This window comes from Vigna umbellata, chromosome 3, assembly GCF_029865625.1.
Source record: "Vigna umbellata cultivar VRB3 chromosome 3, Vumbellata_1.0, whole genome shotgun sequence".
NCBI lineage: Eukaryota > Viridiplantae > Streptophyta > Magnoliopsida > Fabales > Fabaceae > Vigna > Vigna umbellata.
In genome coordinates, this window is record NC_142167.1 from 31,810,022 (window position 1) to 31,882,110 (window position 72,089).

The 72,089-nt window shown below is 35.2% G+C and overlaps 4 protein-coding genes and 1 pseudogene across 4 annotated transcripts; 3 read left to right on the forward strand and 2 right to left on the reverse strand.

Moving 5' to 3' along the window:
• Positions 1-2,943: 2,943 nt before the first annotated feature.
• On the reverse strand, positions 2,944-3,849 carry LOC124839320 (transmembrane protein, putative (Protein of unknown function, DUF599)). Its single transcript, XM_047315090.2, has 2 exons — positions 3,632-3,849; positions 2,944-3,550 (listed from the first exon to the last, which is right to left on the reverse strand). Exons 1-2 carry the CDS (start codon positions 3,794-3,796, stop codon positions 3,038-3,040), a joined length of 678 nt encoding a protein of 225 aa, XP_047171046.1. The 5' UTR covers positions 3,797-3,849; the 3' UTR covers positions 2,944-3,037.
• Positions 3,850-16,438: 12,589 nt separating this feature from the next.
• On the forward strand, positions 16,439-16,963 carry LOC148202250 (uncharacterized). Its single transcript, XM_088109570.1, has one exon. The coding sequence runs from the start codon at positions 16,439-16,441 to the stop codon at positions 16,961-16,963; it is 525 nt and encodes a 174-aa protein (XP_087965696.1).
• A 9,647-nt stretch (positions 16,964-26,610) lies between these two features.
• On the forward strand, positions 26,611-32,301 carry LOC124839319 (vacuolar-sorting receptor 1-like). Its single transcript, XM_047315088.2, has 12 exons — positions 26,611-27,186; positions 27,875-28,570; positions 29,418-29,506; positions 29,622-29,691; positions 29,777-29,860; positions 30,255-30,331; positions 30,403-30,484; positions 30,769-30,851; positions 30,960-31,026; positions 31,185-31,313; positions 31,729-31,826; positions 31,973-32,301. The coding sequence occupies exons 1-12, from the start codon at positions 26,898-26,900 to the stop codon at positions 32,066-32,068; spliced, it is 1,860 nt and encodes a 619-aa protein (XP_047171044.2). The 5' UTR covers positions 26,611-26,897; the 3' UTR covers positions 32,069-32,301.
• A 1,994-nt stretch (positions 32,302-34,295) lies between these two features.
• On the reverse strand, positions 34,296-38,898 carry LOC124839318 (Transmembrane proteins 14C). The gene is made up of 7 exons (XM_047315087.2): positions 38,444-38,898; positions 37,959-38,346; positions 36,807-36,974; positions 35,426-35,472; positions 35,299-35,327; positions 34,762-34,864; positions 34,296-34,678 (listed from the first exon to the last, which is right to left on the reverse strand). Exons 1-6 carry the CDS (start codon positions 38,663-38,665, stop codon positions 34,774-34,776), a joined length of 945 nt encoding a protein of 314 aa, XP_047171043.1. The 5' UTR covers positions 38,666-38,898; the 3' UTR covers positions 34,296-34,678; positions 34,762-34,773.
• Positions 38,899-64,171: 25,273 nt separating this feature from the next.
• Positions 64,172-67,623, forward strand: LOC124846154 (receptor-like protein kinase FERONIA pseudogene; annotated as a pseudogene).
• Positions 67,624-72,089: the final 4,466 nt, after the last annotated feature.

A 72,089-nucleotide genomic window follows, 5' to 3' on the forward strand; every position in this document is an offset into this window, starting at 1 on the left:
CTTTTACGGAGAAAAGAACTCCATGGTTTTGCTCACTAGTACATTCGAGGGACATGACCTCGGTTACTTATGCTTATAAACACCGGTTCTATAACCAGTGCATATCCACACGAGGTAAAAACTCTATCTTTTTGCCTCGGTTGTCAACCGAGTCAATATCTCATATTCTCCTGCCTCGGTTGGACCTGAACCGAGGCAGTACAGTGAAAGCAGTGTGTTGAAAGCAGAAAACGCAGAAAGCAGAAAACGCAGAAAGCAGAAATTGAAAGCAGAAATTGAAAGCAGAAAGCAGAAAGCAGAAAGCAGAATGCAAGCATTGAACACAAACAAAATCTGATAATGCAATGTTGAAAGTAGAAAGCATTGAACACTGATAATGCACCTTGCAGGCAAATTCATTCAATGTTTGTGGAACTAAGAAAAGATCTTTCTTCTACAAACACGAGATCATATCATATTTATTCAATATTACATAGAAGAAAAACAACAACACTAAAGTTTTGCAAGACCACCCAAAACACAGATGAAGCAAAAATCCCGCCGCGCCCAAAACACAGATCAAGCAAAAATCCCGCCGCAGAGTCGCCGCAAAGCCGTCGCGCCCTCCGCATTTTCCTCTGCCGCTTCTCCTCCTCCGCCGTCATCAAACCCTAACTCGCACCACCACCATCAACATAAGAAAAAGCCCAATCGCAACCTGTTCAACCTCCATGGCCGCCGCGAATCAGCAACCTCAGACGACGCCGCAAATCCACAACCATCAACATCAAACCCTAACGACCACCGCTTGCTCTTCCCTCTAGAGGCGACACACTCAGACGAGGTGGAAGCTGCGCAGCCGTCGCACGACGAGGTGGTGGCTCCCGGTGGTAGGGTTTTCGCGAACAGCCGAAAGGATCTCGTTTTCGGAGGCAGCAATGGCGGAGGGCTCGCCGATCTGGAGCAGCTTGGCGATCTAGAGCGGCGGAGGCAGCAGTGGCGGAGGCGCGGCGGAGGCTACAGTAGAATGGGAGAGAACGGAGGGAAGAGTGGGAGAGCACGACAAAGAAGAAGTGAGAGCACGAAAGATGTTGGGAGAAGTGAGAGCACGAGGGAGGGAAGAAGAAGAGTTGGGCGGTGGAAGTGAAAAATATCATAAGAGAAATGGAGAAGGAGCACATGCCTCGGTTTTCATCAAAACTGAGTTAGTAGTGCTTTTTAGGCATCGGTTGCTGAGCAACCGATTTAATAGCTCTTATCAGTCCCATCAGCTGTACAGCGGAGCAGGTTTGGACACCGGTTTATGTCTCGGTTTTACGTAGAACCGAGTTAGTAGCACGTTTTAGACATCGGTTCTGAGGCAACCGAAGCATATACTTAAGTTATTATTACGAATCTGCCACCGTACTTTTATACGCTTCGGTTTCGCTTAAACCGAGCGTATATTGCGCTTTCTAATCCCTTTTTTTTACTAATGGCTTAATCGAGTTCTCTCCTTGTTCAAAGTTTCTTATTTGTGTAATTTGCAACGAAGATGTGAACTCTCTAGGCAAGTTAGTGTATAATGTGTGCCACTGCTAGAATACTCTATGACAGTCTAGGAAAATCTTAACGAAAAATAATAAAAAAAAGATCCTACTGCCTCGTTAATAATAAAATTTTAAATAATAATAAAATTTTAAATAATAATAAAAAGACCGTAGGCAATTATTGATGAAATGAGACTCTTGATAATTGTAATGATAAAATACTAACCAATATCATCGTTAATAATAAAAATTTTAAATAATAAAAATTGTAATTAATCATCTGACAATATTTGTTTTCATAATTGCAAAATTGCAATGATAAGTTATTAACCAAAAACAATTCATTGGTAACAACAATTGTGATTTATCAACAAATTTTTTTTAAAAAAAATTATTGATGGATTTCGTATGGATGAAAGTTTCTGTCTCCATTAATAAATTTGAGTTTACTGTCGGATATGTTATCATCGACAATATTGTATCAGTAATTAACAAAATTTTCGTAATCATACTTACACAGTGACTTAAAGAAAAACAAAAAACCATAATTTTATTTTGCATATGAACTTGTTACTAAATCAACTACCTTATTTTCTTTTCAACTTTTTAACCATCCACTTAAAATTTAATAACAATTATTCAACTCTAATTTGTATGTTTTTCCTTCTCCTAAATCTAACATAATGTAAAATGTTTCCTTACATTATATCCATTCTTTTAAGATTTGATACAATTTTTTATAATGAAATAGTTTCGATTTTATTCATGAAATTTTTCTTTAATTTCCATCCATCCCAAATTTAAAATCGTTCTTTAATCTCATCATTAATTTGCGTAGACTTAGAAATTGTAGTTTTGATTTCTAAATGTTTACTGATTCCTCCTATCTCTCTAAAATTTAAAACTTTGATTTTTTTTTTATTTGTGTTTTCTTTTACGCAGCAAATTGAGCAAATTTTGTTAATCCGTCTGGCTTTTATAATTTAGTTAAAAAAGGCCTTCATAAAATTCATAAGCATCAAAGACACTTAGTTTGGAAGAATGCGGTTAGTTAATCTATGACATCATTATAGATTAATTGGAAAACATTAAAGCAAGAAAAATACTAAATTAATATATTGTGATCACATTATCTTTTTCTTTTCATAGTAAATGATCAGAAAATTTTAAACATATGACATGAATTTCAATTACACGAATCATTCTTTTAACACGTGAGAATTCATAATATATTTAATCGCGACGTAGACTTATGAAGTTATCTTGTGATTTTTTAATTAACAGAAAAGTAGGAACCACATTGGCTAATAAAAGATGAGTCTGGTCACTGTTTGGATATTTTAATATAAATCTGTTTATGAAAGTGACTTGAAATAATTTTATAAGTTTGGATATTTTAAGTCGACTAAATATAACATAAAAATAAATTATAATATATAAATAAAAAACAAATTTCATATTATGAATTAGTTCGGTAAAGTTGAATTAATCAACATTTTGCAATGATAAAAGAGATTGTTTAAGGAGGGCTATTTTGCAATGATAGATTGGGTATGTTTGTGAGGAAATTTGCAGACAAAGTCCAACTCGTGAAGGACAAAAACCAAGACCAAGGAAGCCATGAGTACTGGAACTGGACCCAGCATCCATAGCATCAAAGGAACAGCAACACAGAGCACCCTACTTCCCACAAGAGCTAAGGTGAACCCTCTTTCTAATATGGTGTGTGTGTATCCTCCTGACAAAAACTCCCCGTACGCATTCATCAGAAAATTCGCATCGATCAGAAACCCTATCGCCATCGAACTGAACAGGAAGCTCATCACCAAACAAATTGATGTTGATCCATACTTCAAAACGAACGTTTTATCTGACTTAGAACCGAAAAATCCACTGCTAAAGAGATGGCTAGCATTGTAGCTGTTGTTGCTCAAAGCTGCCAAACCCAAGTTTATCAGAATGGTTATAGTAGCTGTCAGTATTGTAGACATAAGAGTGTTCCTCAAGCTTTGCACTGTCAACATAGCTTTGCTCGCATCACCCTGCACATATATATGCCAATCAAATCTTATAAACATTGAACTCCAACTATATTATTTATGTAAAGAAATTGTAATACTTACCTGATTTAAGTTAAGGCTCCAAGTTGTTCTTTTGAGCTTGTCGATTCCGTAAGTTGTACGCGAAGGATTGTTCTTGATGGTGTGGCAAAGATAGACATGGTAACTCAGTGTGATGAGGAGACTCAAAGGGATGAAAATGGTGTCCAAACAAATAGCCACTCTCATCTTTTTCCCTGTTTTGATGAAGAAATGAAAAAGTTTGGTAAGAATGAACGAGACATGAGATGCGTGTTTTTATAATGGGGGTGTTGTATTAGAAAGAGAATGTGAATGATGCATGAAATATTGTTTTTAATTGTTGTTAGTGCATGCTACGGCTCCTCTATCAGTGGAAATGATATAATGGACACCAAACTCGATGTGGGATTTGAGTCATACGTAACTCATACATATATGCGTCAATACCTAATTAACATGCCACCACATCATATTCAAACCAACCAATTAATCACTTCATTAAATATTCGTAATATCATTCAAAACAATATTATCAAAAACATTATCTTATAATCTCGATGAACAATTCATAATAACAATTCTTTTCATCTGGCAAAGTAACTCTATTATATAAAAAGGAAATGTTTGAATAGTGTAACAGTGAAAAAAAATAAAGGAAAAGAATTAAAATGGTAAACAAAATTATTTTTAAAAAAAAGGAGAGGAAATTCAACCGTGTAGGATCATCGATTCCTAATGCAATAGATGATTCATAAGTTAAATAAAATTATTATATGGTTTCGTATTTAAATAAGATTGTAAATATATTATTGTTATATCATATAACAAATAATTTTTATTGTATGGTAAGAGTGAGTACAAGTCTAGATCATAGCATTCATTTTTTTATGCTATATTACCTAATATTCAACAATGTATTGATTTCTATATCATTGATGATATATTACAAGAACGATACAGTATATATATATATATATATATATATATATATATATATATATATATATATATATGAATAATAAATTACTGTAACATGTTGGTGCAAGGGAGACTAGATTTAGATTCTTTCTTAAAAGGTTTATGTTTGTGAATGAAAAAGAAAATTATTAAAAAGGTGAGATTCTTAGTAACAATCATATGGAAATTTTAATAACATAATAATTTACATACCAACCTTATTCCGTGAGTAATTCTTTATAAGAAATTGAGTTATTTCTTCAAACAATAATAAATATATAAGAAAATGCGTTATATAAGAGTGAAGAAATTTTTAGTGAAGAGTAATCACGTATAAATTAATTGACTATGCAACTTAAATAATATAAAAAACAATTAAAATCTACTTTTAAAAAGTTAACTTTGTATTCGTTTATTAATATAATCATATATATAAAGTTCACATTTGGTTACCAAAATACCATTATGCCTTTGTTTTTGCCTTTTTCTAGTCCAACAACATTGAAATTGCGACCTAAATGCGTTTCTTTTTTTGCAACTAGTGTATCAACAATATATATGAGATAATAAAGCTAAGTCTAATATTTAAAAATTACTAATTGAGATTAAATTTAACTAAAGTAACCGTCATCATTATAGTTGGGTTATGTAGAATTATTTGCTCATGCAACATGCTCCATTTTCTCCACCACATCTTCACCTTTAAAGTTTATACATATTTGTTGTAACATTCCAAAAATATAGCATAAAATTATATACAGGTGTCATCATTTAACAATATAATAGAATATAATAGAACAGTTGCTGAAATAATAAAGTTAAACTAACAATTAGTACAAAATAATCATAAAATTTAAAACTTTACATAAACTTCCTATACTACTACCAAACTATACTCATATAACCGAACGGTTATATTTACAAAATAAAATAGTGACCGAACGGTTCACCAAAACTATCTATACTAATATGACCGATCGGTCATGACCTAAATAGCAGGAGTCTCGCCGTCTAGCTCCTGTTCTAGAGTGAACTCTTCCCCTTCTGCTCACATCCAAAAAGGATGATCATTGCAAGAGAAAACCGAACGATAATATGGACAAAACAAGAAATAAGGGTAAGCTACTATAATTTAAATTGAGCATTCATACATACAATTCATACAAGTATAACAATACAAAATTGAACACTATAGCATACCAAAACAAATGAAGATACAAACTTAGCCCTATGTTACATGCATAAACCGAACACCTGACTTGACCATTCGGATTGTATGAATACGTAGCTTGAGGCCGTTCATGCACTCGGGTGGTGTAGTAACTGAAAAACCATCAGCTGCCACCCGAGGTTAGTCCGTTATAACTCACCCAAGAACCTATGCGCTAGGATCTCCTGCCATTCTCACACAATGCATTAACCATCTCTACTTGAAAATTAGTAATCATCAGAATATTAGGATGAACTCCGTGAATTTCACTATCCATATTCATACTTTACCACATCAATACACATTTCACTTAGACATTCCTCCTTGGAATTCTCTTTCACATTACATGAAACTTATACCTTATTTGAATAACAATAAAATTTCCCATACACCTTAGATCCATACAATTATCTCAAATAATCAGAGTCATACTTTGAAAATATTATTTAAATATAAAATATTCATTCATAGAAGAAAACCGAACAGTAACAACACAACCCTTGGATACGACTGAACGAAAACTCACTAACTTACAAAACTGAACACTAGAGCTTAAACCGAACACTTATAATTTAACTGAACCCTTGGTATAAGACCGAACGATATTTTACTATTCATAAATCAGGACCGAACGGTATTTTACTATCCACAAAACAAGACCGAATGACATTTCATACTAAGTAAGGATGAAAAATGGTTAAATACTAGAACTAAATAAAATACTACCACGAAATCGAACGCTATAACCTAAGACGAACACTTACAGTTTAGTCCGAACACTTAGGATAAATCCTACATACTATTCATCAAACTTAACACTTTTAATGAAACCAAACATTAAAATAGTATGACCATATTATGTACCGAAACTACTATTCCGATTATAACCAAACGTATTTTAAGCCTAGTATAAACACAAAGTCTAACTCTAGTATAAGAATGATCTTTAACAAAATATTACACAACCTGATAAGACCCACCATTAATACAGAACCATTTACCACTAGGGGGCCGACCACTCAACTAAGATCGAGCCGTCATACTCAAATAAAACCAAAGAAAATATAACTCCATTAAAATTCTAGTGTCTGACCATGATCGAGCGGTCAAGATCGAACACTCAGCTCTTCTGCATAATTTCTTCAAAACTCCTACAGACTTATACAGGATTCCCCAAAACCCAAAAACATACATTTCATACAATCATCAAATCAATTCATTCCATACAAATTCATATCACACACAATTAAATTAAATAGCTTCCCTTACCTCTTAACAGACCGAACCGCTCACAGTACAAAATCTGCCCACCACCAAACACGTAAAGCCAATATTTACTGTTTGAGGAAACAGACCACCCAAAGGACTAGAAATGTGATCAGATTTGAAGAAGAATACAAAGATAAACACATGCAAACAGAAACTTAGTTTGCATGTGCCCAAAACTAAACTTTCTTTAAAAGTAAAAAGACCTACCAGCTCAAACCACCACTTGACCGATTGAAAAGAGAACCTTTGCCCCAGCCAACTTCAAACACAATCTGATGAATGATCGGATCAAGGAAAACGTGAGAATCAATGGAGGAAAGGTTGATAGTTTAGAGAGAAGTTAGAGAGAAGGAGGAGAAATGAGTTTTTAGAAAGAAAGTTAGGGAAGATAGTGTATGCAGAAAGTGGCACCAGATTCAAAAATTTTTACTTAAGTACTACCGTCAAAACCGATCGGTCCACTCTGCTTCTCACATCTGTCTTTCACTTTCTGAATTTCTCAATTCTCATCCTTCCACCTAGCTTCCACTTCATCTTCATAATTTAAGGGTCCTAACATTTGCCGTCTTTTATTGGACTTTTCTATTGCTTTGTGTGGTGACATCATTTCAAGTATGGAACTTTTCTTCATTTTTTACTATATTGTAATTAAACTTCTTCATGTTGCCTTTATTTAGGTTATACTGTTTATGAGAGTCTATTAATGCTCTAAAACATCTTATGGATAATTAAGTGGGTGTAGCATTAATTAACACTTATTCATTATAAATCATTATCATAACATTGTTTTAGTTGTTTAAATTTATGCTTTGGAAATGCAATCACTATATTAAATACTTTTATAAAAAGTTTTACTGCTCATACAGATCCCATAGAATTCAACTGAAGATGTTTGTGATATATACCAAAACAATCACCACTTATTCATGGATTTTATCATATATATTTTTATCCAGTGTTTCTGTTATTGTTTCATCACTTTATCGGTGGATGTAGTTTTTAATTTACATGCACATAAACAATTCGAATTGAACTAGTGAATACAATTTTATATTGTGCTGAATGAACCAAACAGTTCTAAAAAGATTAACAAGATATAATTCATAAACTAAATTTGTTTAAATAAAAAATTAGAAAATTTAAATAAAGAACTTAATTTTTTTTTTAAAGTTTTATTTCTTTTTTCTTGTAAAAGTATTTACATATATAGAAACATAGCTTTGTACTAATAGAAAGACTTTAAATGAACCATTGAAAAGTCCACCTTAATGGTTTGAGATGTGACAAATTGCTTCGTATAGTTTACGTGGAATGCATATTATTTATTATATTATGGTTTGTATAGTGCATGTTCGGAAAACTAACAATTTTTTGTTTTTTTTTTAATATGTGTTCTTAAAAGATACATATGGCTTTAACGAGATTGGGAAACAGCAACGCAACAACTCAAAGTACCAAATATATATATATATATATATATCATTCTTTTAACTTACAAGAATTAATAATGAGTATCAATAATAAAAATTGGTACTAGCGATAAAAAAAAAGAAATAAATATTTTTTATACGGAAAAGTTTTTTGAATGTGAGAAGTAAAAATTTGTATGTATAAGTTAGTCAATCAGTTTTTATTAAGATTAAAATAAAGATATAACAGAATAAAATAAAATACATAAACAAATATTTACAATCACATGATACATTAAAGTAATAAGTTTTCAAATTTAAAAGACAAGAAGATAAAACAAAAAATAAAGCAATCGGGCAAAATTAATTTATCTAATCACACGATTCAATCCATGATCTCAATGGTAAAAAATAAAGATACTTAAACTTGCTTTCCAATTTTCAATTTGTTCTAACAGTGAACAATGTAAAATTACAATTTTACCTTGTGCAATGAATATGTAAACTTTTTTTTTTCTCTCTTCAAAGGGTGCAAAATTAATATTCTTGATTTGCAAGACAGTCCTTTTGATTAAACAATAATCAACTTAACAAATTTAGGTTTAGAAACACATAATTGGAAGTCAAACTTAACACATCTCTTCCTTTACAATTATGTGAGGTAATCACCCATTAAGATCCAGTTAAGGTCCAAACAAATAAAACCCTTACTTTAGGTCTCCTAAAATAAAGGTCTTCAAAAAATTTTAATACTAATATACCTCTTTTATATAAGTTATAAAATTATATTTGAAAATAAAATTTAATTCAAATATTATAACAAACTGTTAATTTTTATTGATACTAAAAATTATATTTAATGAGCTAACAAATTTTTCAATAAATTATAATTTTGTTTAAGAAAAAAAGAATCATTAAATATCTTCTTACTTATCAATTTTAATTTTTTTTTTTTGCGTCTCACTGTCTATATTTTAAGTGATAGAAGAAACTAGTTTGGCATTTTTTTTGCGTCTCACTGTCTAAATTATAATTTTGTTTAAGAAAAAAAAAATCATTAAATTTCTTCATTTTTATTCTACACGGCATCATATCATGTAAAAGACTAAAAGCAAAAAAAAAAAATTGTTATATTGTTATTCACTAATTTGTCTCTAGATACTTATTGCGTGTTCCTTTATCAAATTAAAATTATCTCCTTTTAAGAAAGTCTTAATTTAGTAATCTTAAATCTAATATTGTGATAAGTTTTCATTGTATAAATAAGTTATATATATATAGATAGATATATTAAAAGAATAAATTCTTTTTCAAATGCATATATAAAAATGCCTGTAGAATAATGTTAACCATTTCAGTGTTAGTTGTTGTAGGAAATAGGAGTTTTTCAAAACTAAAGATTTACAAATTTAGTTAAGATTGACAAATTAATAGACAATTTTACATCACCAATGAAAAATAAATTTTAAATAAAATTATATATATTTTAACATAAATGGTTTCATTAGAAAATAAAAAAGTCTTATTTTCAAGTTTATTTATATGTCTTCCAAATCTTGAGTCACTCTTGCCAATTCAATGATCTTATAACAAATTTCAAGTTTTTCTAATCATCATATAAACATTGTTGTTATCGGTATGAATTTTATCTAACTCTAACAACTTAATATATAGTATTTTCTACCTTGTTAATATTTTCATTGGTATTCCACAAACTAAACACTATAGCTTATAACAAACTTTTTCTCAACAAGATCATACAAACATACTACAGGACTATCTTTATATCTTATGGTAGAAGAACATGAGGAAGAGTAATTGCGATCCAAAGGACCTATGACAAGGTCAAGGAGCAAACACTTGGAAGAACAAATCTCTTTGGAGCTTATGATGCTCTATAAAGATTGAAATTCAAGGGACATGAAGATCATGACTTGGAGAACAATTATATAATAGGTTAGGCAATTAAAAGTATTTGTAATTTTCTTTTAATTATAAACAAATAGTTTATATTTTAAAATTTTCTAGTTATTTTTGAACCTAATGTATTTGGTGGCTTAAACTTTTGTTCCTATATATAAAGGCACCAAATGCATATGTAAACACTTTTGAATCATATCATATGCAATTGCATTCTTTGAAAGAGGATTCCCTTTATTCTTGGATTAGAACTCTAATTCTTATCAAAAATTAATATCTTTGTGACAAATCTTCACTTGCCTTGACAATATGCTAGATTGTGGCATCTTCATCCCTATCTTATTATGCATTCTTCTCTGATTTATTTTTGTTATTCCTCTTAAGGATTCAAATTGAGAAGCGATAGTACTCATTCGTGGACAAGATTGTATCATTTGGTATCTATAGCAAGGTTTTGGTTTGACACTTTTATCTTATTTTCTATCATATTAAAAAAAACAAAAAAAAATCTTGAATGTTTATGTTCTATGCTTTGTTTTAAAATTTTGTTTGGTTTGTTGTTCTTAGAATTTTATAAGGAGTAAAACCTCTAATATTTTATCCAATTCCGTTGAGCTTTTAATTTTTTGTGTTATTTGTTTTCTAGCTTCGTTTAAATTGTGCGCTTCTACATTTGATATGTGGAAATTATGTGTTTTTGTGTTAATTGTAGTCCTAATTAACTATTTACCTTGATCTTGCATGAGTTTTGATGTTAAAGGACAATCTGGTTAGTTTTCTTTGTTTGTGTGCGAACTACAAAATTGAAAAAAAAATAGTGGATCCAAGTCCAAAGGAAACTAATATATTGAAAGAAAAGAAAAGGAAAAGGAAAAAATAGGATATAAGAGTAAAAAAATAGAGTTCCACACATTGTTGCACTATTCTTTATAATTGTTAATCTATTAAATTATGTTCAGTCTTTTTTTAAAATCTCTGCATTGTCTCATTTAACTCTTTTTTATAGTCTTTTTTTTATTGTTTTATGCCTTTCAAAATTTCTAGAAGTTTTGTCTAAGAGTTTTGTATTTTCTTTTACCTATTGAGTCAAGATTTAGATCTTGCAACGTTTTTCACATTATTTATTCACTTTTTGCTTAAGCTGTTGGAGTTCTCTACTAAAAAATTAAGGGGAATTAAGTGGTAGAGGTAAGAGAGTATACCCAAGAAAAGGCTTCTAAGTGTGATATACGAGTGAAATTTGAGTGAAACACTTAGAAGAATGGTGAGGTCCCAAATATATATATATATATATATATATATATATATATATATATATATATATATATTATTAACATTTTCTTGCAAGACATGACTTCTTCTCAAAATAATAACCCTCAATCACCTAAGACTACGACAATTATGATTGAACTTAAGCATCTGAACTTACAAATTACTCAAATGCAACAACACACTCAAATGTAGTTTGAAAGGCTTTAAAAGTCTAACGAAGATGTGAGTGTGAGATTGGAGGAAATGGAGAGAAGGAGAAAGAGACATGATGATTGAGACCATTATTCTCACAATGATGAAGAGGAACATGTTTTTAATTTGTGGCTTCACTCTTTATGCAAATTCTTAAAAAAAAGCAACTTTTAATTTGTGTCTTCAGTTCTTTATGCAAATTCTTAACAAAAGTAGCTTTAGCAAACATGCTCCTCTTCATCATTATAAGAATAATGGTCTCAACATTGTGTCTCCTTCTCCTTCTCTTCACTCTCTTCAATCCCATAGTTACAGCTTTATTAGATTTTTTGAACCTTTCAAACTTCAATTAAGTGTGTTGTTGTATTTGAGTCATTTGTAAGTTGACCTTTTCAAGTTCAACCACAATTGTGGTAGTCTTAAGTGATGGAGGATCACTATTTTCAGAAGAAGTCATGTATGTATGTACACACACACACAAAAACACACACACATAAATGACCTCACCACTTTTTTAAGTGTTTCACTCAAACCTCACTCGTATATCACACTTAAAGGTTTTTTCTTGGATGTACATTTTTACCTTTTGTCACTCCATTTTCCTTTAGTGCTTGGTAGATAACTCCAATAGCTTAAGCATATAGCAAACAATGAGAAAAACTTTTGCGAGATATAAATATTGACTCAAGAGATCAAAGAAAATATAAAACTCTAGACAAAACTTCAAGCAATTTTAAAAGACTTAAACAATAAAAATAAAGATAATAGGACTACCAAAAAGAGTTAAATAAAACAATACGGAGACTCTAAAAAAAGACTAAATATAATTTAATAAATTAACAATCATAAGAAATACCGCAACATAATAATTGTATTGAACTCTATAATTTTTATTTCATTGTTTTTACTCTTGGATCCTTTCTCTATTTCTTTTCTTTCAATATATATTTGTTTCCTTTTGACTTAGATTCACTATTTTCTTTTTCAATTTTGCAGTTCAACTCACAAACAAAGAAAACCAAACAAATTATTCTTCAACACCAAAACTCATGCAAGATCAAGGTAAACAATTAATTGAGACTATAATTAACAAAAAAACACAAATAGATAATTTTCACAAATCAAACATAGAAATTCACAATTTAAACGAAGAACAAAAAAGATAAAAAAAATCAACGAAATTGGATAAAATATTACGGGTTTTACTCCTGATAAAATTCTAAGAATAAAAACCAAACAAAATTTCAAAACAAAGCATAAAACACAAACAAGAGTGTTTTTGATTTTTTTTAATATGACAGAAAAATAAGATAAAATAGGATATTCAAACCATTGCTCTAGATACCAACTGACACAATAATGTCTAGGAAATAGCACAATCATTTTTTAATTTGAATCCTCAAGATACTCAACAAAAATAAATCACAAAAAAATACGAAATAAGACATGAATATGGATGTCACAATCTAGTATATTGATAAGTGAAAATTCGCTACAAAAATGTTATTTTTTTAAAAGAATCAGAGTTTTAATCCAAGAACTAAGAGAATCTTCTCTCAAATAATGAAATTTCATATAATATGATTCAAAAGTGTTTATATATATATATATATTTGGTGCCTCTATAAATTTGGTACAAATGTTTAAGCCACCTAAGAACCCTAAAAGAAATCCCAAAGGCATTAGGTCCAAAAATAACTTCAAATTTTAAAAACAGAAACAAATTGTTTGTAATTAATAGAAAATTACAAATTGTTTTTATTGCCTAAACAATTATATAATTTCTCTCCAAGCCATGATATTCATGTCCCTTGAATTCCAATCTTCATGGAGCATCATTAGCCTCGAGGAGATTCATTCTTCCAAAGGTTTTTTCTTTGACCTTGTCATAGGTCCTTTGAATTGCAATCACTATTTCTCAAATTCTTCTTCTATAAGATCAAGGGATAGTCCTTTATCACAACATATAGTCAAATTCATAGTATTCAATACCATTAAAGATGCAATGCTTTATCTTTGCATTTGACTTGAATTTTTCAACTTTTAGAACATGAACAAATGCCTTAAAACTGAAGATATACAAATGATTGTTGATAACATTATTTTCAAACCAAATTTTAATAGGCACCTAATTATTCAATACAACTATAGGACAAAGATTAATAACATGCATAATGCCTTTTCATAAAATTGCTTTGGCAACTTCGTTTCAAAAAGCATATACATAACTCTTTTAACTAAAATTTTGTTCATCTTTTGTGCTAAACTATTCAATTAAAGAGTTATTGGAAATAATCATCAAAGTGTTCATGGTACTCTCTAACATTATTAATAAAAATGCATTAAAGCTTATTGTCTGGTTGACTCTCAACCAAAGCATAAAATCCTTTAAACTTTTTAAGTAATTAATCCTCTTTCTAATGCATAGACCCATAGCTTTCTATAATAGTCATCCATAAAAGTAATAAAGTAAAGTGTATAAAAAAAATATGTATTTAATGGGCCACAAACATCATAATGCACTTATTCAAACAACTATAACTGTTTTTAGAAAAAATAATTCTTAAATGATTTTCCAGTTTGTTTACCAACCATGCAATGAAAATGTTTATTCAATTTTCACTTTTCTATCTCAAAAGCCCGTTATTTTTAGCTAAGTACATCATTTTTAGCTAAGCAAATTCCTTTTTCACTTATATTACCAAACTTTCAGTGTCACAAAGATACCTTGGTATACATAACATCCAGACTCTCCTTATCAATCAATCAATTGGTTGCTATAGATTAATTATTTTTAGTTACTAAAATTAACCATTATTTAAGTATTTTATTGTAGTCTAAACTAAATAAGACAAAATAAGTTTTATTAGTTATAATTTTTAAAATACAATTGAAAAATTAACCACACGAAGACTAGTATTCATATTATCTTATTTGAACGTATGGTAGTTAATTGTACATCATAATTCTATTTTTCTTCTTTGTAAATAGATGAAAAAGATAAAATTCTAAATAAAAATATTAAAATTCTCATAATAAACTATGAAAAGTCTTTATGTCAAGTTAATATGTAAATAAACTTCACGTCAAAATATGGAATATTGTCCTTTATGTGAATATTATTAACACTCATGCATAGATGCCTTGCTCTTACAGGTAGAAAAAAAAATAGAGTTACTTTCTTGGAAGGACTTTATATTTACTTGCTACATTTTTTTTTAATTTTGATCTCTACTCAGTTATTTCTTCGTTTAAAAGGAAATAGTTGTAGCAAAATCTATATAACACTTGTTTCTTATAGCAACAATATACTAGTTTCTTTATAAACATTTCTAACAGAGAAAATAAAAAAAATAAATTAATTTCATCATAATATAAAATTAGTTTATGAATAAGATAATTTTTATAAATCTTTTATATTCTTTAAAAATTTAACTTTAGCTTTTACATAAATTAACTTTTACATATTGTTTCTAACTTTAAAATTATGCAATAAGCTGCTTATATTATTTTTAAATAATATATTCAATAGATGAAACTTATATCTTACTCTTAAAATAATAACTGTAATGTTCAATGTTCAACTGTTTAAAACTACGATCTTTCAATCATTGCTTTATTGTTACACTTTTTAGATTATTGATTTAATTTATTATTGTTTCTGTACCATATGATTAGACGGTCGTTACAGTCCACAATGAAGACATGAACTACCAACAAAGAAGACAAATTGACCGGACGACCAACAAATAAGTGTAAATGATTAATGTTAAGGAGATTAAGGTAAATCACGTTTAAGGGTACTGGACCGAGATTGGGCCGAGATTAAAATATCGTTAATCTAGGTCCATGCTCAAAAACTATAAATATAAGTCAAAGGTAACAGGTAGGTAGAGGCAATTATTGTGCATTTATTACAGCCATTGTCGTATTAGATAACCGGACGGTTCAATTACTGACTTTGGCATCGGAGTATCTTTAACAGGTACACCCTGACCGGACTAGCGGACAAGAGACTCAAGGAGCGAAACCGGACGGCGAAGAAGGATAAATTGTGAATGTATTTAGTGACTCAGCCCTATAACCGAAACATTTAAACACCCACCGTGGGGCCGAGTTACTTGATAAACCCAATGGTGACCACGAGGAACATGAGCGTTGACGACCTAGTTGAGATGATCCGGATACTACTGACCATCCATGGAGGAAGACACCAAGACATTCGCTCATAAATGCATCAGCTGTCAGGCCCATGCCAATACCACACATGTGCCTCCGCACGCCCTACAAACAATGGTGTCGCCCTGGCCGTTCGCTCAGTGGGGAATGGACATTGTCGGCCCGTTCCCCACAGGCCAGGCACAAAAGAAGTTTATTCTCGTTGCGATTGATTACTTTACCAAATGGGTGGAGGCTGAAGCCTTGGCAACCATAACGGTGTCGCAAGTACATAAGTTCTGCTGGAAACTGATATGCCGATTCGGTCTTCCCCGCACGATCGTCACAGACAATGGACGACAGTTCATTGATAAAAAATTAGGCGAGTTTTACAAAGGCTTGGGAATTAAACACGTGACCAGTTCTGTGGAGCACCCTTAGACGAACGATCAAGTGAAGGCCATGAACAAGACAATAGTGGCCGAGTTGAAGAAACGTCTAGGCGAAAAAAAGGGAGTGTTGGTCGACGAGCTCCAAGAATTCCTGTGGGCTTATAGATGCACCTCGCATGGAACAACCGGAGAGACTCCCTTTAACTTTACGTATGGTACTGATGTCATGTTGTCGGTCGAGTTAGGAAAGCCATCTCTACGACGCTGGATGGAGGATATTCATTTGAATGACGGGGAGTTAAGGGTGGAACTCGATACCCTGGAAGAGCGCAAAGGTCGGGCGGTGCTAAGGGCAGAAGCATGCAAGCGGATGGTAGAAAGAAAATACAACTCCAAGGTTCGGCCTAGAAGCTTCCAAGAGGGTGACCTGGTATGGAGGAAAACTGGTGACGCGCGGCGAACGGCTTCCCACGGCAAGCTCGCTGCTAAATGGGAAGGGCCTTTTCGAATTTCAGCGGCCCTAGGTAACGGGGCGTATAAGCTCACACCTCCGGACGGACACCAGATCCCGAATACTGGAATGTTACTCATCTGAAATTTCATTTTAGTTAAATGATCAAATATTGTACTCTTCTTTTCAATGATTAATACAATGTTCAAGGCCCTTGGCCCCGATCAAATTTTTGCAATATTGCCAATAAAAAACGAATGAAGGAACAAAATCCAAGTTGATGAACGGAGTTCCGAAAAGGAACTGCTGTCAACTTGGCCGAGCGGTAAACGGGGAGTTCCCAACTCAATCCATGCCGCTCGGTAAGAAGAAACTCAAGTTGATGAACGAAGTTCCAAAAAGAAACTGATGTCAACTTGGCCGAGTGGTGAACGAGGAGTTCTCAACTCAATCCCTGCCACTCGGTACCAAGAAACCCAAGTTGATGAACGGAGTTCCAAAAAGGAACTCCTGTCAACTTGGTCGAGCGGTGAACGGGGAGTTCTCAACTCAATCCTTGCCGCTCGGTACAAAGAAACCCAAGTTGATGAACGGAGTTCCAAAAAGGAATTTCTGTCAACTTGGCCGAGCAGTGAACGGGGAGCTCCCAACTCAATCCATGTCGCTCGATGCAACAGATCCCAGCTTATGAGCGGAGTTCCGAAAAGGAACTACTATCAGCTTGGCCGGAGCGGTGAACGACGAGTTCACATCTCAAGCCATGCATCTCGAAAATAAAAACTAAGTTAATGGACGAAGTTCCAAACATAAGTACTATCAACTTCGCCGAGCAAATAACGGTGAATCCTCGCGAATGCGCTACCGCTCGGCATGAAAAAATTAAATTTGTAAAGTAGTTGATTGGACGAAGCAAAACGCCCGGTCAAAAACAAGAAAAAGTATCAGCACAATTAAAATCCGTTGTCCATAAGCTACACTTAATATATCCGGCAAACGAGGAAATAAATCAAAACAACACTTTAGCAAAATATAACTTTCATATAAGGAGGAAGCTATTTACAATGAATGGTATTAAGAAGCCGCCACAAAATCACCTACCAAACCTAAGTGTTTTAACATTCGGCCGCATAGCAAAAAATCAACAAAATAATTTCCCCTTGGCCGGCATCCCGCCTACTCGTCTTCCCCGGCTTGATCCACCAACGGGTCTTCAGGAACCGCATCGTCGACTTGCACGGGTTCGTCCACACTCGCATCCTCATCACCGGCCTCGTCTATCGGGAGCATCTTCCCGTTAAACACATCTTGATGGATGTTAAAACCGGAAGCCAAAGGATCCACATTCAGGAGGAAGGTCGCTTGGCTCATCGCTTTGTTGAAGCCTTCTTCATGCTCGATCACCACATTTGAGTTTAACGTCGCGATCGTCTCGTTCGCCTTGAGCAGCTCGGTAGTGAGGGTTTCATTTTGGCCGGCCAACGCTTTCTCCCTCCTTCCCAGTCTCTTGACCTCGACTCTCAGCTTACCAACCTCTTCAGCTGATCGATCCGCCCTCGCCCGAGCGACTTTCAGTTGATCAGAGATCTTGGTCAACTCTGAGCGAGCGTCATCAAGCTTCGTTTGTAGGCTATTCTGTCGCTCAGCACATCCAGCGTGATCAATGGCCCAAGCTTCCACCCGAACCCGGAGAGCATATGAGGTCCTCTTCTCCTCATCCAGCTTGGCCTGAAGGTTGTGGGCTCCCTTACGATTGGCAAGCTCGCGAGCACACCAAGTCAACATCGCCCCTCGGGCGGTCAACTCTAGAGCAGCGTTGAGTAGGTCCCCCTCAGATATCGGCTCAACAACAGCACGCTGAGAGGAGCTCATGTGAAAGTTCATACGAGAACTCACTTGAAACTCGGGATCAAAAATGCTGGCGGGAATGAGGTGCGGCGAGCTTCCCTCTCGACGGCTCCTCTTGGAAGAGGATTTCTCCCCTTCCTTCGATTTCCTCTTCTTCTCTGAAGAAGGAACGGTCGTGGCGGTCGGAACAGTCCCAGTAGAAGGCTCTAAGTCGACTACCGTATTAGGTGGTGCAACAGCCACCGTCACTTGTTCCGTAAGGGGAACCACCGGACGAATCTTAATGGGCGCAGTCGCGCGACTGGATGAAGCCGTTCGGGGGTCTCGGGCCTTGGAACTGCTTTCCCCCTAACGTTTGTGGGAGGAACTGAAACTAGTTTTGCGTAACGCCGGCAGAGACATGTAAAAATTTAGCTAAGTTAAACAACAAGACAATAAGCAAATCCATTGAAAATACCATACCGAACATTATCTGGTCAAAATCCTCATGACTCAGACACTCAACGAAGTCGCGGGCACCAAGGCGACGGGGCAGGGAATTGAGAATCCTTAGGGCCTCTAGCTCTTCGGGGGTCATGCAACCAACCGCCCGTGCGTTTATTTTTCGAGGGTCCCTTGTCCAATAAAAAGGGAACAAAGGGAGCCCTGCTTCGTCATGGAATTTTGACCGATCGGAGTCTCTTATTATCACTTTGAAGTATCGCTTCTTGAAGTTTTTGAAGTATCGCTTATTGAAGTTTTTGAAGGATTCACTATACGGTTTGACAGGGTTCGACTTTGAACGGAAGAAAGAGACACCCATCCTTGTCTCGCTAAAGGTCGGATGTTGAAATAATGGAGAAAGACTAACACGGATGGAGTAATCCCCATGGCAGCGCATACCATCACAAAGGCTTGTATGGCCACCCAACCGTTGGGATGAAGTTGGGAAGGGGCAACATTTAGCTCCCGGAGGACGGTCGCTTGGAAGGATGTGAACGACACTCGAAGGAACAGCTGGTTGAACATGTAGGTGTACACAAAGAAGAAATCTTCTTCGTTGGCCCCCTTTCCATGAAAAACTCGCTCGTTCCGATGACTCACCCCCAGATGGATTAAACAAGCGTCCTCCACATCGCGTGCTATGTGTGACCGGTCGGCACACCACTGAAGTTCCTCCCGAGTACTGAAGTTAGACACAAAGGTATCGACGTCATGGGAAGCCCAATCGTACCCTTTAACGCGTGGCCAACCGCTGGACATTTCGGCATTCTCCCGATCGATACGAACGTCGTCGCCCTTTAGAAGAAAGAGGGACGTTCCATTTATGACCCTCTCTTCTTCATAGAATGGTGACCCCAGCCCTGAATCCACTTCTCACTCATCGGACCTCTCGAGGAAAGAAGACGACACCGAGCTTGAAGATCGAACGTCGCCGCCTACCGCACCCTTGCCACCCTGGCCCGCCGACTCCTCAAACGAAGAAATACTAACTGCAAACATTATTAAGTTACCTTGGAAAAAGAATGCACCGAACGGTTGGAAAGAAGGAAGAATAAAGAGTGAAAATGACGGTCCTTGGCGTCCCTATTTATAGAAAATTTTCCGAAAACCGTCACTTCACCTCATCCGTTAAGATCAACCACGATCAATGGTCCAGATCAAAGCAACGTTCCCACTACCTAAGAAGATGTTCGCGTGCTGTTGTGACACGTGTTCTCCCGCTCAAACACCATTTTCAAAAAACCAATAGAAAAGCTCAACCTCCAAGCGACTCCTGACGGCCATTTAAACCCAACGTCACCTTCGTTGACTAGGGCTTGAGGGGCCTGACCGGGCGGTCGTTACAGTCCATAATGAAGACATAACCGGACGACCAACAAATAAGCGTAAATGATTAATGTTAAGGAGATTAAGGTAAATCACGTTTAAGGGTACTGGACCAGGATTGGGCCGAGATTAAAATATCCCTAATCCTAGGCCCATGCTCATAAACTATAAATATAAGTCAAAAATAACATGTAAGTAGAGTCAATTATTGTGCATTTATTACTGTCATTGTCGTATTATATAACCTGACGGTTCAATTACTGACTTTGGCATCGGAGTATCTTTAACAGATACACCCTGATCGAACTAGCGGACAAGAGACTCAAGGAACGAAACCGGACGGCGAAGAAGGACAGATTGTGAAGGTATTTAGTGACTTAGCCCTATAACCGAAACAGTTTTAGTTACTCAAATTTTATTTTCATTTTAATAAAATATTTATTTTATTAATAAATGATAATAATTTTAAATTATAATAAAGAATAACTTTTACACAAATATTACTTAAAAATTAAATTATTATAAGTATATAATTACCTTATGGTAATATTTAATATTAGGTAAACTAGCACCATGTTTGGATGATGTTGCCATTAGGAATTTTCATTACACAATTGTGATTTTTTTTATAATTGTGATATTTTTTTTCAACATGAATCGCCATATTTTATTCAATTTTTTTTGGAGTCACGTGTAACTCAGAGAAAATATATGATAGGGACATTATGAGTTTGATGGATTTATACCATCACATCCAACATAATGAGTTACTCGTATTCCTATTAAACATCTTATTTTATCCCCGTTTATCTTTATATATATATATATATATGTAAACTGAATTGATCAATTTGATTCTAGACATGTCAATTTGAAGTGAGTGGTTGTTTTTCTTTCCGTCGGCCTTTTTGGATTGTAAAGAAGGCCCAATAGTGATTTAAAGGAAAGGGTTACTTCCTGCACCACTTCAAATTATTCCTGTACTATCATATTTTTAAAATACTATTTTTTATATTTTAAAAAATCTTATGTCACATCTATTAAAAGATTTAATTTTTATTTATTAATTTATTATATTTTAAATTAATATATAGGTATTATTTAAATTTTATTTGTTACGAAATTATATATAATTTTATTTAATGAAATAATTAATAATAATTTAATTTAATTATATTATTTTTTAAATAATTATAATCAACATATATGACCGTATCTGTTTAAGTTTTTTCTTCAACTTTTAGTTTATTAAAATATTATATTTTAAATTACTTATACATTATTTAATTTTTTTGTTTTTATAATATATTACGTAAATTTATTTTATTTTATTTAATTAAATTTGATTTTTATTTTACTTTAAATTAATTAAATTAATAATTAATTTAATTATATAAATTAAAATTAATTTACGTAATATATTATAAAAAACAAAAAATTTAAATAATCTATAAATTAATTTAAAATATAATATTTTAATAAACTAAAAACTTAAAAAAAAAAGAAAAACTTAACGAATGTGGTATATTTATTTATTAATTAATTAAAAATAATTTAATTAAATTAAATTAATAATAATTATTTACTTAAATAAAATAAAATAAATTTACGTAATATTATAAAAAAAATAAAAAATTTAAATAATCTATAAATTAATTAAAATATAATATTTTAATAAACTAAAAGAAAAAAAAAACATAAAGCTTAAATGGATGTGCTCACATTAACATATGTGACATAGAATTTTTTATTTACCAAATGTTAACGTTGAAGAAAAAAAATAAAGGTATAGAAATTTTTAAAATGTAAAGAATAGATTTAAAATTTAAAAAAAATGTGATAGCGGAGGAAGCAATTGAATTGGTGTAAAGAGTAACTCTCTTTAAGGCTGTGTTCGCATGAAGGGAATTCACTGTTCACAATGATTTGCGAGCGACGATGGACAGAGGTGAGCGTGTTCGTTTCAAGCGATTGTCGAAGACGGAAATGGACGGATTTGCGGGATGGCACGGTTTCAACGATCTTCGTATAATTGAGATGATTTGCGCGGATTCTTACCCGTTTACACATTTGCCCTGCCTCATTTCCGTAATACCGTATACATAATAACATAAAATATTACCCACATTTGGCATATGCTGTAGTGACATGCTCACTTTTTACTGTTGAAGGATGCGGTTGAAGAGGAAGAAGACAACCATGGTTATGTAAAATACGGTGCAGAGATGTAGCTACGGGTGAAGGAAGTTAAAAGCGAGGGTGGTGTAATCGGTTATTGGAGGGTGTAACCGGTTACGCTGAAGAGGATGAAAACGAAGCCATACGTAATCGGTTACGCACTGAGTAACCGGTTACCCGCATTCGAAAATTGGTGGTCCTGTAATTGAAAATGCCGAATGAAGGAGACGAAGGTGGAGCATGGCGGAGCCTGAACGATGCACAGCGGATGACCTGCAGCTTGTTGTTCTTCTTCACAAACCCACATGAAGGTGAGGAAGGTGGAGGATGATGGATGATGGTGGAGGCTGGACGTAGCAGAGGATGGGATGCAAAGGTATTGTTGTTGAGGTAGGCGAAGGTGTGTTGTGAAGAATGTTAAAGTAAGCAAAAACTAGTAGTAGCTAAGACAAGAAGGTGCCTTGCAACTGCAAACTGCAATGTACATTTGCAAAAAGGCAAAAAGTGAAGATGGGAAGGGAAAAAAGGAGGTGGACACGTAGTGATTTTGGTTGTGCTGCTGTATTGAAGAAAGTAGCTAACGTGGAGAGATTAGGAATGGGGTAGGAGGTGGTAGTGGATGTGTCATAATATACAAGGTAGAAAAGAAGATGGAATATTTATTATCACCGAAGATTTGATACCATGCAAGGTTCAGATTCAACTAAGCTAGTAATAACATAAACCTTAACATAATTATAATATAATAATATAATATGAATGTTTATTCAATCTTCAGTGCTTGATTGTGTTGTTACAATTATTGAGCTCTTTCTTTGGTAGTGGTTCATATATATAAGTTATTAACTTCATTATATTTCCGATAATGTATTACATCACTTTAATATATATAAGTTTCTTTGTATTTGACTTATATTTGTATGTCGAATTTTTAAATTTTTTTTAGATCATGTAATATTATAACTTGCTACTTAATTGTGGTTGTTTGATTAATATTAATCATTCTCACTTCAATGACTTATAAATTCACATCACTTCGTACTAAATTATATTACAATTTAAATTTATATTTTAAAATACATTCATTTTACTACATTATAACTTTTATAATTTTTAAACATTAATTTTAACAATTATTTGTAATTTTTTCCTATTCATAAACATTTTTACAATTAAATATAACATTACAAAATTACATTTTATAATACTTTTATAACCTAGGGGCAATTTGGTCATCTTCATTTTCTACCCATTAAACTAATTTTTAAAATCTATCACATCAATCAAATCCTACACTAATTCTCATAAACTTTACTTCTAAATCCACTCTCAATTACCCACAAATCCACTCAAAAAAACAACTAAAAAATTATCGTCAAATCCATTCAAATCCATTCAAATCATTTCTCCCAAATCATCTCCCACAAATTACCCCAAAAGAACACACCCTAAAGGATCTCCTGGAGAAAGACCGAAAGAGTCTTTTTCTTGCATCCCAACTTTCCCATATTCCTAAATTATCCCTTGCAACTTTTATATTTTGACTTTCACTAGGAATTAAAATCGTATTTAATTTCCTTCGGCGTGTTGCCATGACACCCTTCAGCCTCATCATCTCCACTCTTTCATTTCATTTCATTTACATTCAAAATAATTAACTGGATTTCAAAATTTCATAAAAAAAAATTATATATTATCAGATTTTGAAATTCTGTAACAAAAAAAATTCAGAATTAGATTTTAAAATTTAAGAAAATCTAAAATTAAATTTTGAAATTTGAGAAAGATTTCAAAATTCAAGAAAATTCATAACCTGATTTCAAAATTTGAGAAATCATGTATCGGATTTCAAAATATAATTTTTTAAAATTCAGAACCAAATTTTAAAATGTGAAAATTTATAATCGGTTTTCGAAATTCAAAAAATTCATAACTGGATTTCAGGAATTCGGAAATTCAATTTCCTTAAAATTCAAAACCAAATTTTGAAATTTAAGAAAATTTACAATCGGATTTTAACCAGTTCTTAATCTGAGAAATCCAGAACTAGGTTTTGAAATCCAAGAAATTCAAAATCTAATTTCGAAACTCGAAAAAAATTCAAAACTAAATTTGAAATCAAGTTTATGAAAATCTAAAACTAGCTTTCAAATTCTAAGAAAATTCAAACCTAATTTCAAAATCTAAAAAATCTAGAATCAAATTTCAAAGTTTGAAAAAATTCACTATCAAATTTTGAAATCTGAAAAAATTCATAACCGAATTATATTTTAAAAAATGTATATTAGGTTAATTTTGCCTAGAGTAAAAGATAACATTTGATAAACATTATATTACATAAGCTAAATAAGCTTCAACTTTTGGTCAATTTTATAAAATAAAATGTTAATTCAAACTATTAATTAATATAATACTGGGTATGAATTATATGGATCAGCGTATAGCATAATATTTTATTTACAGATATAAAAACTTTATTTTCTTTTTAATCCTAATTTATCTTTCTTATGAACATTAAAATAATAGTTTTAACACAGAAATATTTTTTTTAAAAAAACTGATAGTCAAGAATTAATAAAATAAGGTCTCTGTTACCATTTAATTATAATCATTGCTATACTTAATCTTCATGTAAATTGTTTTATCTCTTCTCTTATTAAATAACATAATATAATAGATGTAAAATAATGTAAAACAATCATATGTTATTAATATGACAGTTGAACTAAACTGTTAATTTATAGTAAAAAATAGATAATCATCTCTTCTAATCATATATCATATATTGCCTTCCAACCAAATGCCTCGTAAATCAGTGTTTGGGTCAAAATGTCAATTAATGAAGCAACTAAGCAAGTTTATTTAAATTTTAAAAATATATTTTTTAAATGCATGATTTTAAAATATATTTATTCAAAAAATAGATAGAATATATTGATTTAAGTTATTTTTTGTTGATAGATAAATTAAATAAATACATAAAAACAAAATATGTTTATTTTATTAAAAAATTAAAATAAAAACAAATACTTAGTTCAAAATATTTGAAAAAACTATTGAAAATGACGAATCATATTTCTCATAAAATTAAATAAAATATTAGTCGCTAAGAAATTGTTTACCATGTTAAAAGAAATTTCACACACCAAATATTTATTATTTTTTCAATGCGCCGTCCATGGCCAACAAATATTACAAATCTTACTTATTTTATTATTCTGGAATTGATGTTGATAAAGTCAAGTTTGAATACGTAAATTTAATGTTGAATATTTAATTATAGATAAACTCATGCTTAATAATTAATTTAATATTTATATTTTTGGATATTCTTCAGTTAAATATATTTGATTATATTTGTTAATAATGTATTGTCCCATTAGTTACTGAATTTAGCATCAGTTAAGACTAAAGCTATAACATCTATGTTCTATAGATATTAATTAGAATTTAAAGATGGCCATTTTTACGAATTATCTTCCAACCATATAATTTTCTAGAAATATTTCTTGGTCAAATATATTTTCAAATTTTTTGCTATTAATTTTCTCTTTTCATCTATCCTTTTAATTTTTTTCAATCAATTATAGCATGTTTGTCATAAAAAAAAAAGTTATTTCTCAATATTAGTTATTATCATAAATTTAAAAGTAATTATGTATTTAAAATATGTATTTATTTTGAACTTTAATTGTAGTATATAATTTACACAGTCAAAACTATTTATTTATTGTACATAAAAATCATATAAAGTAATCGTTTATTAAATACACATTGCATCTTGAGTAATACTAACTAGTAATAATAGAAGATTTCAAAAATACAAATCGAGCAAGTGATTAAGAACTAAAAATGTAGATATGGATCACCTTCGATAATAGCAACAATAATAATTAAATAAATAAATAAATTGTCTTATAATGTTTGTTTGTTGGTTTTGTTTTTTTATCTCCTACGGCGATGATTCCTATTACAGTTGAACTTAACTGACACGTCTCCCCATTATTTCGACGCCTTCAAGATTTCGATGCTTTTCCATTCTCACGCATCACTCTGCTGACCCAGAACGCCATAAACCTTCATCGAACTCAAAAGCCTTTTTTTTTTTCTGCCTAACTTCTCATTTTCCTCATCTGGGTCTTTGAACTTTGATCACGCTCTGCATTAATTGCACTTTGAATTTCAGTTTTTCCTGTTCATCCTGATCTTCTTCCTTTTCTTGTGTGGGAAGAAGAAGAAGAAGAAGATGGGCACAAAACCGAATCTTTTGTTGTGTGTTTGGGGTTTGTTATTGGGGTGTACTGTGGGTAGGTTTGTGGTGGAGAAGAACAGTTTGAGAGTGACTGCTCCCTCATCGTTGAAGGGGACATATGAATGTGCAATTGGAAATTTTGGGGTCCCCATGTATGGAGGAACATTGGTCGGCTCTGTGCTATACCCAAAGGTGAATCAGAAGGGGTGCCTCAACTTCACTGATGTCAATTTTCAGTCCAAGCCAGGAGGGTTCCCCACCTTTCTACTTGTGGATCGTGGAGGTGAAATTCCCATTGGTCCTTTTAAATTCTTCTCCACTTTATGAATATCACATAAAAGAACCAAATTTGGAAATGACATATGATTGTGGTAACTTTTTGAATATGTTGTAGATCAGAATTGCTTTATTTGTTTTTTGTTTCTTATGGCATGAGATGGAAAGTTCGGTTAGTTGTTCAATTAATTGAATAGTGAATAGCCGTTTTCTAGTTAGTTGGTAACATTGTTCTTCACCTAGTAGTTGGTAAGTTTACCTGGAGTTGCACCAAAAGACGTTATAATGTTGCATTCAATGCTCATGTCAATAAACAATGCATAATTTCTTGTGTTTAAGAGTGTGTTTGATTTCTATCCTTAATTAAAAACTGTTTTTAGTTTTTGCATGAGAAGTTGATTGCTGAGTAGTACGAAACAATTGTAGAAAACAGATTCTAAAACTGAAAAATAAGAAGGAAATCAAACAGGCCCTAAGTTTTTCGCTTTCTATTTTGTTGCTTGTGATGATGGAGTAGCGATAAAGTATCCATTGGCGTAGAACCATTACAAAAGAAACAAAAAAGGGACATTTTTCTGGTATGATACCTATTTTATTTCTAGAGTGTATGTCATTTTGATGATATCCATGCGTAGGTTGTTAGGAACACAAAAATGGTTCAACCGTTTAAATTTTTCCTCTGGTCATTTTGGTAGATTGCTACTTCACTTTGAAGGCATGGAATGCACAGAATGGTGGAGCAGCAGCTATTCTTGTGGCTGATGACAAGGCAGAAACATTGATCACTATGGACACTCCTGAAGAAGGGAAAGGTACAGATGATGATTACGTGGAAAATATTAGTATTCCTTCTGTTCTTATCAGCAAATCCTTGGGGGATAGCATAAAAAAAGCTCTCTCTGATGGGGAAATGGTTAACATGAATCTTGATTGGAGAGAGGCTCTTCCACATCCTGATGATAGAGTTGAGTATGAGTTATGGACAAATAGCAACGACGAGTGTGGACAAAAGTGTGACAGTCTAATTAATTTTCTGAAGGACTTTAAAGGGGTTGCTCAGCTGCTTGAGCGGAAAGGGTTCACTCAGTTTACCCCTCGCTATATAACTTGGTTTTGTCCTGAAGCATTTCTCTTGAGCAAACAGTGCAAGTCTCAATGCATAAACAATGGAAGGTACTGTGCTCCAGATCCCGAGCAAGATTTCAGTAGTGGGTATGATGGCAAAGATGTTGTTGTTCAAAACTTACGCCAAGCTTGTTTCTATAAAGTGGCAAATGAAAGTGGAAAGCCTTGGCAGTGGTGGGACTATGTTACCGACTTTTCAATTCGTTGCCCCATGAAAGAGAAGAAGTACACAGAAGAATGCTCAGATCAAGTTATTAAATCTCTTGGTATGTTGGGCAGTTCATGTTTCTCTGCATACTCTACTGAACTGTCTTTTGTTTCTATTTGGTGTTTGATTTTGAATGGGTTGCCAAAATTTTCTCAAGATGAAAAATCATATGATGCTTTTGATTTCAAACAATAATTTCTTTTAATTTTGTGGTTTCAATTTTGTGGTTTTAATAATTTGGCATCCAGGGGCCTTGCCTTGTCTTTTATGGAGGCATTTGTTCGAAGGCATATTATTACAAACGAAGGATGACATTGTTCAGAAAAATTTGTGTGAAAATGATGCCTGGGTAAATTCAAAATATGTTTAATTAAAATTAATATTTCTGGAGATATTTTTCAGAAGTCAAATGATAAGAGGAAAAAGATAGAGAAAATGAAACTTATTAGTTGGGTTATAAAAGAACATCTCATAGTAACATGAGGAAGGAACATACCCAGCTCTCACCATAGGCATGAAGATTAAGAAAAAACAAGATAGTATTCTAACTTTCCTCAGGGCTTGTTTTTGTGATTGTATCAAATATGGGAATGCCACATTCCCAATTTTTCTTTCCCAGGCATAACTTTACAAAACTTCAAATAAGCACATTCTGAAATGTTGAAGCTATAGTGTATAGGATGAACAAACCCAAATTTGCATCTTTGCTGATAGCAGTATCACTGTCATCATTCCAAACCCAACTAAGAATCATATACCCAATCAAATCTTCTTTTTCAATTTATTTTTTTAAATTTTTAGTATAAACTGAACTAACTTTTCTTTTGTTATTTCTTTCAAAGAGGTTTATCAAGACATTCTAATGAAGATATGTTTGCTTCCCTCCCAATCTATTTACTTTACAGGTGCTGATCTGAAGAAGATTAAGGACTGTATTGGGGACCCCCATGCAGATGTTGAAAATCCTGTTCTTAAGGCTGAGCAGGAGGCACAGGTTAGCTTTCTAAAATGCAAACATTCCTTATGTTATTCTTGTCGCGTTTTCCTTTCATTTAGGCCATGAAGTTGTTTTATGTGTGAATGGTAATTTGTTCTAACTTGGGTTGCAGATTGGCAAAGGTACTCGTGGTGATGTGACTATACTGCCTACTCTTGTTATAAACAACAGACAGTATAGAGGTCCGAGGAATTTTTTCAAGCTGTCTTGATTTCTATTTGCTACATTATATTATTTTTTATAACATATGCTTTTAACTGCTTTTAGGTAAGTTGTCAAGACCCGCTGTTCTCAAGGCAATCTGTGCAGGTTTCCTAGAGACCACTGAACCATCCGTTTGCTTAACTCCAGGTCCTTTTTTTCTTTCTTTTTTGTTTTTAATTTCTATTTTCCTCCTTGAATCTTCCACCCTCACTCCTTTTCTACAGAAGAAATCATCTGTGATATCGGGAACTCTTTTCTGCTTCTATAGTTGCTTGCTTTTATATATAACTGCTTCAAATGATTTGAACTGTATGTTGCCTTTATCTATCACCAAGTAGTGTCTCTATTTGGTATCTCTAAAGTTGGTGAAAATTTAAAATTTCTTGCTTTTTTTTCTTGTTTAGATGTTTCCGTTTTTCAATTTTGATTAAAGAAATTATGTAGTTTTGATCTAGATAGAATCGTAGGTGCAGTGGTAGCTGACACTTTAAAAATCCAATCTTGTTCAAATGCTAATGATTTTACTGATTACTGTTTGCAGAAATGGAAACAGATGAGTGTTTGGTAAACAATGGTGGTTGTTGGAAGGAAAAATCCTCTAACATTACTGCTTGCCGGGTATTTAGTTGACTGAACCTTGTCGTGCACATTTTATGGCTTTCCATCTACTTATTGTTTTCTAATTATAGGACACTTTCCGAGGAAGAGTATGTGAATGCCCGGTTGTACAAAATGTGAAATTTGTTGGAGATGGATATACCCACTGTGAAGGTAAAATAGTTCTTGAATTCAGATAAATGACTTCATTCTCCACTCTACACATTTTAAAATCTATTTATTCCATAAACAAGCCAAACAGAACACACATCATCATCATGGCACCAAATTGGTGTTTATATTTTTACCTCCTTTTGCTCAATTTACACTCTTGATCTCTATCAACTCTGTCATTCTACCTTGTTTATGAGTCGGGGAGGTTGGGAAGCTTGCACTTATGCTAATTTCAATTTTTTTTTATGTGTTTCATACTCATGAGAATTTGAATTTCTTAACAGCATCTGGAACCTTGAGCTGTGACTTCAACAACGGTGGTTGTTGGAAGGGATCTCAAGGTGGCAGGGCTTACACGGCTTGTCTGGTAAGTTGTCTCAGTCATCCTTTTGTGCTTTTTTTTGGTTTGAAGTGGCCGGTGTAAAACTGATAAGATAGATACTGATTGTCATTTGTTTCTTTATTAATAATGCAGGATGACTACAGAAAAGGTTGTACATGTCCTCCTGGGTTCAAAGGAGATGGAGTCCAGTCATGTCAAGGTATTTGTTGCCCTAAATTTGGTGGTTTTGTAGTATTTGGAGAATGGTAAACACAAATGAGAGAGTGGTTTCTCTTGGTGGATTTGATTTACATTTCTGCAGTTGTTAGCAATCATGCTATTAGCTTTTCTTCATTTCTGCTTCTGATTTTGTTGCAGATATTGATGAGTGCCAAGAGAAAACAGCCTGCCAATGCCCAGGTTGCAAATGCAAAAACACCTGGGGAAGTTATGAATGCAAATGTGGTAGTGGTTTGTTCTACTCACGAGAAAATGACACATGTCTAGGTGAGACTTATTTAGTTGTTCTATCTTTTTCTTGACCACTTTCAAAATTGCCTTGCTAAATGGTTTGTTTTTGTATAAGCATTTAAACATACAATGTCTCTTTGTGATGAACATGACTTTTGTCCATCCTCAATGTTTCATTGGACTTTCCTTTTCCATCTGTATAGTCTCAAGGTTTCTTTGAGAAGCTTGTGAGCTTTATATTTGCAATTTAAACCAAAATGGAAAATTCTAGTATGCTTTCCATTATCTTGATGGTGTTGCAGATATTCTTTGTATGTTTCTGAATGCTCAAGTGTTTTAAATCCTGCCTATCTGTACATAATTTCCAAAGACTTCAATGTTTTTATTTCAATCTTACCTTGCAGATACTCTTTGTATAGCTCTTAATTTCTTAACTTCATTATAAATGCAGGTGCATATTCTGCTACAGGGGTGAGCATATGGATGATTATCCTCATCGTGGTTGTTGCTGTTTCTGGAGGATATGCATTTTACAAGTACAGAATCCAGGTATGATTATTGCAAATTCTGATGTTTCTGGCTTTGGTTTTCATTTACTTATTTTGAGTCTTGTTGATCAAACTTTTTCCAACAATTTATGCATATTCATCCTAGAATTCGTTGTTGATCTTTTTGTTGAAATAAATTATGTGCAGAGATATATGGATTCAGAAATACGGGCAATTATGGCACAATACATGCCTTTGGATAATCAACCTGAGGAATCTAATCAAGTTCATCATAATATCTAAATGGAGATAAGTGATATTTATCAGCATGCTCAGCTTATACTGCAATCTCTCCTTCCCACAATATCCTTTGTTATTACTTAGCAATGTAAATTCCAAACTAATGTGGTCTTGCCATTAAAATTTTCTGCTGTTTCGGCTCTTTCATGTTGCACCTAATTCTGTTTTTCTTGGTAAAAATTATGATTTTTAGTTTCTTACAAGCTCTTTATAATGAACTATAAATTTTCTTCAAACTATACTCTTATTATCTAATGAGTTCACACAACTTTGTCTTGAGAAGATGATTGTCTTTCACGGAACTTGGCGATTCAACATGATAAATTCCTGTCACAATCCCAATTCAAATATTCCCCCATAGATAAAAAATAAATAAATAAATAACATTTTAATTGGATAAAAATGGAAAAATGGAAAAAGATAAAACCTTGAGACACTTTTCATGAATGTATAGTTATCACTATTATGAACTTGTGGATTTTCACATATGTAATATGATAGAAAAATAGTATCGAATGATGAAAAAATTATTGAATATAATTCTGATAAGTGGAAACGTGGAGATGGGTCCATAAACTTTTATTGTAAGATATTAAATACTGATGAATTGGATTAAATAGGATAAAAGAAAATTATGATACCAGATTCATATTTAAGTGAGCTACTCAATAAAATAGAACTAACATTAATAAGTAGATAAAAAATCCAATAGGAAAAAAACTATTATATTATAATGATTCAACTGAATTAAATTAAAATAATTTATCATATCAATAAAAATATCATCTTAGACTCTTTAATGAAAGAACATTCAAAGAATTTGTCACTATTAAATAGATATTGGCACACAAATTAGCATAATTAGGCTAAGGAAAAAATAAACCTAAGTATAAGAGATCAAATATCCAAATATCTTTAATAACATGGTTCATCCCATCATATCTCATGCATAACTAGTTTTCTTTTATTGTGTTTAATTGGAACATTGGAGCTTTTGCAGGAATTAATGGAGTGTCTTTATCAATATTAGAGTTTACGTTAAAACTTATTTGATTTTAAGTAAAGTCGTTCAATATAGGGTTTATCATGTATAAGACAAGTCCATCTTGAGAATTAAGGATTAAATATAAATTGTTAGAATAGACGACCACGAATATTGAAGAGATTTTTGTTAGTAGATTAATAATTTTTCTGATTATAAATCAAATTGCAAGTGAATTAAAAACATTAATTATTAAATTTTTATAAAAATATTGTTTTTCTATTAGTAACTCGAGATTAGGTAAAATGTTAATAGTTTATATAGAAAGAAAAAAAAGTAAACATTCATCATCTCACATATCATGACTACACGTGGAATTCAAGATGTTATTACTACCAGATGGAATTTTAGTAACAGATTAAATACTCAACATTATATAAAATAATCAATAGCAAATTTTCCAATGTTTCTAATTGACTACTTATTAATGTCCAGTTAATTTCATTATATACTCAACATATTTATAAGTAGGTCTGTTCAACAATTTTTTATTATATAGTGACTCGCCTACTATTGAATTGAAGGAACAAATGATAATCAAGCAATGCTTCATGGAAAACAAATTTACTTAACCGGTCGCACTTTTTCATATATTATTTTCAAATTAAAAAAATTCAAATTATATTTTTTTAATTTTTAAATAATTTTTTTAAGTTATAAAAGTAGAAAATAATTCTTAAATTATACAAAAAGCTATCTTTCAAATTACACAATTAGAAAATCAACGGTATACGCAGGAAGAAACTGGTTGCTAAACCGTGATCACTGAGATCAAAGAGTGACAAGTCACTCGCAATTATATAATTTTTTAGTAATGTAAACAATTATATTATATTTTATTAATGCAAAAATACTAGAATTTAACGATAGCCATGTCTTCGGAAGACCTCAAAAGTCTCAGTTACATATTTAGTTCTCCAATTCACTAACTAATAATATAGCATCAGTATTTTTGACTTGTTATCCCTTATAAACATACTCACAATTTTATTTATCATTAACATATTAGCTGTATATCAAAAACTATTTTAAACTTCTTAACTTTTAAAAAGAGTACAGCATTCTCTTTCTAAGAAAGAGAAAACTCAAAAAAATAAAATAAAAATAGAACAAAAATTTTGAAGTATTGTTCTGTCAAAAGCAAATTAGGTCAGCTAAAAACCAAAACAAAAAATAACGCAGATGGCCTCAGTCCAAAATTAATTTCATATAAATTCAAAACTTTCTGCATCATCCAAACACATCTAAAGTATCTGCCTGCTGACTTATATATATTAGAATCTGTAACCCTCCACCAAGCTACCATCTGCAGCTTACGATATATCTAGATTTTAGTAATATCCCAGCTCAGAGAGATTACTCATAAATAATAGAATATTAGTAATGTTCCACAAAATTCACTACCAAGGGAAATTATATCCACGCTCTCCAAGCTCCATTTGGTCTTTTAGTCTTTGATGACCCAGCCCGTGAAAAACCATAGAAAAAATTATCACCAAAATTTATTCTGACCATCATCGTAGATCTTCAGTATTTTACCTGATCTTCACGCCGATCTTCAATTTTTTACACTGGGTAGCAAATACAAATAGATTATACAGTAGTAGAAAGAGATTTTGGTTTAAAATGGCATCTATGATTTTAAAAGACCGACCTCATCGTAGAACTAGTTTCCTGGTTCAGTTTCCAAGTTTGTGCCATTTTGTTGACTACGTTCCAGTACTATTCTATAGATATAAAATGCCACTACTGCACCACTGCAGATGTGAAACAAAGTCGTTACATAACAAAATATTAATAGAAAGATCAAAAGCATTAAACAAATATTGACTGTAAGCCAAATGATATTCCATTTCCAATCTAATTTTACAGTTTAATTGAAACTTCATGTAAGTTTTCCATTTCGGTCTTTTACCAGAAGTATTGTATTCCAAAGCTTCTGGCAGAATTGCAATATTTCAGCATTCTGAATTTCCAATTAAACAACCATTTGTTGGATTAAACTAAATGCCATCCAACACCTCAACTTCATAGCATTAAAAAAATCTGGTTTTAGATCAACCGTATAATTTGTGTTAAGAATGAAATAGCAGCAAGTTACTAAGATTATCTCTCATTAACGTAACAATTAACTCCAAAATGAAGACCAAAAAAAGTTCACGTGTAAGTAAAATAATGATTTTTCAAGAACCTGATCAGAGCAGTGAAATAAGAGGATCCCTGGAAAAACAAAAGAATGTGAAACTATCAAATATTTGAAACCGATATTAATTTTATTTGCATGAAAGTTAAATTTATATTGATAATGAATGCCTTACTTTGCCTATCGAGTTTATCTCCCGCAGAAACAGTATACTTGCTATAGCTGCAAGTCCAACAAGTTAAAATAAGCTTCAAGATAGAGAAACAAATAAATACACAATTGAAAAAGTTAAATGCATAGTTAGTCTGAAACTAATAAACTTAATTAGATTTTGACCAAAAAAAAGTTGATGAGTGTTTTTTAAGTATAAGACCACATGCATACTTCATGGAAACAATCACACTCGAATAGTTGGTAAAGTTCTTTCTCCAATTATTTAACATACTACATCTGCAGTCAAACTCGAAACCGTTGATTAAATTGGAACAATCCAATACCAGTTAATCCATGAAGATGGAAACATAATTTCATTATATGTAAAAGTGTAAAGAATGTTTTGTTTCTTCTTTAATTACGGCATAGTTGACTACAATTTGCTTTGTATTTAAAATATTGTGAACAAAAACAAAGCAAAGCAAATAGTCTCCTGTTCAAGTCTCATGGATGGAAAAAAGTAGGCACTAGGAAAGTTTTGCCCCCTTGAAAGAATGCATATAATGCAGGATAACTTGAATTAGTCTGGAAGTAATGTAGGTAACTTTTCAGTACCAAGGATCTCATCCAAAAAAATAAATATCAAGGATAGAAGACATCAATTATACAGAAAAGTAACATTAATCCCTAAAATTATGCAATAGTTCTCTGAGACAAGTTCCAAGTTAGCATTGCAATGGTTATAAGTAGAAAGGCCAGTTTTGGTTTCCAACTCATATTTGAAGATTAAAAAAAGAAGCTCAAATGTTTTTTTAAGAAATACAAGTAAATCGGAATTCCCCAAACACAAAGCCCGTCCATTGAACTGTTTAAGTATCAGTGCCGACTCTGATTTTATATGAAAATATTAAATTCACCTCCCCAATTTTCATCAATATAAAATTCATGCATACAAGTTCGTTGCATTCACAAAACCAACTGAATCTATTTGTCAATTAAACCAATTGGTCACATAATAGTACAATACTATTGCAAAGCTAACGAGGATGAATATTTGTGCATGTTTGGTTCAACTTAGTTGAGAAAGTAACCCTCTTTTGTTTTTGCCGCTCCCTGAGAAAACTGTAGAAAAGTAATAATTTCCAAAAATAATTTGCTCTTAGTGAGCTAATATATCATATTCTTATAACCCAGTTATGTACTGAATGAAGGGAAAGAAATAAGGATAGAAATAAAAAGACAATTGAATTGGATACTATGTGTTTCACTTATTATAATCAAAATATTTAAAAGAGCATTTGAAAGGAATACAAGAATTATATTTAAGCAAATTCAAACGCATTTATTTTTGCAATTCTTTTAAATGGGATATCTTCAGTTAAATAATAAGCATATGATCTCACCAGCTTGGCCCTTCAAAGCAAGAGCAGAGGAGCGTCCTCTTTTATATGATTTCAGACTCAAAATGCTTAAAGCAAGCAGGGCACCACCTAAAATCACGCCAAACCTTATGGCTGCAAGGTTACCTGTTATCATAAAGGAAAGGAAGCCACCAAGAGAAAGCAGCAAACCTACAAAGAATATGAATACGACAAACATATTAAACAAAGTACAGAGGGGAAAGCAGACGATAAATATCCCCAGTCAACATAATAGAAGTCATATAATAATATCTTTGGGGTGATAGTGGGTAGAAGCCTAGAGTGGCATTTAATGAGATTACATCTATAGGGAACTGATATTGAGGCCCGAGGCCCATAAGCAAGGCATTTAAATCGTCCCAACATCTAAAAAGATTCCAGCATCAGTCTCTGTGTGAAGAATGGATAATATTTATGTGGTTTTATTACAGGATGATGCCCGTTAACACCAGTCATCATCAGCAGACATACAACTCCTAGCACAGGCTAATTATTATCAGCTATCAATTCAAATCCTTATTAGCTGCCACCCCTCCTAACAAGTGAACGAGACCAAGACATTTAAAATATATGAGCAGTATTGGCTACGAATTCAGTTATAAAATCTAAACAAATTTGAACATGAGAAATGGAATCTCGATTCACAATACACTAGTAAAATGATAAAAAGTAGTTTATATTGTAACAGCTTTACAGCTACCATTCACCTCTTGTAAAAAGTGTCCTAAACAGGATTTTCCATAATATGTAATTCCTCTTCTTCATTTACTCCCGTCAAGTTTAACACACGCTAACTTGAGTATTAGAGTGTTTCACCTTCGTTCTGCAATTACCCTATGAAAATAATCTTAGATTTGAGCTATGACCTAACCTACTTACCAAACAAATACAACTCATAAAAAACATTGCCTAAGCTTATAAGCACTACTCAAATGAGCTGATGTGTCGATGGATACACATTGCAACATTTCACTCCAGCTTTCTAGTCAGACTACCCGTGTGACCACAATTAAGACGACAAATCTATATCAAGGAATTAACAACTCTCTCAAATTGCTCCCTGCAAAGAGACTCTAGCACTAATAACAATCCCATACAAAACTCAACTACGCAAAAACACATGATTATTCATACCATACGGCAGGCCAACATAGAAGTCCCTCAGTCCAGACAACTTATGGATATCATCCGATGGCGTGGTGAACGTGTCCACAATGTCCTTCACCTCCGGCGAACTCTCTGCCGCCGCGGACAAATATTCCTTCCCTTCATCGGTGATCTCCTTCGCGGCGGTGCTCAACTCGTGCTTGGTCTTATCAGCCAGCACCTTCAGCTGCACCGTGGTGTCCTTCAGAATGACACCGGCCTTCTTCGAGTACAACTCGTAAGCGTCCTGAGATACGCCCCGAAACTTCTCCGCCTGTTCCCTGAAAGTGTCCAGCGTCTGTTTCCACGCCTCCTGCGACTCCTCAGACCCCGTATGGGCATCACGCTCCTTCTCCACTTCGATCTCCCCGTGTTCCTACACAGTTCCCCAATCCAAATCACAAATTCATATACACTTCCACGGTAACTGACTAACGAAGTAATCGACAAATTAATTCGCTTCTGAGTCTTACCGAATCTTGGTGAGAAGCGGTGAAAGAGACAGTTAACGGTTTCCGGCGGTGGAGGATGAGGAAGGAGGCGGCGAGGGCGTTAGGTGGAGCGGCGTTAAGAGCGCGGGGTTTGAGTAAGGGGTTGAAGTTGGATGTACGGGGAAACTTGTTGAATGGGAGAGAGAAATTAGAATGGGCGAGTTTAGGGTTTAGCACCGAAACTGAATCCATTGTGAAAGTCATGGTGAATGGAAGGCTAAGAGAGGGAGAGGGAGAGATGGTGAAGCTGGAGAGAAGCGAAGGCTACGAGGGAGAGAAAGCTGTGAAGAAAGCAATGGGATTTATAGTAATGGCGATGGAAAATAAGATTGGAGTAAAGGTGTTTGTGAAATGTCCTAAACCACCCACGACGCAAGACGCAAAGGAGGGAAGAGATGATTCGTGTGCTGCGTCCTACACTCCTGAGAAGGTGACACCTGTATTCAAGTACTCATCGTAACCTATATTTCCGTTGGAATATCCCAAGTCCAAGTAATTGTTCTACCGTCTCTTCCTACTCGCCTTCTTAATTCCGTTTCCATATTTTTACTTCACAAGGCAGGAATAAATTAATTAACTTACTTTTTTAAATATATTAGTAATTTATCATTAGAATATGGAAAACTATATTTAGGATGTAAAATCAAGCGTGCTACACTTTTTACGTCTTGATTAACAAATTTCTCCTTTAGTTTTCTTTTGCTAGCAAACTAATAATTGTAGTAATAGAATTGAGTAAAAAAAGTGCATTACTAATATTAGATTTTTGTATCTTTTTGTGTCAAATCCTTGTACATTTTTTTAATGTCCAATTTATATCCAATTATTTGTAAATTTGTATTTCATGTTAATTATTTTAATCTCAAATATTTATTAACTATTGTCTATATTTTATTTCATTTTTCGGAAAATTATCATTTTTCTCCTAACTTAATCTTTAAAATTACATAAATTATTTTATATTTGTTTTTATAAATAAGAGAGGTATATTTTTTTCCTACCGAATCAGCGATTGCACTTGTGAAGATTGAAATGTAAGTAGTATGTGATGCAAGAAAAGGATAGGATTCTAATAAAAGCCTTGTTTATTACACTTTGCCTTTTGTTTCACAACAAAACCAAAGAACCAATTCCCAATCAGAAAAGGAAATTCAAGTTTTTTATATGAAAATAACAACAATAATGAAAACCAACGTTATATATATATATATATATTACTGATTTGATCATAAAATTTTATACCCGTAATCATCTCAATTTTTTAATACCTTAACTGTTATTTTATAATGAAAAGCATGAATTAGTTTACTTAGCAGCATTAAATTTGTTAATAATTTATATATTTTTTTAAATGCAGATATTAGATAATGTATTTTCACATGAGGAAATGTTTATATTAAAAAGACAATCAATGAATGGATTATATGAAAGGAGGTTTACAAACATAAAATAAGAGAGACACAAGTTATTATCAAAAGCTTAACCAAACACCTTTAATCATGATGCAATGTTTTTAAAGTATAAAAGAATTCTTGAGAAAGGAGATGGAAAGAAGAATCATTCCCAATCACAATTTTGGTTAACTCGATTCTCGGTCTTTATGCCTTTCAGTGAAAACCAACTTAGTTTTCTAATATTAGAACTAAACATGAAGATCGAAATCATTCTGATTGGTTTCAATAGATATTCTTATTTAGATTAACTTTAGTTTATAAGAATAATTATCTAAAGTATTTTAAATGAATAAAATAGAAAAATTTCACATAAGTAACTTCAAATTCAACTTTTTTTTTACTAGATTTTTACGAAATTAAAGGTCAAATTAAGTTAACTTAAACTAAAGGATCAACTTATTCGATAGGGTTAAACGTTTAGTCAAAGGATGAGGAGGGTTGTCTAAGGTTGAAAGTCAAGACGAGTTTTTCAGGTTGAAGGATGAGATAAGTCATTCGATTTAAAGGTATAGACGAATCAGCTTATATAGTAAAGGTCGAGACGAGTTGGCCAAAGTTGAAGATTAAGACAAGTTGTCTTGAGCCTAGAGTCGAGACGAGTTGGATCAAACCAAATATTGAGGTGAATCAGTTGAGACTAGTTGGTCCATACTAAATGTTTTGATGAGTCATTTCATATCCATGGTTGAGACAATTTAGTATAGGTTGAAGGTCGAAACAAGTCGACCTGTGTAGAAGGTTGAGTCAAGTTAGTTTGATTCGAAGGTCGAGCCAAGTTGACTTGAGTTAAAAGTTAAGATGAGTCAGCATGGAATAAAGGTCAAGACAAGTCACTCTAAGATGAAGGTCATGATGAGTTCACCCAAGTAGAAGGTTGAGCTGAATCAATTCAGAAGGTTGAGTCGATTCGGGTTAGGTTGAAGGTTAAGATCACTCAATCTAGATCGAAGGTAAAAACGAGTCAAATTTGGCCAAATGTCGTAAAGAGTCACCTTGGGTAGAAGGTCGAATCGAGTCAATTCAAGTCAAAGGGTGAGCAAAGTCAACCTAGGCTAAAGGACGAAATGTGTTTATCAACTCGAACACGATCAAAGGTTAAGTCGATTTAGTCTAAGCTAAAGGTTGAGACAAGTTAGTCCAAGTTGAAAGTTTAGGTGAGTCAGACTAGGACTGAAGGTCAGGATGAGTTAAACTGGAGCCGAAGGTCCAAACGAATTGGTCCAGGCTAAAGGTATAGTTAAGTTAACTATAATTGAATATTGAGACAAGTTAGTTTGAGTTTATTTGACCTAAACCTCGTAATGTAAATTAAGAAAAAAAATATTTATAAAAAAAAACTTGAAAAAATTTAACAAAAAATAACCTTAATCAAGATCGATTACAAAATATGATCAACATTGATATATATTTTTTAACAATTATTTAATATTTAAATAGATTTTTTAAAAATTTGGTGGTAATTGAAATATTTTATCTAAATAAAAATAATTAAAATTCACTACATATGAATGATCTTATCCAAACAATGCATTTAAAAATGAAACAATTTAAAAATAAATAAATTTAGATCCATTATTATTTTGACTCCAAATTTATTAAGATATTATTAGATGAATCACTTTATTTTAAGATATTGACTTGTACCAGATGGGCCAGATGCTCATAGAACTACCATATGACAAATCTGACCGGACGGTCAAGGACGAACGGCCGTAGAGATCCTGTAGTCATTTACGCAAAGATTAAGGTAAGTAGTGATTAAAGCCATTGGGCCGAAATTGGGTCGTGATTAAGATCTCACTAATCCCAGGTCCATGGCGAAAACTACAAATACAGGTCAAATGTAAGATATAGGTGGTTCGCATTTACTGCACATTTATTACTGATCTAAAGTTACCGAACGGACTATATACTAACTTAAGCATCGGAGCACCTTTAACAGGTACATCCCCGGGTGGGAGAGCAAAGGAGGAGGTCGGAGAGCGAGACCGGAAGACGTCGAAGAACAAATTGTGAAGGGTGACTCGACCTTGCAACTAAAACATGACTCTTTTGAAAATTTATGTTCAATTGTAAAATTTTCTATCCAAATACGAGGTAAGTTTTAATAATGTAAAAATGGAAGAAAGAAAAATTTGTAAATGGTTTAATTTATATAATTATTTTAAATAAAAATTATGTGATATGACTTTATGTTAAAAGTGAATTTAACGTGAAGAGGTGGTTGCTTGTAAAGTGTTTAGGAATCTTACGTTGTATCCACTTTATTTATAAGTAAATGGATGATTGATTAGTAAGGTATTTTCAAAGGATAATGATTTTTTTTTGGAAATATTTTTTAACAACATTTTGATTCTACTCATGTGCGCATTTTGATTGGTTTATATGGAAAATATTAAAATAATTTTAAATGAAAAGTGTTACGCAATTCAGGTTGAAGGGTTTCATAAGCGCGAGCTACATTTTTGGAGTTTCAAAATTTCCAAATTTCATTTTTAAGAGAGAATCCACGAGAGCAAGAGAGAACTTCCTCCCACCCACAAACCTCCATTGACCATAATTGGTCGCTCACCGACAAAGGAGGTTCACCGGATCGCGGCCGTTCACCGGAGTCTTGTTTGTCATCGTTCCGTTATTTTGAAGTTGTTCACCGGAACCTTGTCTGCCAACGTTTCCTCATTTCGAAGATGTTCACTAGAGCCTTGTCCGCCATCGTTCCGCTATTTCGAAGTCGTTCACCTGAGCCTTGTCCGTCAACGTTTCGCCGTTTCGAAGCACCAACGTGCGCCGAAAACCACCATTGAAGAGGAAGAAGCATCGTTTGTAAGTTTGTGTGGTTCGTTATCGTTATCCTTTGTTGTTTTTATTCGATGATTTTGAGTTTGTTTGAAATATTTAAAGTTTTGGTTGGTCATTATGGGGTTTTTGTGTTTCTTGGGTGCAAAGTTACAATTTTTTGAGTGTGTGGTTGTTGTTAGGTTATTTTAACATATCTTTTGTACAATGTTTGCTTTGACAGTTATGGATTCCATTAAACAACAAGATGTATACAATGTAAGTAAATGTGTTGTATTGAAAATTTATTAGTTTCTTTCAATAATTTTGGTTAATGGTTGCTTATTTTGATATCATTCATTTACCGTTTTTTGTCAAGAAGCTGGTGTTAATTTAGGCTCAAGTAACTCACTCTCACTGTATTTGGGTGCACCGTATGAACAAAATGAATATGGCTTTAGTGTAGTTTTACGAAAATAATTGTTGTTTTTTGTACCTTTTTGAGATAGTCTTTGAAACAAAAAATACTTTTTTAGTCTTGTTTTTTTATTATAATATTTCTTTGTTTGATTGAACTAGTATGACATGAATTTTATTTTGGACTTTGTTTGATATAGATATAATTGTGGAGTTATTGTTTTCAAATTTATGGAGTTGTGGGATGGTGTTGAAAAATCCAAAGGGAAAACAATGTCAAATTACACAAGTGTAAGTTATCAAAATTTTGATGCTTTGTGTAACACCCCAATTTTGAGATATCACGGGTATAAAAAATTTTCGCAACGTTTTCATAAAACATTAATTTAAAGTCTTCAAACTTTATTCAATTATAATTGCGGAAGCAAAACACAACTATAAACATCATCTGAAAGTCTTAGAATATCTCCTTTACATAAAAATACCAAGTCTGAAAACTTTTAAACAATATAAATTATCAACACCGATATAAAAGATCCCAACTCTCGTCATCTACTTCGATCCAGTTTTATCTGCAATGTCATGTACTCCCGTACAAGTACGATCATCGTTTCGTATTGTGCTACGATAAGGATGTTAAGTCTCGTATAGAGACAGAGATTCGAGTGTCACTTCCTTTTACGCAAGGAAGTGGATGTCTCGCCCAAAATACTTCCTTAAGAAGTCGGGGAGATAGGTTGAAGTTGTGGTAGAGGACGACTTGAATCGCCATTTTTTGTGTAACAGGTTTGGATGACAAAGTGCAAGGAAACGACATTGGTTTATGAATGGATTGGTTGTGATATTAATTATGAGAGGAGATATGATTACATGACTAGTTATGGTTTATGTTTCATGTTGTATTACTATGTTATATGATATGATGTTATTTTTGGTTGCTCACCGTTGCATGTTGTGGTTGTGGTTTCCACCTACGATGATCGTACTTGTACGGGAGTAGATGGCATTGCAGATAAAACTGGATCAAAGTAGATGACAAGAGTTGGGATCTTTTATATCGGGGTTGATCATTTATATTGTTTAAAAGTTTGAAGACTTTAAATCAATCTTTTATGAAAACGTTGCGAAAAATTTTTAAACATGACATCTCAAAATTGGGGTGTTACATTTTGGACCTTTGGTACAACATTAGGCATTTTCTTGATTGTTTTTGCATATTTTTTGTTTTTAGGAGGAACTGGCAATGTGCGAAGGGATGAAGTGTTGCAACATTTAGTGTTGTTGTAAATGTTGTACAATAGGGATTATTGCAATGTGATTTTTTATTTTTATAAAACTGTTTCAGAATGTATTCATTGGGTGTGTCTGTACATGTTTTTTGTTAGAAATGTTTAAAGAAATGTATTCCTTACATTTATTGATAATGAAATTTGAGAATCCTATATTTTAGTGTCCATTTCCAGCGTTTTGAAGATAACAATGATCATTTTGTGTTATTTTTGGTGTTGATCACCATAGGGGTGAATACAAGAATGAGCAATTTTTGTCTTACCCATTTGTACTGTAGTCCCCACAAAATGTGGATGACATTATGAGTGTTAAATGTGGTATATACAGGTTTGTATGTACATTAAATGTTGAAAAAAAATTTATGCACTTAAAAATGAATGGCATGAACTTTGTTGACCAAGATGTGCAAAATTTTTGCCTTATGTGCACAAGATTTGATATAGATGTCATAATAATTGCGTGAAAATGACTTATATGTCAAATAAGTGTTTAATAAAGTTCTGCACTTAAAAATCAATGTCATTTTCAAAGTTAACCTACTAGGACAAAAACTTTGCCTAAAATCCTCAGTTATTTAGCCTTTGGTATCAATGCAGTTTTTGCACTAAGAGTCCTAGAAAAAACGGTTCCTTGGGGATGAAGTTCGATATAAATGTCATAATCATTGCTTGAACATGACTTGTATATCCAATAAGTGTTAAAGAAAAGTTGCACTTGAAAACCAATGTCATTTTCAAAGTTGACCTGTTTGCGCAAAATCTTTGCCTAAAGCCTCGAGTTATTTAGCCTTTGATAGCGATGTAGTTTTTGCACTAAGACTTTTACAAAAAATGGTTCGTTAGGGATGAAGTTTGATATAAATGTCATACTCATTGGCTGAACATGACTTGTATGTCCAATAAGTACTAAAAAAAATTATGCACTTGAAAATCAATGTCATTTTCAAAAGTTGACCTACCTGTGCAAAACTTTTTCCTAAAGTTTTCAGTTATTTAGCCTTTGGTATCGATGCATTTTTTGCATTAAGATTTTTACAAAAAATGGTTCGTTGGGGATGAAATTCAATATAAATGTCATAATCATTTGACATCTAATCAATTTCCTTGTATTATCATAAAAACTTGTGTTAAGATGATCAATATGTCATAAAAGCTCGTTTAAAAAGAAGTTCTTGCTTACATTTGACATCCAATCAATTTCTCTCTATTATCATCTCATCCAATCAATTTATAATCAATATACCATGTATTATAATCAATTTATAATCAATAAATGAAATGGATTTCATTTCATACATTAAATTGTCTAATAATATTTAATACATTACTTGTACATAAAATTACATATTCAATCCAAATATTACATTAACCTACATATACTACTAAATTGTAGTAAAAAATTCACGATGTCGCTTTAGGATGATCATCACATCAGAGTTTAGGTGATTGTATCATCAAAATAGTCTACCATAAATCCTCCTCCAATGATGGTCTCCTTAGGAAAGTAACTTAGTTCATTGTCACTCACTACATAAGCACTGTCATAGTAAAGGACCCTAAGCTTTCTTTCTGACAACCACTGCCAAAAGATTGCCACTTAACTAATATAAGCTAAAGCATACATCATTGGTCACCCCCAGCAAAAACCATACCTTTGTTCCATAAAGTAGTCCTCCCAACAAAAGGATGAAAGTATGTCACACTAATCTCGTCTTCTACACTAGGAAGCACCCTAACAAGTTCCATATCTGACACCCTGTATACTTGCAAAATGTAGCAAATTCATAGAAATGAAATTCATACCAAAATCATTTCAAAATAATAAGAGAATAAACATTATGAATGACAACAATTGGTGTCAGCACATAGATTAAGAGTTTAGTAGAAAACTAGGAATCACATAAAAACCAAATGAACAAGATTCCTATATACTTTTAAGAGCTCGGTATACCCAAACATGCCTTTGGTATATACTTGAGCCTAAATCAACACCAATTTTTTGATGAAAAATGACAAATGAATGATATCAAAATAAGCAACCATTAACCAATATTATTGAAAGAAACTAATAAATTTTCAATACAACACATTTACTTACATTGTATACATCTTGTTGTTTAATGGAACCCATGACTGTCAAAGCAAACATTGTACAAAAGATATGTTAAAATAACTCATCAACAACCACACACCTAAAGAGCTGTAAATTATGCACCCAAGAAGCACAAAAACCTCAAAATGACCAACCAAAAGTTCAAATATTTCAAACAACTCAATTATTGAACAAAAACAACAAAGAATAACGATAATGAACCACGCAAACTTACAAACGGTGCTTCTTCCTCTTCAATGGTGGTTTTCGGCGTACGTTGATGCTTCAAAATGGCGGAACATTGGTGGACAAGACTCTGGTGAACGACTTTGAAATGGCGGAACGATGGCGGGCAAGGCTCCGGTGAATGACTTCAAAATGGCAAAACGTTGGCAGACAAGGCTCCGGTGAACGACTTCGAAACGGCGGAACAATGACGGGCAAGGCTCTAGTGAACGACAACAGTCCGGTGAACGCTCCTTTGTCGGTGAATGACTGATTATGGTCAAGGGAGGTTTATAGGTGAGAGAACGTTCTCTCTCGTTCTCGTGGTTTATCTCTCAGAAATAAAATTTGGAAATTTCGAAACTCCAAAAATGTAGCCGCGCTTCTGAAACCCCTACAACCCCAATAACACTTCTACATCATTTAAAATTATTTTAATATTTTGTGAATCAATCCGCGACACGTGAGTGGAGTCAAAATGTTGTTAAAAATGTTGTCAAAGTATTATTATCCATTTTGAAAATATAGTTGTGTTGTAATGAACTAAACGAGTGTTTTACATTTTAATTTTTTATCTAGGAAGTATCATCATCAACACACAAAAAGGAGGAAAAATAACAACCACCACTATATCATATCACATCATCACCGTCACAATGTCGTTGTTGCAATCGTATAAAGAAGAAGAAAAGAAGAAAACAAGTTAGAAAGAAGAAATGACAACATAAAAAAACTCATTCCAAAAGCGATTTTGGAAATACATTTCATGTGTTATACAAAGGTTTTTCAATAATCCATTTCACAGTGAGGTGTTCCGGAAAACCCGTTCCAAAAAACTTATTCAAAAAAATTCTTGAAAGCTTGTTTCAAAAAAACATTCGAAACATGTAATATGAATATCACTCTTATGAGATGTGCAATAGTCATTTTGAATATGTGTATGTGTGAGTAAAGAAATTGTGGGGGTGGAGGAGGTAAATTGTGAAAAGAATAGACGTTTTCTTTGTGCATTTGATAAGGTGTTTCTTTTTGCATCCCATAACTTCCATGTACATTGCCATAAATTTTAAAATACCTCAATTACCCTTATTCTCCAAGAACAATTTGATATTTTACTCACTTTGTAAGGTGGACAACGAAAAAACTGGGGTGTTAAAAACACCACTTAATAAAAACTCCCTCCACCACTACACATTGCTCCTATACTTCTCTATTCCTATTTTACCCTTCAGTAATATTTAGTTTCTGTTTTTATTATTTTGCTCAACAACCAACCAATCGCTTGAATGAAATCATTGTTGTTTAGTCAATTATAATTTTGTTATCATATATATAGATTTTTTTCTTTTTATCGATTACAATTTTTTTCCTACTTTTCTGCGTTTGAAACATAGACTATGGAGGAATGAAAACTTACTAAACTGTTATGTCAACGTATAATTCTTTGCTTAATTACTAAGCTTTCAGAGTTGCTTTCTTACCTTGCTATTAAGTTGAGATATTAGTATTTATCAACACTGGTCTGCATCTTGAAGAAATATTTTTTTAGTGAAATCAGGTAATTTAAATCTTCGATCTCTTTCGTAGTCGTATTCGAGGTTGTTCTTTTTATTTCATTGTCTACATTTTAAAAAGACCACATATCCTCAATATAAAAATGAGAATAAAGTTCTTAAAAGCTTCAATAAGAGATTAAAAAATGAAGAAACAGAAGTATAACATATAGGATAGGATCAGGTGGCATAATAAGGAGATAATTATATAATTTTATTGTTCATATTCACCAAAATCTGTCTTTACCAATGAGTAATATCAGACTCTATATCTAACAAAAATCTTATGAACTATTAATAGGTTACTTTACAACAAATATGTCCCTGAATCATGTAAAAGCAGAGGCTATTAGTGCTATCTTATGATCATATCGTTATACAGATGTCACACTTATTTTTTGAGGTATTAAAAAACTAACAAGTATATCCCATCATCTCCTTTGGAAATTGAAGGATTTAAGTGCGAAGGCAAATATAACTACGAAAAATATGCAGAACCCAGCCACTATAACAGCTGTAACGCACAAGAAATCATGCTTGTACCCAAACACTGCTTCAAGTAATTGTCTTATGCTCATCTTGTTCCCATCAGAGAGCTTCACCAAATGATTGTTCTAGAGAATGTTGGGACAAACGGGTGTCAATATCACGAATGTTGACATACGTTTAAGAAGTAAATGCATATCCACATCGGCTCAACATAGAAGTGATATAGAATGGTCTTAGACGACAAAAAATGATTATGCATTACATTCATAGAAATACACGACCAAATGCAATGTAAAGATTAGGTTGAATCAAAATGCACATGCAACCCTCTAGTAGTTTATGCCTGGCAAGAACATAACTCTGTTTTTGAAAGAGAACCGTGAGGGAAACCAAAAGTTATCCAACTCAAAAAGCTAAAATATTAAGAATACAAATTTTAATAACATTAAAATTTAATACACGACACACGTTATATGCTTTCAATCTAATAAATATTCTCATTTTCATTAAATACTAAATATTCCCTTCAATTAAAACAACAAATCACTTGAAAGAGAGACCGAAAGCAGAATTTCAGGACAAAAGTGAAGCATAAAATTGACGTGCATGAATCCAGAAGCAGCATTGGGACACATAACAAACATCAAGTCCATAAATGGATTACAGAACTGCAAATCCAAAGCACAAACCCTCAATCTCAAAACTATTTAACAAAAAGACACGAGAGAGAAACTCCAATAGGCATAACAGTACCCAGAACCACCGCATCACGAACACACAACCAAGGGACCAAAATGGAGAAGAAAGAACAAATGAAGTGGAAACAGATATGGAGAATGGGAAACTAATATGGAGAATGGGATGGGAAGAAATAGGATGGGAAGAAACATATTTGGAGGGAAAGCGAGAAAGTGAGAGTTGAGGGTGAGGCTGTGCGCGCGGCTGTCAGTGAAAATGGAAGTTAGAGATTTAGTGTTTTCATAAAAAAAAATAAAAAATTAAAATAAAAAGGGTAGTTTTGTAATTAAAAAAATTGAAGAGGTGTAAGAAGTGGTTGAGGTGGTGCAAGGAGTAGCTCTCAGATACAAAACATACTTGTTCATTGAGCTCTTATTTGTTACAACCATACTTTTATTTATACTTATTACATATTTAATTTTCTTTATCTCTTTCTTTTTCTATCATATCACGTAACTTATAAATTTATCATTTTTATTCCTTTTCTAACCATATATTAAATGTTAATATACCTTTTTTTAATGTCCATGAATCATTAAAAATTCTTATGACATCACATTACTCTATTAATATAAGAATAAGTAAAAGTATTAATTAAATTCTTGTTGACAGTGGTGGTATATCTATTTAAGACAAGTGTTTATTAGAACTATTTGGAGTGTTGTGATACTAGTTTTTTTTCAGCATTTAGATACTTAAATAGGATAATTCAAAATATATTTTTTAACTTTTTGTTGTTAATAAATGTACACTTTAAAAGATAAATTGTATTTTAGATAATACAATCTATAATTATAAGTGTACGACTAGTTATTATGTTTCTAGATTATGTATTTTCAAAAAGCTTTTTTTAGCAGTGCAAATAAAGTTATGAATCACGTAATTATAACTTGATTTTATACTTATTGGTTACAAGTTCTAAAACATCCTAATAATTATATTTTATTTGTTTTATTAATAAATATTAATTTTTAATATATTAATTTTTTTAGGTTAGTTATAATATTGAAACTAACAACTTATATCTGATTTAAGAAGAATAACGGGTGATTTTCGTTATGTGATGAATGTTAATATTTCAATTTCAAGCGACAAGTAACACAATGATGATTAATTATTATACATACAAAATATTGTTCATTTTAAAACATAGAATTTTATCATAATCCTCCAATGGTCGACTGGTAACTCGGGCGACCTGGTGACAGTTAAACCAATACGAGGCCTTCTTAAAAATCGTAATACTGTGCGATCGCGTATTGTCGTCAACCACTTGGTCCTCGACAACCAAATAGTGATGTCGCGACATAACATTCGCACAACGCACGACAAGTCGCCTACTCATGTCGGCGCACAGGATGGTCGACATGCAGAGCGCGACATCGTAGCATGCGGTTACAGATAAGCAGTTACGCATAATCAGCTAACCAACGCCGCGAATCACGGAAGTAATTGACTCAGTATCAGCACACGATCTAGCAGTTACAACTTCTACACAGTCAAACTTCAATAACTGACCGGATTGTCAGGTAACGGTTTATTTTACTGTTTTAAATACACAGAGCACACCAGAAAAAAGGTACGTTTTTCCCCTTAGAGAAATTAAGAGAGAGAAATTACTCTTCTTCTTGATCACTTTGAACCAAAAGATTCAGGTGACCCCTTTTCTGACTTGAGCGTCGGAGTGCCTTTGCAGGTACCCAGCCCACCTTTTCCCAAGGAACAGAACATAAAGAGAGGAAGGAAGCATTGTGACAGAGAACGTAAAGAGAAGTAGTTCAGTTTTGTTAGGTTTGTATCTCGGCCTCCACATCCCTACTGAAACATTTTGGCGCCCACCGTGGGGCCCGAGATTTAACATCCCAACTACGACCACCGGAGCTATGGAAGACTTCAACACTCGTGATTTAATCCAGCAACTACAAACTCAGATCGAGGCACAAGCACAAACTATACGGGAGCAGCAGGAACTCCAGCGCAAGCAGGCGGAGGAGCTGGCGGCACTAAGGGCGAACGCCCACCGCCAGAAGAGTCTGCCTCTAATCGGCAGGGTAATAATGGATCGAGTCACCATGGAGGACCATCTCACCCTTCTGGTGGGGGGAGGAAAGGGCCTACTTCCATGTGCCTCACTAATCTACTTCCGTTCACAGAGGCCATCATGCAAGCGCACATGCCGGACAAACCTCCCCCAACATTAGAACGTTATGATGGCTCCGCCGATCCCGACAATCACCTGCGCAACTTTGTAGACGCCATGGCATTCTACACAGATAACGACCCTGTCATCTGCAGAGCTTTCTCCTTATCCCTCAAGGATGAGGCCTTGGAGTGGTTCCACACTCTTCCACGGAATTCTGTAGACTGTTTTGCGACAATTGAAACTCTATTCAGAAAACAGTACGCAACCAACAGAAAACCGGAGATGACGGCCGCTGAGTTGGTAAATACCAAGCAGGAAAAAGATGAAACACTGAAAGCGTTCATGCAACGATACAACGAGATGGCCCGACGTGTGAAAGATATCAATCACACCTTCATTATCAGTAATCTACCTTCATGCTTAAGGCCAGGATATTTTGCAGAACAACTATATGCTGACCCTCCAGCATCTATGGAAGAATTGCAATCCACAATTGCAAAATTCATCCGCATCGAGGATCTCCGAAATTGTCGGAAGAAGCAGCAACAAGATACCTCCAATCACAACGTTAAGAAAACCGCAAAGCGATCGACCAGCGACTATAAACCAGATCGACCGCCCCGAAAAGAGTCAGGGTGGACGCCTAAGTACGATCGTTACGCAACCCTCAACGCACCCAGGGCAAGGGTGCTTGAAGAGGCCTTGCACGCCGAACTCTTGACAGTGCGGCGAAAGGCCACCCCAAAAAACGCAGACAACAGCAAAACATGCCGCTTCCATATGAACCATGGGCACGACACCGAGGAATGCAACATGGTAAAAGACGAACTGGAGCGACTTATCCGTGCGGGTTACCTTCAGAACTACATCAAGGATAGAGTTTCCACTAGAGCCGCGACTCCTCGCCGAAGAGATCCTTCTAGGCGAAGCCCCCAACGATCACCCCCTGGAGATGATCGACACCGCAGGCGAACGCGCAGTCCGCCTTGACGGACAGAGAGAGAACGCTCGGTCCGAGGCCGTATCGACACCATATCGGGCGGTTTCGCCGGTGGAGGTGTATCAGCTTCAGCAAGGAAGCGACATTTGAGACAGTTGAAGTCGGTTCATATGGTCGAGCGACAATCTCGATCGATCCCCGACATCACATTCACGAACGCAGACTTCCATGTACCCGACCCTGATCATGATGATCCTATGGTCATCACAGCTAATATAGCTCGATATGATGTCAGCAAAGTCCTCGTCGATCAGGGGAGTTCGGTCAACATTTTGTATTGGTCCACCTTTCAGAAAATGGACCTATCTGAGGATCTCATCGCCCCATTTAACGAACAAATTGTAGGATTCTCAGGAGAAAGAGTAGATACCAAGGGATACCTCGACCTGCGAACTCGGCTCGGAACAAGCCGGGAGGCACCGGAACTTAGAGTTCGATTCCTGTTGGTCGAGGCAAATACGTCGTACAACGCCTTGCTTGGACGACCTTGTCTGAATGCGTTTGGGGCAATCGTCTCTACTCCCCACCTCGCCATGAAGTTCCCGACAGAGCGTGGTACCATTTGTACCGTGAGAGCAGATCAACGAACAGCCCGACAGTGTTATATGGCCGGGCTAAAAGTCACCCCCTTTGTTCCAACTAGAAGGGCGAAGGGAGCCGAGGCAGCGGCAGTCGACTTGGACCCCCGAACCAATGTCGACGAGCGTCTGCATCCGCAAGGTGAGGTCAAACTCCTTTCCTTAACGAACGACGCATCTAAAACCACCAGCATTGGCGGAAACCTCACCTCTAGCGAAGAGCACGATCTGGGGCACATACTGCGGAACAACGCAGATTTATTCGCATGGACGGCCGCCGACATGCCAGGAATTCATCCCGGGGTCATGGCCCACAAATTGTCCATCTTCCGGAGGCACGACCTGTCGCCCAGAAGAAGCGACGATTCGGGGAGGAGAAGCGCAAAGCAATTCAAGTTGAGGTCGAGAAGTTGATGAACGCCCAGTTCATCCGGGAGTTAACTTATACTACGTGGCTGTCGAACGTGGTCATGGTTAAGAAATCAAACGACCAGTGGAGAATGTGTGTTGACTTCACAGATCTCAACAAGGCATGTCCCAAAGATTCGTATCCCCTACCTAGCATTGATCGCTTGGTAGATGGCGCTTCGGGTCATGTTATACTGAGCTTTCTCGACGCCTATTCGGGATACAACCAAATCCCCATGTACGAGCCCGATCAAAGCAAGACTGCCTTCATCACCGAACGCGCTAATTACTGTTACGAAGTAATGCCGTTTGGATTGAAGAATGCCGGGGCCACTTATCAACGCCTCATGGATAAAGTCTTCCATCATCAGATAGGACGATGCATGGATGTGTATGTCGACGACATGGTTATTCGCAGCAGTTCTGTGGAACAACACCTGCAGGATTTGAAGGAAGTTTTTGGCCAACTCCGACGGTACAGCATGCGCCTTAATCCTTCCAAGTGTACTTTCGGCGTCCCCGCAGGTAAGTTCTTAGGCTTCATGCTTACACGTCGAGGTATTGAAGCTAATCCAGACAAGTGCAAAGCGGTGCTCGACATGACTGCTCCAAAAACCCTACGGGAAGTACAACGTTTGGTAGGTAGGCTCACAGCCCTATCCCGATTCATTCCAAAACTCGCTGACCACATCAAGCCCATCCTGAAGAATTTGAAAAAGGGCACCACTCAACACTGGGACGATGATTGTGAGACATCATTCAACACTGTCAAACACATCCTAACCAGTCCTCCAATTATGGCTCGACCAGACGATAGGTCAGACTTACAGCTGTATATTGCCGCTTCCCAACATGCTGTTAGTGCCGCCTTGATACAGGAAGCACCCTCCCTTAAGTTGATATATTTCATCAGTCGTACATTGCAAGGGGCTGAAGAACGATATTCTCAAATTGAGAAATTTGCCTTGGCCCTACTCACAGCTTCTCGTCGACTTCGACCATATTTCCAAAGCCATCAGGTGGTAGTCCGCACAGATCACCCCATAGCCAAGATCCTCCGCAAACCCGATTTGGCAGGACGGATGGTTGCCTGGTCCGTGGAACTGTCAGAGTTCGGACTCCGTTACGAGCCACGCGGGTCCATCAAGGGTCAACATTTGGCAGACTTTACAGCTGAGTTAGTACCTGCACCAGAGGACTCAACTACACAGTGGTTACTCAGTGTAGATGGTTCCTCCGACAAAAGGGGGGAGGAGCCGGTGTCGTCCTAGAAGGACCAGACGGTTTGGTCATAGAGCAAGCCATCATATTCAAATTTCCAGCTAGCAACAACCAGGCCGAATACGAAGCCTTGATTGCTGGCCTATCCCTGGCCAGAGAGTTCTCGGTCGATCGTTTAGAGTGTCGGATGGATTCAAAATTGGTAGTCAGCCACGTGAACGGAACCTATCAAGTCAAGGATAATCAACTATTGCGCTATTTCCACAAGGTTCAGACCTTACTCCAACATTTCATCGAATTTAGTGTCATCCATGTACCCAGGGAGCAAAACACAAGAGCAGATCTCTTGTCTAAGTTAACTCATTCTAAGGAGCGAGCACAGTTATCCTCAATCATTAGGATGACGCTCGACCGTCCTGTGGTGGAAGCTTTTGTCACCAATGTGTCGACACCCGTAACAGACTGGCGGCAGAAGGTCAAAGATCTCATGGAGAGGCAGGATAAAGGCGATAGCATTACTGTGGCTGAGTCCAAACGCATTGCACGTTTTGTGTATATAGGTGACGACCTATACCGTCGCGGCCATAGCACTCCTCTGTTGAAATGCATATCAGAGGAAGAGACAGACTATGTACTGCGCGAGCTGCACACCGGGATATGCGGCTTTCACTCTGGCAAGCGGACCCTGAGAGCACGTGTTCTTCGCGCAGGATATTACTGGCCTACACTAGACCACGATTGTGAAACATTTGTCAAGAAGTGTATCTCCTGTCAGGCCCATGGTCACGACATTCATGCACCCCCCGAAGATTTGCACAATATTGTCTCTCCTTGGCCGTTCGCTCAGTGGGATCTTGACATAGTTGGACCATTGCCGATCGCCAAGGCGCAAAACAAGTTCCTACTCGTGGCGGTCGACTACTTCACAAAATTGATAGAGGCCGAGCCGTTGTCCATTATCAGTGCCCAACGAGTGCAGAAATTTATTTGGCACCTCATCTGTCGGTTCGGTCTCCCTCAGAAGATCATCACCGACAACGGTCGCCAATTCATCGAACGCAAGTTAGAAGATTTCCTTAGCAATTTGGTCATCAAGCATATCACCTCGTCAGTCGAACACCCTCAAACAAACGGCCAAGCCGAGGCCGCAAACAAAGCCATTCTGACAGAGTTGAAGAAGCGACTGGGTGAAGCCAAAGGTTTATGGGTGGAAGAGCTATCAGAAGTTCTGTGGGCATACAGATGCACTCCCCATGGATCTACAGGGGACACGCCATTCAACTTAACCTACGGCACTGATGCCATGCTCCCAATCGAAGTGGGCGAGCCCTCATTGAGGCGTCATCTCACTGATATGTCGCTTAATGAAGAACAATTGCGGGCAAATCTCGACGTCCTTCCTGAAAGTCGAGAGATCGCCACCATCCGTGCCGAGGCGCAGAAGCGAATGCTATCTCGAAGGTACAACACCAAGGTCAAGCCTAGAGCCTTCAAAAGTGGAGATCTGGTGTGGCGAAAGCGGGGAGAGGCTAGGAAGAATCGAGCACACGGCAAGCTTGCAACTAACTGGGAAGGACCCTTTAGAGTTGTAGAGGACATGTCGAACGGTGCATATCGACTCCAGCTCCTTGATGGCCAACCAGTTCCCAACACCTGGAATGCCACTCATCTTAAATACTACTTCAGTTAGCATTCACTTTTTGTTGGTTATTTTTACAACATTTCCAAATTCCGTTTTCAAATAATAAGTACGTTTCATTATGATTAATACTTAGTGTCATTTATTACTTCTACCATGTCGAGTCCCAGGGTCACTGTCTCGGGCACCTTTGCACATAAACGAATTAGGATACACTCCCACTGGTAGATGTTCACCCTTGAACACCCAGTTCGCTTGGGATACACTCCCACTGGTAGATGTTCACCCTTGAACACCCAGTCCGCCTGGGATACACTCCCTTTGGTAGATGTTCTCCCTGGAACACCCAGTATTCCCTCCACTCGACCATCACTCTCGACGGTCACACATCGCATCATCAGTACACTTGACAAACATGGATACTTAGCAGTCATTACAGCAAACAAATTGCAAAATCGGCAAAGTTAAACGCCCAACATACACAGACGTTCAAAATTCAATACAGTTCAACTTTCGCAGTCATTAAAATTTCAGCAAATTCAAGTTCAAATATGTCTATATTTACACGGCCGTAGCAAATCCTAATATATTACAATGTTACGAGTGTCGCCATCAACATCTCCGCCAGTTTCTGCGACAGGTTCACCCACGTCGACCGCTCCATCATTCTCAGTGTTGGCGACCACCTCCTCATCCTCTTCACCCTCCAGGACAACATCTTCAGGGATCTCGTTCAAAGGTTTCAATTGACCCTCGTGCACGTCCTTCTGAGGGTCGAATTCCGCTCCCTTGGTCGACACTTGACGCAAGTGACCGACCTGCCTCAACGCCTTCCTGAAACCTCTGGTATGTTCAATCATAATCGCATCTTTCAGCTCCTCTACCAGCTCATTTCTTTCCAAGGCCTCGGCCTTCAATTTGTTTCTCTCTCGAGCCAGTACCACCATTGCCCTCTTGGCTTGCTCCAGCTCGCTTGCCATTTGATCGCGTTCCTTTCGGAGAGTAAAACCAGCTTCCCGGGTATTGTCCAATAATATCTCAGCCTCTTTCAGAAGTTGTTCCGAGCGTTTCTGCTTGGCATCACAAGCAGCATGAGTCTCGGCGAGTTCCTTCAGTTGAGTCCGTACCTTCTCCAACTCAACCCGCATCATACCTCTATCAGAAGCGTAAGCTAGATGCCAAGCCAACGCGTGAGCCCGTGTTGTCATCTCCAACATGGAGTCGGCAATTTCTTGCGCACTCATATTTTCGATAACCTTCTTCTCCGAGGTGTCCATATGCAGATCCACCTTATGACCCAACGTGAAGGAGGGATCCCATACCCCTAGTGGGATGGGACGCTCGGTTTCCTCGGCTACCTCCTTCCTCTTCTTTGAGGCTTCACGACTGGTGTCGACCGCCTTCGTTTTCCTTTTACGCACTAGCGGCACTTCAGCAGTTGTCGTCTCGTCAGTCGCCGCCGACAATGCCACTGGTACTGGATCGGTTGATGGCGCTTGGAGGCGTGGTTGACCAACAGCATGATCGGCAAACGACCCCGGACAACTAACTTCAGCCCTCTCGTTTCCGATTGATTGAAACCAGTTCCTTCCACTTCCTTTTCTCCCCATTATCTCTGCAAAAACCGAAATACGTTCGGAATAGTCAGCAACAACAAAGCAATTTACAAAAATAATAAGCAAAGACACATACCAAACACCCTCGCCTCCGCGTCATCGAACTCGAGACAATTTATAAGTTGACAGGAAGAAAAGGGGCGTGGCAATGAGGTCAACACACTCAATGCCTCTAATTCTTCAATCGTCATCTTATCTTCCGGCCAAGAGGTGAACCTCAGCGGGTCCTGCGTCCAATAAAGGGGGAATCGGGGATTCCCCTCGCCATCGAAAAAATACCTCCGACCAACATCGGTGATCGACACCTTAAAGAACTTCTCCTTAAAATTCCTATATGACTGCAGGTACAGCTCTAACAGCGCATTACCCGGCTCAGAAATTAATGACACCCATCCCTTCGTGGCCACCGGTCGACATCTAAAGAAATATAGAAACAAACCTACAGTGGGCCTAATTGCTAACGCCCGACACACTACGGCAAAAGCCTACACATACCCCCAGCTGTTGGGATGCAACTGACTCGGTGCGACGTTTAGGGTGCGCAAAACATCCATTTGAAAGGCAGTGAAAGGTAATCTCAGATACAGATCGTAGAACAGTGAGGCATAACAGTAGAAAAATTCAGTGGAAGCATTCTCCCTACCATAGCATACCCTCTCATCGTCTCGGCAGGCTATTAACCTAATACAGGTTTGATACCCTAAAGCCCTCAAAATACAGCTATTTTCAATCCAGTTTGCTATGACTACTCTACTCCTGAACTGACTCATAAGTCCTTTTACCTCACGCGCCGCCCAGTCGTACTCATCCCCGCTAATCGGAGACACTACGCGCCCCCCTGGACCCTCACTATACACGTTCCCATATACAAACGCTTCATCACCATAAGGTATAGTGGTGACTTCGGGGCATTCCGCCGTTGATGACGGTCCCGGCGTATCATCACCAGTACTATGCCCCCTTTTTTCCATGATCAACAGTAAATACACTAAGACGAAGGAGATTTTAGGGTTACCTGGTTGATTCTTGTAGCAGCGTAAGCAAAGCAGATGCAGAGGAAACAATCTCGCTCACGGTTCACACTATCTCTGTTCTTCTGCAAAAGTGATTAATCCCCCTCTGAATCGTGTTGAAGAAGACAAACTGTTTAATCGTCAGGCGCCGTAGGATTCTTTTTAATCTAACGGCTCCCAATTCGCGTCCCCTCGCTTCCCTCAAAGAGCGGGAAAACCCTAAAAATCGTAACGTTAAAACGGTGCGTATCATCTTCCCAGTAAGAATACACTCGACGTCCTCTCGTAAATTCGCCCGCCGACACTATGCTCAATTACTCGGACTCGAGGGGCATGTACCATAGGATACCTAATCCTCCAATGGTCGACCGGTAACTCGGGCGACTTGGTGACAGTTAAACCAATACGAGGCCTTCTTAAAGATCGTAATACTGTGCGATCTCGTATTGTCGTCAACCACTTGGTCCTCGACAACCAAATAGTGATGTCGCGACATAACATTCGCACAACGCACGACAAGTCGCCTACTCATGTCGGCGCACAGGATGGTCGACATGCAGAGCGCGACATCGTAGCATGCGGTTACAGATAAGCAGTTACGCATAATCAGCTAACCAACGCCGCGAATCACGGAAGTAATTGACTCAGTATCAGCACACGATCTAGCAGTTACAACTTCTACACAGTCAAACTTCAATAACTGACCGGATTGTCAGGTAACGGTTTATTTTACTGTTTTAAATACACAGAGCACACCAGAAAAAAGGTACGTTTTTCCCCTTAGAGAAATTAAGAGAGAGAAATTACTCTTCTTCTTGATCACTTTGAACCAAAAGATTCAGGTGACCCCTTTTCTGACTTGAGCGTCGGAGTGCCTTTGTAGGTACCCAGCCCACCTTTTCCCAAGGAACAGAACATAAAGAGAGGAAGGAAGCATTGTGACAGAGAACGTAAAGAGAAGCAGTTCAGTTTTGTTAGGTTTGTATCTCGGCCTCCACATCCCTACTGAAACACATACAAAATATTGTTCATTTTAAAACATAGAATTTTATCATAATTTTATCTTTAAAAATGTTCTTAAAGAAAAAAAAATATTTAAATTATCTTATATTTTTATTTCTAAACTAATAATATACATATAATTTGATTTTATAAACTTAAATGAATGGGAAATGTAATTCAAAGTTTGGTGATATATTTTTTTAGGTTTAATCATTCATATAGTTCCTATTTTCGGTCATTTTTTTCAATTAAATCTCTCATTTTTTTTAGTGTTTCAGCTTACACTTCACCAGTCTCATCTTGCATCTCCTTATTTTTCTATTATTTCAACTGTGCTCCTATCATAACCACAAAACCAAAGAGAATCTTTTGACTTGCTTTTATTTTTAACTGACCCCTTCAACAATTAAAAGCAAGTACTCACCCCTTACTCCTTTGTCGCATTTCACATTCTGAAAATCCTACACCCTCTTTCTTTAATCTTCTCGCGCATAGTGCTCCTCCCATCCTCCCCTCCTCTCTACTTTACTTGTCGCGCACAGACCTCTCCTCAGTGGTTGTCGTGGTGGTATCATGGTGAGCACTTGCAGTGGTGGTTCTTCTTAACTTGGGTGTCCAGGTCGGTTGTTCTTTCCTTAAACTTTGTATGATAGAAAGTTTGTATGTGTTGATATTCATTTGTATGTGTTGTTTGTATGAGTTGTTTGTATGTAGTACCTAATAGACACTCATCCGGATGATACGTTGATGAGCAATTCAACGGAAGGTTTCCCACTTGTGATGCCATTCTTAGTCCCCTCACTATGTCCAAAACCGGCACATAGACCAGGACATCTGATCCTCCATATCATTCACAAGGTTAGTCCCCTCACTATGTCCAAAACCGGCACATAGACCAGGACCTCCAACCCTCCATATCATTCATAAGGTTAATCCCCTCACTATGTCCAAAACCGACACATAGACCAGGACCTCCAACCCTCCATATCATTCACAAGGTTAGTCCCCTCACTATGTCCAAAACCGGCACATAGACCAGGAAATCTGACCCTCCATATCATTCACAAGGTTAGTCCCATCACTATGTCCAAAACCTGCACATAGACCAGGACCTCCAACTACAGGACCCTCAACATCAATATATACACAAATACCATAACATTACTGAATCTCTTCACGAGACTCATACCATACTCATATTCCTCAACTCACATTAATCATCAACATCAATCTAATAGCACTATTAGGCCGAACGCTATTAAATCGAATGCCTTTAGGTCAAATACTACTTGGACGAACGCTAAGATCGAGCACCTAGGTTGAACGCTAAAACACCGAACGTTATATTAGACCGAATACCATTAGGTCGAACATGGATGAACACTATTAAAAGCACCACTAAGACCGAACGTCACAAAGACCGATCGCTACTTATATGAACGCTCGCTACTACCTAGGGACGCTCGCTACCTGAGGACACCTGAGAAAAATCATCATCAAGACCGAACGCTCACTACCTATGGACGCTCGCTACCTGAGAACAAGTAACATCAAGACCGAACGCTCACTACTACCTATGGACGCTCGCTACCTGAGAACTAGCAACATCAAGACGGGACGCTACTAATATGAATGATCGCTATGACACAGATCACTATCCGATTGAATACTGTTTGGACGAATACTAAGAAACCGAACACTAAGATCGAACAGTCTGGACAAATACTACGAGACCGAACGTAATGAGATCGAATACTGTGTGGACGAACGTGTATAGACTAAATACTACGAGACCAAATACGTTAACACTATTTGGACGAACGCATAAATAAAACAGTTAGGTCATTGCCCTTAGTTCCATACTAACATCGTTAAAAAGGGTGTCACGTGTCAACTCATGAATTTTTTTTAATTTTTTTTAAATATTTTTGTAATTTTTTTTAAATTTTTTTTGGCACATGTCAAACTAACATTGTGCCACGTGGCAATGATAATGACAATGTGACGTGACACTGACAAATCATGCGTCATTGTATTTGTCTCAATTTGGTCTTTATATTTTTATTTTGTCTCAATTTGATTCCAGTATTTTTTATTTTGTCTCAATTTAGTCTTTTTAAAAAAAAACAAATTTTTCCTCTCCAAATTCAAACAAAATTTTATTTGTATATAAATCTTTAAAAAAAATTTATACAAATTGATATTTTTTTATTAGAAAAATAAAAAAATTTCAAACTAACAAATGACATTTTTATTTATATAGTATTAAGGAAAATAATTTAGTTGCATTAAAGTTTTTAAAACAAAAATTAAATTGAGACCAATAAAAATAAAGAAACTTATTTAAAATTTTTCTACAAATTAAATAACAAATGAAATCATTTAACCTAGATATTATGAATGAGCAAACTATAAAAGTTAACATTTCAATAATAAATATTTTTGTGAAAGTAATTACACAAAAATAGTCTTAGTACTTCCTCAACAATTCATAAAAAAGTTTCTAGAATTAAATATTTAGATTTGGAAAACAAATTTAAAGATGAGAATTTGCAAAACATACATACAGTTATTTCATTTGGGAATGTACAAAATTATTTAATTTAAAAAAAATTATGACTAAATTGAGACAAAATAAAAATTGAAAGATAAAATTGAAACAAAATAAAATACAGAGATCAAATGAAAACAAATGCAATGACATGTGACACTGGGAGTGTCACGTCACACTGTTATTGTCCCAATGTTAACTTGACATGTCACAAACTTTCTTATTTAAAAAAATAAAAAATAATTAAAAAATTCAAAAAACCAGGAGCTTAACATTTTTTTACAGTATTAATTAAAGAACTAACAGCAAAAATATTTTTCAAAACTAAAAACTCAGTGGAGAAAAAAAAATGAAAGATCATTTGAGAAAAGTCATTTTTTAAACAACATAAGGATGATGTTGGGTATGAGAAACATTTATTTAATTTAGTTTATAGTTAGCAATTAATTAATCATAAGAAAATGACATTGAGAGGAATGAAAGCGCGTTTGGAAGTTGGAAGGTTGCGGTTTGTTTGTCATTTCCATCTTTTCATACTGCGTTCCTCGCACAACTTATCTGTCATCCAATCATCACCGCTTTTCCATTCTATTTTCTTCCACACCCAAACAACCATGCACGTTCCTTCTATCATATAAATGTTCCAATTCAGAAAAAAACTGGTTTTTAAAATCAATGAATAAAGAATTGTTTGAAATTTTATTTTCATTAATGTTTGAATGAGTATAACTTAAACGTAAAACCATAGATAGACTTAAAAGGAAAGTTTTCTTTTGATAAAATTACAGTTTTCTCTTAATAATTCGTGCGATAAAGACTATAAAAATTTAATTATAGATATGACATCTTACAATATTTAAATTTTAATTAAACATAACACACACAAAATCAGGTGCATTAATACTTAGTGCATAATTGTTTTAACTTATTGAATATGGATAAAATATTTCTACAGTCAGTAACTTAATCCAAATTAATATGGTTGTCTCTTCTGAAAAAAAAAATCTTAAACAAGAATCATTCTAAATCTTCAAGAACACCTTCATAGTGTAAGCATTCAATGTATCTATACTATATTAATTATTTTTAGTGAAATATTTTAAATATTTATCATTCGTAGTTGATAAATATAAATACCATCAAAGCAAATTAAATAAAGGAAATTAAGTGAAAAATAGATGATGTATCCCTGTTATTTTAAATTTTATTTTAGAAAACAGCACAAAAACTATCAACAAATTCAATGTTGATGTTACTAAATAAATTGAATATTTTTCATGAATATAAATTAATCAAATAATTTTTTATATAAGAACGAATGTAATTCTTTCAAAATAATAAATATTTTATTTTTATTTAATATAAAATTCTTAGTGCACACTATTATTTAAATAATAAATAAAGTGAAGAAAGTTATAGATTTATTAATTAATTTCAGTTTTGTTTGTGAAATCTTTTTTTTTTCTCTTACAGGTCGGTGTGGTATTTAAGGTAGTTTTTAGTACGTGTGACACCTTCTCACTCCATTTCCCTCTTCCACCGTTTTCTCTCAACTCCTTCCAGCTGCAAGCAACTGCCAAATCCATTCCATTCAAACCCTCGAGACTCGGGATCGTCGCGCTTTGACTCACCGAGTTGCTTTTCAGCTTCTCTTCCCATTGCACAAGGTAAAATACCTTCTTCCCACATCTTTCATTGTTCAACCTGTTGTTCACTCATCATTCTCCTCCACGTCTGGATTTTACCTGTTTTGTAAAATCTGGGTTCAAGCTGATCTGATCATAACCCACCACCCCACTTCCCTTTCCTGATCTGGGTTCCTAAAATATAAGATCTTCGCATCGAATTTGTGGTCTTTGATTGTTTTTAAATTATGGGTATGTGTGAATTGTAATTCCCTGCAAGAGGTGTTGGCAATTGTATGGTAGAAAACAAAGCACTTTGAGTTTGAGTTTGGGTTTGGAATTTTGTGACGTGATGTGGAGCATGGATCGGTACTGTGTTTGTGTTCCATTGTTCGTGTGCTTGGTATTGGCTATTGAGCTTGTTGTAGCACAGGATTTTAAGCCTACAGATAATATCCTGCTGGATTGTGGAGGTCCTCCATCCAGTACTGATACCGATGACCGTGTATGGACCACTGATGTTGGTTCCAAGTTTGGTTCCTCCTCTGAAAAATCCACCACCGTATCGCAGGCGGCAACTCAAGACCCTGCCGTCCCCCAGGTGCCCTACATGACGGCACGTGTGTTCCATGCCCCGTTTTCCTATGCTTTCCCGGTGGCTTCCGGTTGGAAGTTCCTCCGGCTGCACTTTTACTCCGCTTCTTACTCCAATCTCAATGCATCTGATGCCCTTTTTGCGGTGACGGCGAATTCATACACGCTTCTTAGGAACTTTAGTGTTGCTCAGACCACCCTCGCTTTGAATTATGCCTACATTTTGAAGGAATTTGCCATCCATGTAGATGGGAAGACCTTGAATGTGACTTTCACTCCTTCTACCAATGCATCCAATGCTTACGCGTTTGTTAATGGGATCGAGGTTGTATCCATGCCTGATATTTATACTTCTACTGATGGAACTACCATGATAGTGGGTACAAATACTGCTTACACTATTGATAACAGCACTGCACTTGAGAATGTTTATAGGTTGAATGTGGGTGGGAATGATATCTCTCCTTCCCGTGATACTGGCATGTTTAGGTCATGGTCTGACGATGTTCCCTTCCTATTTGGCGCTGCATTTGGAGTTACAGAGTCTGCTGATTCAAATGTGAAGTTTGAGTATCCACCGGGCACACCAAGCTATATTGCTCCACTTGATGTCTACACTACGGCCAGATCAATGGGCCCGGATATGCAGATCAACACGAATTACAACTTGAGTTGGATCTTCAACATTGATTCTGGGTTTTCCTATCTAGTGAGACTTCATTTTGCTGAGGTATCATCAAATATAACCAAGATTAATCAAAGAGTATTTGATATATTCCTCAATAATCAAACAGTTACCCAGGCTGATGTTATTGCCTGGGCAGAGAATTTTGGCCTTTCACATTCTAATGGGGTGCCTGTGCATAAAGATTATGTTGTCTTTATTCCCGATGCTGGAGAACCACGGCAGGACCTGTGGCTTGCATTGCATCCAAATACAACCGACAAGCCCATGTATTATGATGCTATATTGAATGGAGTGGAGATATTCAAAATTAGTGATACTGCTGGAAATCTGGCAGGGACAAATCCTATTCCTGCCCCTGTGCAAGATATAATTGACCCGTCAAAAGCTAGAGCACATAATCATGGTAAATCAAAGAATCATACAGGTATAATTGCAGGAGGTGTTGTTGGAGGTGTTGTTGCAGTACTTGTTATTGGGCTATTTGCTTTTTCTGCTTCGCGTCGCCATAGGCAAGGAAAGGATTATGGTGCAAGTGAAGGGCCATCTGGCTGGCTTCCACTTTCTCTTTATGGTGGTACCTCACACTCTGCAGCTTCTGCCAAGACCAACACAACAGGAAGTTATGCTTCCTCTCTCCCATCAAACCTTTGTCGTCATTTCTCATTTGCTGAAATCAAGTCGGCCACAAACAACTTTGATGAGGCTTTGCTTCTTGGTGTTGGAGGATTCGGTAAGGTTTACAAGGGAGAAATTGATGGTGGAACAACCAAAGTTGCAATTAAACGTGGGAATCCACTATCTGAGCAGGGGGTGCATGAGTTCCAAACTGAGATTGAAATGCTCTCTAAACTTCGTCACCGCCACCTTGTTTCTCTTATTGGATACTGTGAAGAAAACACTGAAATGATCCTCGTTTATGATCATATGGCCTATGGAACACTCAGGGAGCATTTGTACAAGACCCAGAAACCTCCACTTCCATGGAAGCAAAGGCTTGAGATATGCATTGGAGCTGCTCGGGGTTTACACTATCTACACACTGGAGCTAAACACACAATCATCCACCGTGATGTGAAGACAACAAACATTTTACTGGATGAGAAATGGGTGGCCAAGGTTTCTGATTTTGGATTGTCAAAAACAGGTCCAACATTGGATAATACCCATGTAAGTACTGTGGTAAAGGGTAGCTTTGGGTACTTGGATCCAGAATACTTCAGGAGGCAGCAACTAACTGACAAATCTGATGTTTACTCATTTGGGGTGGTTCTCTTTGAGATATTATGTGCTCGTCCAGCTTTGAACCCAGCCCTTGCTAAGGAGCAAGTGAGTCTGGCTGAGTGGGCAGCTCATTGCTACCTGAAAGGCATTCTTGACCAAATCATTGATCCCTATCTAAAAGGCAAGATAGCTCCAGAATGCTTCAAGAAATTTGCCGAGACTGCGATGAAGTGCGTGGCTGACCAGGGTATTGAAAGGCCATCCATGGGTGATGTCTTGTGGAACCTTGAATTTGCTTTGCAGCTGCAAGAAAGCGCAGAGGAAAGTGGCAACGGCTTTGGCGACATTCACAATGAAGAGGAGCCCACGTATACAGATTCTAAAGGAAAGAAAGACTCTGATGCGATGGGGGGTTATGATGGTAATGTGACTGACTCCAGAAGCAGTGGCATTTCAATGAGCATTGGAGGTAGAAGCTTGGCTAGTGAAGACTCTGATGGGTTAACCCCAAGTGCTGTGTTCTCCCAGATCATGAATCCAAAAGGCCGTTAAGTTCGTTTAGTAACAACACTCTCACTGCATACAGAGCCAATCACTCATTCTGCAGTGCAATCGGCTTTCATCAAATTTGAATGTTACCCGTTATTCATTTTCGTAATATTTTTATTCATTTCTACGGTTGTTTCTAATTTATTATGATTATCTAAGTTGTAATTTGTGACCATGTTATGTAACGATTGAAGAGCGAGCATGTTATAACGAGGTTGCTATATCTGAATTTTTTGAAACCCTCAGTTTCTACCCAAGATGAATAATGTCGTGCTTTTCTTAGTTGGACTGTGCTTTTCTTGGACTATTTTGTTTCTTTGTAAGATAAAAAGATTCCACAAACTCAAGATTAACTACTGGTTTATAGTAATAAATTATGATAGTACGAAAGAGGCTGTTCTATACCAAATCATGCAGGTTAAGTTACTATGCAGTGTGTTAATTTTTTATCTTAAGGGATGACTCAAAACCAAGCATGCCCATCATCATGATCAGGATCAAAGGTTTATTAATAACCACCATAATGATCTGTCTAAAAATATAACTATTATAAGAATTTTATGAATCCTACTAAACCATGAAAGGACTTTAAATATTGTAAAATTATACCTGAAACATGTTCAGCAGAGATAACGTGTGAAGGCCTTATAGAGGGAATAGCATTTTTCAACGTTTGTTTTGTTTTATTCACTTTTGTCTTAATATATCATGGGGTAGTTGTTTATACTCTGTTATAAGATCAGGTTATAAATAAGTATATAATTAAACAAGAGGCATTGACCAAGGAAATGCTTAAATGTGAAGTGAAGGTGATCTCAGCTTCATGTGTGCAAGGCACATTGTTGTAAATTGCTTGGTTTGAATTGGCTGGCTGTGTAATCTGAGTGAGAGATGTCTAAAGCTCCATTACTACGGAACAATTGAGAAACAAAACTTTTTAGGTGTGAGATGTTGATGAAACCTTGCAATAGAGCTAACCAATTGATCTATTTTCTGTCCTTAGTTTAAATCCTACAATAATATTTTTATAAGTATTTTTAGTTATTAAATAGAAAAATTAAGTACAAATTTTCTAAAGTATTAAATATTTTTTTCATTTAATACTTATTAAAAAGATTTACAGAAATATATAATAAAAATACATCATAACATTGTTAAAATGAACAGATAAAATAAAATGGGTGAACAAATGAAATATAGGATAAACCTAAGAGTTGAAATACTTTAAGCCACATGTGTTGGATAGGTATCTTTCATTGCTGGCCAGCTTTAAGTTATTGTCCAACAAAAGTCAATTTCACATTATCAACGGCGAAAGAGAGACAAGCCATGTTAGGATGTCCATAATACTCTCTTCTCTCATCTGATAAAAACAATCGATTAAATTTTTCTATTATAAATATTTGACACCAATAATGTTTTATAAATTTTGTTGAAGTAAAACTATTTTTTTAAGGGAAAATATATGATGCCTAAAATTAATCTTCTATATTTTCAAATTGGATAATCTATATCACTCACTAGTGAAGCGAAGGAAACAGACAACAATTGTTTTTTACAATACGCTTCGATTTTCGAACCGAAACATATCTGACAAGGTAAAAAGGTTGGGGATTTTTGACATCGGTTACAACCAAGGTAATATTCTGAAGGCTACTCTCTCGGTTCTTCAACAACCCAAGTAATAAAGAAGAGAAAAGAAAAGGGGGAAGGGGTTATTACCTCGGTTCAACCGAGGTAATAACATGGAGATATGACAGCGATTTTGGCTTGAACCGCTGCCAAACCCCTATTTTTTTTTAATTTCTCGTGCACCCTATGGCATTGGTTGTGGCTGAACCGATGTCATAAGGTGACTTTCTACCTCGGTTTTGGCTACAATTGAGGTCTATTCTCCTGCAATTTTTTAATAGCAGGTCTATTTTTGTGATATCCACTATCACAAAAACAGACCTGCATATCAAACACAGTATATACAACACAGATTCAACACAATATTCAATATTTACATCACATAATGTACAAAGTTTAATAACTATAAATCAACATGTTGTAATGTATTTTAAATCTAATAACTATGAACTATTATATAATCTAACTAAATGTTTTGCAAGTGCCTTCCTCAGGAATGTAAGTGGCTTCTCAAGAAGTAGAGTAGTAGTCTTGAATCTCTACACAAGACAATTGATATTAATTAGTGTATCTGAATTCCAAATGTTGGAGAAAATCAAAATTCATTAAATTTCAATATTACCGTTTCCCAACCTCTTGTGATATGGGCACGAATAATGTGGGTCTTCCAATACATTACATAGTATCCACACTCATATGACACACTCTGTCTGTTACACTACATTATATCATCACAGTTGTAAATAGTTAGTGAAAATCATTAAAACAAAAAACTATAAGAAGGTATGACTTTAGCATATGTTAAACCTTGAGAGCAACCCATGCAAGCTTTCTACCATTAGCAATTGAACTCCTAACCATAGAACTATATAAAAAAAAGGTTTTAGCATTCATTTATATAACAAAGAAAGTCCAAACATTGAGGTTCTTACCAATCAACTGCTTGTCTGAGATGTTTGGGAGGAGACTTGTGCAATGAGCAGAACCACAAAGCATAGCTCTCCGATATGGAAATAACAAGTAGCTGTCAATGGTGTCTGAAACTGATAATAACTTAATTGTTATATATTAAAATCACATATGGATCATTATGAAGTTAACAAACTTCACTATATAAGGAATAAAATATATTTCCTTCACACTTCCTAATCTACTGGTGAGATATGTTGTGATGTCATCAAAATCATTTTCTTCGTGAATGACTTGGGGATTAATGAACCCATAGACATCATTGTACCCCAAGTTGTTACTAACACCAAACATATATTTGAAATCAAAAATTACCTTTGATATAAGTATACTTGATATATCAATTTTATATAAATAATTGCTCATAGACTTACATCATCCATAGCTGAATTAATGTAATATTCAACTCTTCTTTTCCTGACGCAAGCTCCCTAACATCTTGGCTATGCAGGTATATTGAGACCTCAGAGCCTCTCCCAAATACATTAGCATCATATTCAACCTTCATAGGCTCATCTCCAATGATGTCACAAAGTTGTTGCAATGCACCAACAGGATCGTCCTCAGATAAACGAATCTTCTCTTGTCCATGCGTCTGTTGTTACATAGAAAAATAGGATAAGTTTTGACATCAATAACATGTAAAATTTAAAATTGACAAGTGTAAAGTAGAAGTCCATACCGGGGGGTCAGAAACCGAACCAACCAAGTGTTTAGGCCAAGCGATAAAAGACTGGAATGCCTGTGCCACAGTGAAAATCTCATTTGTGGGCAGAGGAACTGAGGCATCTGGTATGATAATGTCATCTACTGAGACCTTCACCTGATCCTCTGATAGCTCCATACCATGAACAACAGTCGCTTCCTTAAACACTATTCCACAAGCTACCAACATCGTCCTGGTACCATCTAAAGCGTATAGCAGACATGGACTAGCATCGTCCATGTCATCCCCTTCATCCCCTAGGACGGCTGGTGTTGAACAACTTCCTTTCCCGCTTCTCCCTGTCTGAGTAAATGTTATATTATAAAAATAATAAATTATTGAACATAAATGTTTATTGATTTTACCTGTGGAGGCACAATAGGTTCTTGTACTGGAGATGGCTGTGGGCGCATCCCATAACTCTCAAATTTCTGTTGGAAATGGCGCATAACTTTGTTAGTCACTTCTGTAGTGACTTCATCATACAATTTTGTCCTAAGCTCCGTCCTAAGCTTCGCCCTAAGCTTTTTTGAGATCTCTTGTGACAGCCTTTGTTCTTGTTCTTCGATGTATGCATTTGAAGTCTGATGCGAAGAACTCACAATAATCTCGAATGCCTACTCCAGTACCACTAGCAGCACGCACACCTCTAGGGTGCTTAGGTCGTCCAATTGCAGTGGTAAAAATATCCTGGCGTCCTCGGGAGTGAATTGACCTTGGGAGCTCTGCTCAACCAAGAAGTCATGTAACATAAAAAATCATCATTATTCTTTAAAAAGTTCAATGTATATATAATGAAACTATTATTCTTCTAGGAATAGTGATAACTTACAATTCTTTCAGATATTTGTCGTGCAGTCTCAGAAGAGTAGTCCCCTGATGATCTTAAACGAGCCAACTTCCACTTTTCATGCCGAGAAGGTGGAGAAGGAGGCTGGGGGCTACCACCCTCAAATGATGATCTATCTTCTGCCTTTTGCTTGAGGATTTTCTCCTCAAGCTTCCTATACCCACCACGAGATAATAGGTGGGGGTTCTTATTTTGAGCACTTATTCCTTGTGCTTTGTTTCTTGTTGTCTGTCACATATATTGAATTAAGTAGTTCATATGATATATATTTGTTAATGAAGAATTGAATAATATCAACTATACTAACCTATCATTCCTCTGATGTCCGACTTTGTACAAAGAGGCGCCAAGTCTCCTCATAAAGGACCTTATATTTTTTACATGGAGACTCAGTTTTTTTGCCTCCAAATATATATCTCGAGGTTAACTTAGTCTTAAAACCCCAAAATTTCTCAGCAATAAATGATAAACACTTATTTTTAAGTGTTGTGACATTTGGAATGTCAAATGTCGTCTGCAATAAACATAATAAAGTTGTATCAGTACAAAATTATCAATATAAACAAATGATATTAATTAACTTACCAATAT

Coding starts and splice junctions, on each gene's coding strand:
- LOC124839320 (XM_047315090.2), bottom strand. CDS start 3,796: ATGAGAGTGGCTATTTGTTTGGACACCATTTTCATCCCTTTGAGTCTC. Junction 3,551..3,631: donor GGAGCCTTAACTTAAATCAG/GTAAGTATTACA, acceptor ATATATGTGCAG/GGTGATGCGAGCAAAGCTAT.
- LOC148202250 (XM_088109570.1), top strand. CDS start 16,439: ATGAACAAGACAATAGTGGCCGAGTTGAAGAAACGTCTAGGCGAAAAA.
- LOC124839319 (XM_047315088.2), top strand. CDS start 26,898: ATGGGCACAAAACCGAATCTTTTGTTGTGTGTTTGGGGTTTGTTATTG. Junction 28,571..29,417: donor TCAAGTTATTAAATCTCTTG/GTATGTTGGGCA, acceptor TTTACTTTACAG/GTGCTGATCTGAAGAAGATT. Junction 31,314..31,728: donor AGAAAATGACACATGTCTAG/GTGAGACTTATT, acceptor TTATAAATGCAG/GTGCATATTCTGCTACAGGG.
- LOC124839318 (XM_047315087.2), bottom strand. CDS start 38,665: ATGACTTTCACAATGGATTCAGTTTCGGTGCTAAACCCTAAACTCGCC. Junction 35,473..36,806: donor TGCTTTGAAGGGCCAAGCTG/GTGAGATCATAT, acceptor TTGGACTTGCAG/CTATAGCAAGTATACTGTTT. Junction 35,328..35,425: donor AGATAAACTCGATAGGCAAA/GTAAGGCATTCA, acceptor TTGTTTTTCCAG/GGATCCTCTTATTTCACTGC.